The following is a 72089-nucleotide window of genomic DNA, read 5'->3' on the forward strand; positions in this document are numbered from 1 at the left end:
TGCGGAAGCGGCGGCGGCTAGGGTTTAAGATCAATTTACGATAGATATCATGTTAGAAGGGAGAGAGGGATTTGGTGGAATAGTTCATTGTATTGCTTGAGCCCCGTGGGCATATATACAGAAGTACATGATCTATTTGGAGTACAAGGCAAGCTAGAATATTTTCTAGTCTAACCTATATTTCCTAATACAATCACGTTACTCAACAGCAAGCAGTGGGCCAGCAGTGGCATATGATGTATGATCCCTGTACATCTAGGATCAATAATAACCTTGTTGCGCTGACAACGCATTTAAGTAATGTGTACAATGAGAAGTGCAACGTGTTTAACATCCAAAACAAGTGGCAGATAAACACGTCCAAAATAAGTGGCAGATTCAGTATTGGAACATCAAACGGGACTTGTTAATGTTGCTTTGCTGATAGGTTCAGAAAGCAGAAGAATCAGGAGAGCTGCGCATGCAGATCGAGGGCTAGCTGATGGAATGCAAGCAGACGAGGTGAGAGGGAAGTTGAACCTCAGCTACTCGTGGATGTGGAAGAGCTGGAGTTGGGCGTTGTGGAGGATGGCACGTGTCTGCTCGTTGGCGACGTCGCGGGCGCGCAGCTCCCTGATCTCCTCCTCCAACTTCCCCGACCTCTTCTTTTGGATCCTGCGACGCAATACATCAAGCAGATGACGAGCACCCGAGATGGTGTATGCTGCTTGATATGCGAGTTTCTTACCTGCTGAGGTGGTCCTCGAAGTCGGCGGCGAGCTCCTTGAACATGGCGCGCCCGGCATCCAGCATCTCAGATACCTGCAATGTCACCCGCCATTTGCTGGCCATCACTGGTTGATTAAGGTGGAATCAATGGAGGGGGATGTCAGGACCTGCACCACGCAACTACTGAAGAAGAGAAGAAGGAGCAACAAGAGATTCAGATAATGAACGGTCAAGATGAGAGGATACCGGTTCAGAGCAGATCAACGGCTCAGATGTAGCCTTCGTCGTTTACCTGTTTAATTCAGTTACTGTAATATAACCGTTACTACAGTTTTACCGCTGCTGAGTTGATCATGTTATATGTCCGGCTCCGAGGCATGGTCGGGGAAGTAAGGAATATTCGTTATCTCATAGTAGTAGGTAGAACCCTAGCTATCGTACGGAAGACGGGGTATCTTCTCTTGCAATCCCCCTCTGTATCCAAATTTCCCCCAATTAATTGCATCGATCTGGAGAGAATTGAGCGAGCTATTGATTCCTAAGTGATCCGGGTCTTAGAAAGGTATCAGAACGCCGGTGGATTCCTCGGCGAAGACTCGACGGCGGCGAATCGGGCTGTGGAGCACAGGAGGTTGGGATCTCTCGTAAAATCCCTCCCGTCCCTCCCAGTTCGCGGCGGCGGTGTTGGGTGGCGGCGACAGGCGGCGGTGACATTCGGGCGCAGATCACCGAGTCCGATCCGGTTGCTGAGAGGCATTCTCTCGGTGGTAAAATTTCAGGATCTGACGGGATCCGTGCGCCAGAGAAGAGATCCGTCAACAAGACTAACGGGACTGTCTCAGTCGCATCATGGGTGAGCAAGATGGCAGACACAAGTGCCAAAGTGCAGATCACAGTAGATCGAGTAGAAAAGGAAGTAGAAGACCTACGGGCAGAGGTAGAAGGACTACAGGAACTCAAACAAGAGGTAACTAAACTCAGATCTGAGATGGTGACGATGCCAAAGGTAGAAGCAAAGCTGTCTGAAATGAATGAGGGAATTCAACAGACACTACAGTTGATTTTGCAGCAAATGAACACCAATCGTCAGAAAGCAGAAGTAGTGACTCTAGATACCAAAGCTCCAGAGCAGTTTAACCAGGATAAGGACAATGATCATATACCAGTTACTGTTCCAGGCAGCACCACGGTGCCAGTGGCTCCAGTTTCTCAAAACCTTGAACAAGAATTCAGAGTTTCAGGAAAAGCTCCAGTAACTAACATCACTGGCATTACTACAGAGTTGTCACACACTCAACTGATGTCTGAAAGTACCAGAGTGTACAGTGATAAGCAACAGGAACCAGGAGTAAGGGGGCAAGTCAGAAATGCTACAACAAATCCAAGTGCAACAATACAAGCTCATACATTGGGATTCTCAGGCAACAGTGGGTATTTTGCTCCTATAAGTGCTCCTTTGTTTTCTCCACCACATACTTACAATCCTGTTACTGGTCAATATATTAACATGACAACTACTGCTCAAGGAGTTCCTCCTATATACCAAGCAGTGGGAAACTTGTATGATATGCAGAGAAATCAGGACTCAACTCAATTAGGGGGACCCTCTTATTTTGCAGAAGCAGTATTAAAAGGTCCCAGACTGGAAATTCCACTATTCAGTGGAGAGGATCCTATTGGGTGGCTAATAGCTTGTGAAAAATTCTTTGATATGTCTGGAACACCTTATGAGCAGTGGGTGAATCTGGCTACAGGACATCTGCAGGGCAGAGCATCAAACTGGTTAAAGAACATTTGTGTTCCCTGGCAAATGGTCACATGGCAACAGTTTTGTCAAATGATAGCTGACAGATTTTCAGAAGCTAGTATTCATGAAGCTGTAGAATTGTTGAAAAATATACAACAAACAAACACTGTGGCTCAGTATATTGACAATTTTGAACAGTGTGTGGCTGTAGTCAAAAGAGATCATCCTTGTCTCCAGGAGAATTTCTTATTAAGCTGCTTCATTGGAGGTCTGAGAAGTGATATCAAACATGAAGTATGTGGACAAAAGCCCACTGGCATAATTGAAGCATATTGGTATGCAAAGGTCTATGAAAAAGCTGCAGCTGCCAGAAAAATTCAAAATCCCCCAATGTACAGAAACATGAACTATTCAGCTTCTTACAAGCAACCAGCAAATTCATTACACGTGCAAGTCCCAAGTCAGGAAAAGTACACTGTTCCTTTTCCCAAAGATGCTAGAGCTTGCTGGTATTGTAGAGAACCATGGTCAAGACAACACAAATGCAAAATTGGGAAAACATTGCACATTTTGCAAGAGATAGATGATGATGAGGACAGTGACAATGCAGAAGATAGTGCTGGTATGGAACAAGCATATCATACAACTCCAAAAGCTTCGGATAAGGAAAAAAGCAGTGATCCCACGGTAGAGAAACCTGCACAAGCAATGCACATATCTGCTAATGCAGTAGAAGGAACCCGAGGCCCTGATACTTTCTCTCTGATCATAGAGATTGCGGGAAGAAAAGCAACAACCTTGTTTGACAGTGGATCTTCAGATACATTTATTAGCACTGAATTGGCTATTAAAAGTAACTGCCAACAACTACCTATACAGCCCAGGAAAGTAACAGTAGCTGGAGGGGGCAAACTCATATCCCTGTCTAAAGTCCCTCCGATGGACTTCCAAATCCAAGGCAAAACCTTTTGTAGCAGTTTCAAAGTGCTGGATCTCCAATCTTATGATATCATATTGGGTGCTGACTGGATATATCAATACAGTCCCATTTGTTTGGATCTGGTAGAGAGAATTTTGATTGTGACCAAACAAGGGCAACCAATCACACTATTTGATCACACAATTCCTAAGAAGAAATGCATCATTTCAGCAGCTAGGATGGAAAAACTGCTGACAAAAGGTGTGATGGGATATATTTTGCAAATCCAGGAAGTAGCAACAGACAACAACAAGCAACAGATACCACCACCACCAGCACTCCAACCTTTACTACAGAAATTTGCTGACATTTTTACAGAGTCAGACAAACTACCTCCACAAAGTGATTGTGATCACAGGATTGTATTACTACAAGGAGCAAAACCACCAAACTTAAGACCTTATAGAGTACCTCATTATCAGAAAGCAGCAATGGAAGAGATTATTAAACAGTTGATAAAAAGGGAGAAATTCAGGAAAGTTTTAGCCCTTTTTCTTCACCTGCAATCATGGTCAGAAAGAAAGATGGGGGATGGAGACTGTGTGTGGATTACAGGAACTTAATGCAATCACCATCAAAAATAAATTTCCTATGCCAATTATTGAAGACCTTTTGGATGAATTACATGGAGCACATTCTCTAAGTTGGATCTTAGATCTGGATATCACCAGATCAGAATGGCTGTAGAGGATATTCCAAAACATGCTTTCAGAACTCATATGGGTCACTATGAGTATAAAGTAGTTCCTTTTGGACTATCTTGTGGGCCAGGAACATTTCAGGGCTTCATGAACACTGATGTGAAGAAATCAATGAACCAGAAAAGGAAAAATGCATTCTAGTGTTTTTTGATGACATGTTGGTGTTCAGCAAATCACTAGAACAACATTATGCTCACTTGGAGAGGACTTTTGAAATCTTAAGAAAGCATGAACTATATGTCAAGCTGTCAAAGTGTACATTTGCAACAACTCAAGTGTCATACTTGGGTCACATAATTTCAGACAAGGGAGTAGCCACTGATCCAGGAAAGATCCAGTCAGTAGTGGAATGGCCAGAACCTGAGAATATTAAACAGCTTAGAGGATTTCTAGGTCTGACTGGTTATTACAGAAGATTTGTGAAGAATTATGGACAAATGTGCAGACCACTACATGATATGTTGAGAAAAGATGCATTTCAGTGGGGACCTGAGCAAAGCAAAGCCTTTCAAGCATTAAAAACCTCTATGACCAGTTGCCCTGTTTTGGCACTACCAGATTTCACTCTACCTTTCACAATAGAGGCTGATGCTTGTGCAACAGGTATTGGAGCAGTATTAATGCAGCAAGGCAAACCACTTGCCTTCTTGAGTAAAAGCTTAGGACCAAGGTCTGCTGCCCAGTCAATCTATGAGAAGGAAGCAATGGCTATTTTAGAAGCACTGAAGAAATGGAGACACTATGTGTGGGGACATCCTTTGATCATAAAAACAGATCAACAGTCCTTAAAATATATGACTACTCAGAGATTAACTGAAGGAGTCCAATACAAGTTGTTACTTAAGCTTCTGGAGTATGATTATACCATTGAGTATAAAAAGGGAAAGAAAACAAAGTGGCAGATGCACTTTCCAGAAGGGACAGTGTACAACACATACAGTGCAACAATATCACTGTAGTGATTCCTGCTTGGACTGAAGATGTGAGGAAAAGTTACCAAGGAGATCAGGACACTGACAAAATTTTAAAGAAAGTGGCTGCAGATGTGGAGGAACATCCCAAGTTTACCACTCACAATGGACTGTTAAAATACAAAAACAGAATATATGTGGGAGCAACCACTAACTTCAGACAGGAGCTGTTGCACACTTTTCACTCATCTGCAATAGGGGGACACTCAGGAATTAAAGCCACTTACTATAGAATCAAGAAAGTCTTTTACTGGCCAAACATGAAGAAAGATATTGAAGTTTTTGTCAGTCAATGTCCTGTGTGTCAACTTAACAAAGTGGAACACATTTACCCTCCTGGCTTACTACAACCCCTACCTGTTCCTGAGATGGCTTGGTCCCACATCACAATGGACTTCATTACAGCTCTACCAAATTCTCAGGGCAAGGAGGTTATTCTAGTGGTGGTGGACAGACTAACCAAATATTCACATTTTATTCCATTAGCTCATCCCTACACAGTAATGACAGTGTTTGAGGCACTCATGGATAATGTGATTAAGTTGCATGGCCTGCCTATTTGTATTGTATCTGACAGAGATTCAATCTTTACCAGTGCTTTATATCAAGAGTTGTTTCAAGCTTTTGGAGTTCAGATCAGATTTAGCACTGCTTCTCACCCACAAATAGATGGACAGACCGAAAGGGTAAATCAATGCTTAGAAGCTTATCTACGAGGGATGGTTTTCCAAGAGCCCAAGAAGTGGATGAAGTGGCTACCATTGGCAGAGTTATTGTAACATCCCAAATTTTCAATTTGGAATGTTATACATTAGATCATCATCGCATAGCATATTTTATTGCATTTTGGCAAATCCTCGAAAATCCTAAGCAACTCAAGGACCCTCGGAGAGAGTTGGGGATTTTTCGCGGTTTTCATATTTGATTTTATCAAATAATGAAACGAGGATTTTTGGTTTTAATTATTTTTCTCTCCGAAAAATATTTCGTATTAAAATAAATGAGAGGAGAAAATATGACTTCTCCAAAATAATTGAAATATTGGAGGAAAAATATTAAAATCAAATATTTGATTTTATTCGAATTTTATTTGCAATTTTAATTGCATTAGAAAAATTGCACGTTTTTAAAACTGCATTTTGGGCCAAGAAAATGTTCATCTCGTTCTAATTATTTTAATTAGACGGTGAAATTTTGTTTTGGCATTTTTGGATTTTTATTTATTTTTCTATGATTTTTTTAGGTTCGGCGAAATTATTTAAAAAAACGCGCGAGCGCCGACTGGGCCGAAGCCCAGCCGCGCGGCCCAGCCCACCGCCCGAGCCGTCCCCGACCCGGAGACCGCCGCCGCCCGAGCCCCGCTCGTCGCCGCCGCCCCTTGCCCCTCCCCAAGGCAGCACCCCCCCTCATATATACTCCCCACCCCGCCGGCGCCCTCACCTCACCCCGCCCCGACCCGAAGCCGCCAGGAGCCGCGCCGGAGCCGCCCGACCCCGCCGCCGAAGGAGCTCGCCGCCCGGAGCCCGAACGCCGCCGCCCGGAGCCCCCTAGACGACCCCGCCGCCTCCCGTCGCCTCTCCGCACCCCGCCGCACCCGAAGACCCCGCCGGAGCCCCGTCCTGCCCGCCGGAATACCTCGCCGGAGGTATAGCCGAGCCGCCGCCGCCGTGCCGGTTTTTTTAAAAACCGTTCGGTTTATTTATTTATTTTTCTGAAACCCTAGGTTTTTTTATTAGATTGGTTTATTTTTTTCGGTTTAGTTAGTTAGTGAACGTTCGCCGATCCGTTCGTTTTAACGAATGTGTTCGTTGGATAGTCGCAGTTAACGAACGTCCGTTCGTTTAACAGTTTGTCAGTTTTCTTTTTTGTCGGATTTTCCGCGATTATTCTAGATCGCGATTTCTGATCAGATTTTCGTTCTGGTATATCTTTTAGCTCGTTTATCGGAATTAGGCGATTCAAGCGCCTAGAGTTTCGTCTCGAAATTCTCTTTCCGTCTAACCTACTCAAACAAGTTTTTTGCTACTATAAAATTTGACTTAGATCCGAATTAGTAAACGAAGCTTGTTTCTTTCGCCGTTTGACTTTCGTTGCTTCGTTTGATTCGATTCTTTTTGCAAACTGGAGTTCTTAAGTTGAACTTTCTGGTTAGATCTTTATTTGAGTTTTACCTATGCATTAGATGAGTGCTTATTGTTTGCTTGTTTGTTTGCGATAGAGTACCCGGAGTGCGCCGCTTGCTACTTCGAATCTCTAGGTTTCACGGATCATCAGCAAGGCAAGTAACACTTTGATTAGACCTCTTTTACTACCCAGTTTTATTGCATTAGATCAACCCTCAAACATTGCATGGTTAGGATCTAATTAAACTGTGGGAATTGGGAAGTGGTTGAGGTAGTACCTATCACCTGTTTTTTTATCAAACCCTTGGGAGTTAATTCTACGTTCGCTCATATTGCTATGCTAGTAGACGTGGATTGGGTTTGAGTGTTACCATGACAGATGTGAGATTGTTAATCAATGGTTAACCTTAAGGTGGCAACTAAAACTCACATCTGGGTGGATTGAGGTACCTGGGTATTCCAGGATTGCCTGTTTTTCTTTTGGACCGCCACCCAGGTTCAAAGGGATCATGAGATTATCCGTGCTAGAAACTTCCGTGTGCAGCCACAAGCTATTATGGGCTCTAGCATAGTTGAGTAGGTTACATGATCTCTTGAAGAGGTGGGCTAGCAGATGTAGGGGAAAGTAGGTGTAACTGTCCACCCGGAGTAAAGAGTTATTGTTTCTGAAAGACTGTGTCTCGGTCATCCGTTTCTCAAACATCATGTAGTGCGAGAATCAAGCGGAGGCGATCGAGTCTTGTGGGGAAAAGTGCACAAACCTCTGCAGAGTGTATAAACTAATCATGGTTAGCCGTGTCCCCGGTTATGGACATCTTGAGTATCTAGTACTTGGATTATCATGTGAATCTCATCATGTTACTTTAATTAATTTTGTTGGGTTAATGATGATACATAATTGGGATTGAGAATGCTGTCAACCATTCTCAATGTTTAACAACCACCATGATAGTCAAATAAAAATTTATTCCTTTGCAGTAGGGAAAAATTGGCTTCTCGCAAAACTATAATCATAGAGCCTTCTACCAGCCATATATGCATGTAGTATAGCATTATTATGTTCATTACTCTCTATGTGTTACATTGCCAGCATATTCCATGTGCTGACCCGTTTTCGGGCTGCAACGTTTCATGTTGCAGACTTTTCAGACGACGAGTAAGGTGCCTTAGGTCGTGGTCTTATACTCAGTGATGCCGTTGGAGTTGATGGACTCACTTATCTTCCAAGTCTTCCGCTGTTATCATTTTTAGATGGCCTTAAGCCGTATTTGTCATACTTATTTCTCTCTTGAGATACTCGATGTAATAAGTGTGTGATTGCTACTCTGTTATAAATCCTCCAAGTATTGTGCGTGTCAGCATTACTGATCTAGGGATGACACTGGTGCATGGTAGATCAGACTATTTGAGGTCTGGTCGCTACAGTTATGGTATAACACCAGTTACCATTCTTCCTTAAAGTGCACACCATTCCAGGCACTATATGGATATAAACCACCTCAGATTGGAGAATTTGCTGTTACACACCCACTGTCTCCAGAGGCAGCTTTAACAGTTTCTGAAAGAGAGCACATGATGCAAAGACTGAAAGCAAACCTGGAACATGCACAAAGCAGAATCAAACATTTTGCTGACCAGAAGAGAACAGAGAGGCTGTTGGAAGTAGGTGATTTGGTATTTCTCAAAATACAACCCTATAGACAAAATGCTTTTGGTTTGAGAGGATCTCTGAAACTAAGGTCAAAGTTTTATGGCCCTTACAAAATCCTGGAACGAATTGGAGAAGTTTCTTACAAGCTACAGTTACCAGAGGGAACAAATATACATCCTGTGTTTCACATTAGCCAACTGAAAAAACACATTGGTCACCGAGGTACCATTGCCTCATGTGCCACTAGTCACACCAGAAGGGTATGTTAAGACAATTCTTGTGGCAGTGTTAGACCGCATAGTGATACAAAGGAATAAGACACCAGTCGGCCAATGCTTGGTCCAATGGGAGAGTCTGGCTCCAGATGATGCAACGTGGGAAGACGCAGCGTTTCTCAACAAGACATTCCTTGGCCACAAGCTTTTTCGCCTCGAGGACAAGGCAATGGTTATGGCGGCGGCATTGTCAGGACCTGCACCATGCAACTACTAAAGAAGAGAAGAAGGAGCAATAGGAGATTCAGATAACGAACGGTCAAGATGAGAGGATACCGGTTCAAAGCAGATCAACGGCTTAGATGTAGCCTTCGCCGTTTACCTGTTTAATTCAGTTACTGTAATATAACTGTTACTACAGTTTTACCGCTGCTGAGCTGATCATGTTATAAGTCCGGCTCCGAGGCTTGGTCGGGGAAGTAAGGAATATTCGCTATCTCATAGTAGTAGGTAGAACCCTAGCTATCATACGGAAGACGGGGTATCTTCTCTCGCAATCCCCACTACTAGAAAAATGGCTATAGCTAATATGGACATTAATGGCGCACCATGTATGTGGTGCGTCACTGCTATATAGCAGTGGCGCACTAGATATAGGTACGCCATTATTGGCCACATTACTAATGGCGCACCTGGTGTGTGGTGCGCCATTACTAGTTTTGAAAAAAAAGATAAAAAAATTGTTAGCAGTGGGGCACCAGGGGATAGTGCGCCAATTTTTTTAATCTTTTTTTTCAAAACTAGTAATGGCGCACCACACACCAGGTGCGCCATACTAATGGCGCATTCTTAGGTGGTGCGCCATTGGTAACCTAGGAGCAGCTAGATATTTTTGACAGCCACCTACCACACTCACTTTCCCCACTTCATTCTCTCCACCTCTACCAAGCTTGGTCTCGGCTGCCTCCTCCTCCTCACCTCATTTGCACCATAGATTCACCCAAATTAAGTGGTTAAATTTCCTTTTTTTGATAGGTAAGTAAGGGGAAAGCTTTCTTTATGTTCTAGATCTACTTTTTTCTCCCTCCAACAACGTACACACTTTTTATGGCCTAGATCTACGTATGTTTGTGGTGTTGCATATGTTTGTGGTGTTGCATATGTTTGTGTTTGCAGGTACCGGTATTTGAAATGCGATAGTTGCCAATATTTTGCCGGAATGTTGATTCATTTCCGTTTCGGCGAGAATTTGGCACTATGCATTCTTTTTGGTCCTATTTTTAGGCAAAGTCATGCCAAATTTTTTTTGGGTTCTAAAATATCATTTTTCTCTACCCCGCAGGCGACCATGGTCCGCACGATGACCGAAGGCATCGTGAATAGGTTTTTGAGCTCCGCGAAGGTCGAGATGCTTCAAAAGAACGAGACGGAGATAAGATGTCTGTGTCGAAGATGCAAGCTGAAGAGCCTTATGGACCCGAATTCCGGACAGGTGCGGGAGCTCTTGCGTGGTTTCATGGATGGCTATTGGTGGCAAGGTGATGAATATGATTATGAAGTCGTCCATGGGGGCCGGGCAAGAAATAAGGAAGGTCAGCAAGACAACCGCGGCGAGGGCGGGCGAGAAGACGAAGAATCTCTAGGACATGATCATGAAGTAGATGCAGGACACAGTCATCATATAGAAGATGCCGGACATGATTATGAGGAAGATCAAGATGAAGGGCATGATCATGAAGACGAAGATGCCGGAGCAGACGACGATGGACCATCGATGGGCTAGGTGCATGACCCTCATATTCAAGAGCTGCTTCTCAAGCAGACGGGTAACGCAAGAGCTGCCGCCCGAGAGAAAGCCAAGCTGGATCAACTGGAGATAGACGAGGTTACTCCATTGTATGAAGGATGCAGGCCCGAGGATACCCGCCTGAAAGTAACGCTCATGGCTCTGGAGATGAAAGTAAAACGCAAAATGACCGACGCATGCTTCGACGAGAACATGTCATTCTGGCACGAACGTCTTCCCAAGGGGAACAAGTGCCCGACCAGTTTCGAGGAGCGCACGTGAAATACCATGTGTGCATGAACAATTGCATCATTTATCGGGACGAGCACGCGGAGTCTACCATATGTCCGGTGTGCGGCGTCACTCGATACAAGAAGAGGAAGAAAGCTCCTCGAAAAGTGGTGTGGTACTTTCCGATCACTCCTCGTCTGCAGCGGTATTTTGCGGACCCTAAGCTAGTAAAGCTCCTGCGTTGGCACGCGGATAGGGAGGAGAAGAAGCGAGAAGATGACGGAAATGATCCGGAGATAAAGAAAAAAGACAAGTGATAACCCACAAGTATAGGGGATCAATTGTAGCCTCTTTCGATAAGTAAGAGTGTCGAACCCAACGAGGAGCTAAAGGTAGAACAAATATTCCCTCAAGTTCTATCGACCACCGATACAACTCTACGCACGCTTGACGTTCGCTTTACCTAGAACAAGTATAAAACTAGAAGTACTTTGTAGGTGTTTTTGGATAGGTTTGCAAGAATATAAAGAGAGCATAAATAAAAAGTAGGGGCTGTTTAGATAAAGACACAACTAAATTAGTTTTAGTAGAGAGCTTTTTGTTACGAGAAAGTTATTTGTCCCTAGGCAATCGATAACTAAACCGGTAATCACTATTGCAATTTTATTTTAGGGAGAGGCATAAGCTAACATACTTTCTCTACTTGGATCATATGCACTTATGATTGGAACTCTAGCAAGCATCCGCAACTACTAAAGATCATTAAGGTAAAACCCAACCATAACAGTAAAGTATCAAGTCCCCTTTATCCCATACGCAAACAACCTACTTACTCGGGTCTGTTCTTCTGTCACTCACGCCACCCACCATAAGAAAATCATGAACATATTGCAAACCCTACAGCGGGAATCCCTCACGCTTGTGCGACACGGAGAGCACCATAGGACAGCACCAATAATAAAACATGCAACTCAAACCAATCACGATCATCAAATAACCTATAGGACAAAATGGATCTACTCAAACATCATAGGATAGCCATACATCATTGGGTAATAATATATAGCATGAGCACCATGTTTAAGTAGAGATTATAGCAGGTAAGCGAGAGGTTGCACCACTGCATAGAGGGGGGAAGAGTTGGTGATGATGGCGGTGAAGTTGTTGGTGAAGATTACGGTGATGATGATGGCCCCCGGTGGCACTCCGGCGCCACCGGAAGCGAGGGGGAGAGAGCCCCCCTCCTTCTTCTTCTTCCTTGACCTCCTTCCTAGATGGGAGAAGGGTTTCCCCTCTTGTCCTTGGTCTCCATGGCATGGGAGGGGCGAAAGCCCCTCCGAGATTGGATCTGTCTCTCTGTCTCTCTCTGTTTCTGCGTTCTCTTCTTCTGCCCTTTCACCGTTTCGTATATATATGGAGATCCGTAACTCCAATTGGATTGAAACCTTCGCCGAGATTTTTTTCCCAAAATTAGCTTTCTTGCGGTCAAAGTAGAGCAGCAACCGCCTTACGGGGGGCCCACGAGGGGGGCAGGTGCGGCCCCCTGCCTCGTGCCCCCCTCGGGCACCGTCTCGCGTTGATTCTTCCTCCCATATTCTCCAAATATTCCAAAAATATTCTCCGTCCGTTTTTATCCCGTTTGGATTCTGTTTGATATGGGGTTTCTACGAAACATAAAACATGCAACAAACAGGAACTGGCACTGGGCACTGGATCAATATGTTAGTCCCAAAAATAGTATAAAAAGTTGCCAAAAGTATATGAAAGTTGTATAATATTGGCATGGAACAATCAAAAATTGTAGATACGACGGAGACATATCAACAAGATGTTGAGTCACCCTAAGGATGCGAGCCAGTGGCAAGCATTGAACTTCGAACACCCAGAATTGGGGACGATCCAAGGAACATCGTGCTAGGCGCGAGCACCGATGGAGTCACTCCGTTTGGCAGCCAGAGAAGCACACATAGCACCTGGCCTGTGTTTGTGTGGATGTACAACCTTCCCCCCTGGTTGTGCATGAAGAGGAAGTACATTCACATGAGTATGCTAATTGAAGGGCCGAAACAACTAGGGAACGACATCAATCTGTATCTGGGGCTGCTGAAACAGGAGCTAGACACGCTGTGGAAAACGCCATCCAATACGTGGGACACCGCAGAGAAAGAATATTTCCCTATGAGAGCCGCACTGCTCACTACTGTGCACGACTATCTCGGTTACGGATATGTCGCGGGGCAGGTGGTCCACGGATTTTCTGCACGCGTCAGGTGCATGGATGACACAACGTATCGCCAGCTAGATAGAGATCCCGGGTCTTCGAAAACCGTGTTCATGGGACATCGAAGGTGGCTTCGCGGCGATGACTCATGGAGAAAACGCAAGGATCTGTTCGATGGTGAAACCGAACCCCGAAGACGCCTGAGTACGAGGAGCAGCGAGGAAATAGACGAGCTGTTGAAAAATTAGAAAGAGTGCCTACCGCCGGGAAAGAAGCGAAAGGCGCCAGAGCCGGGAAAGAAGCGAAAGGCGCCAGAGCCGCTGCTGAAGGTATGGAAAACAAGGTCTGTTTTCTGGGACTTGCCGTACTGGAAGATCCTCTGTGTGCCTCACAGCCTTGATGTCATGCATATCACGAAGAACGTGTGCAAGAGTCTGCTTGGTACCCTGCTCAACATGCCAGAAAGGACCAAAGATGGGCCGAAAGCAAGGGCAGACTTGAAATCAATGGGCATCAGGGAGGAGCTTCACGCTAATGATGATGATGATGATGATGATGATGATGATGATGAGGATGATGAGGCGAAGGACATGGAAAGTCGTCGCAAAGGCAAAAAGGCCAAGAAGATCGGAAATGACTGCCCTCCCGCGTGCTTCACTCTAAGTCAGGAGGAGATCGAGCAGTTTTTCACCTGCCTCGTAGGAGTAAAACTTCCTTACGGTTACGCGGGGAAGATAAGTAGATACCTAGACTCAGCGAAGCAGAAGTTCAGCGGGATGAAGTCTCATGACTGTCACGTGCTGATGACGCAGATACTTCCAATTGCAATCCGTGGGATCATGGACGCGCATGTCCGTGAAACGCTATTTGGCCTATGCAACTTTTTCGACGTCATCTCTCGGAAGTCGGTTGGCGTGAGGCAACTCAGAAGGCTACATGAAGAGATCGTGGTGATACTATGCGAGCTTGAGATGTACTTCCCGCCCGCATTCTTCGACGTTATGGTGCATCTGCTGGTCCATATCGTGGAGGATATCATCCAACTCGGGCCGACATTCATGCACAGCATGATGCCGTTCGAAAGGATGAATGGTTTCATCAAAGCATACGTTCGCAACATGTCACGTCCAGAGGGAAGCATAGCCAAGGGCTTTCTGACCGAAGAGTGCATCTCCTGCTGCACGAATTATCTAGGCATCGAGAACCCCGTTGGTCTGCCCGTCAACAGGCACCTCGGCAGGCTCGCTGGATGGGGTCACCGCGAGGGTCGCCGCGAAATGCATGTCGACTTCAAGGGTCGACTCATCAACTTTGAAAGAGCAAACCTAGTCGCGCTACAACACATAGACGTGGTCGATCCTTGGGTGGTAGAGCACAAAACCTTTATTAAGAAGACGTACAATGACCGAGGCCAACAGAGGACGGACGGAGATATACTCAAAGAGCACAACTCATGTTTCACGCGTTGGTTCAAGGAGAAGCTTCTATCGTACCCTTTACATGAGGATTCTCCCGCGAAAGAAAAACTCATATTCGCCTTGTCACAGGGCGCCGAGCACAACCTGATGACCTATGAGGCGTACGATATCAACGGCTACACACTCTACACCGAGGAAAAGGACATGAAGAGAGATGAATATCAGAACTCCGGGGTAACGATGGAATCCTACACCGGTAACGACAAGGACGGATACTACGGAAGGATCGTGGAGATCTGGGAGCTGAGCTACGCTGGAGAGAAGGTCCCGATGTTCCATGTCAGATGGGCTAAGAGCGTCCTAAAAGAAGACCGGTATTTCACCACCATGGTTATACCCGAAGCCAAATCCAAGACCGCGGGCGCAAACGTCACCGTGAAAAATGAGCCATGGGTACTGGCTTCCCAAGTGGACCAATGCTTCTTCATTACCGACCCGTCAAAGCCCAGTCGTGTTGTCGTGAGGAGAGGCAAAAGGAAGATCATCGGAATGGATGGAGTCTCCAATGAGCAAGACTTCGACAAGTATGGCGACGCGAAGATGGAACATGACGACGACAATGAAGTACCATACACCACAAGAAGAAGCAGGACCACCCTACCTAAAGGACGTTCGTTCAAGAGAAGAACTCCATTTGCGAAAAAGAAGGGCAAGAAGATTGTGAAAGATAGCTAAGATCGATTGTATTTAAATTGTAGCCTTCATTTCTCGATTGTATTTCGACATATGGAAATGGCATTTCTTTTGTTCTAGTCCTCTATCCAGTAACCTGTTTTGTTCAAAACAGTGGGGATTAATGTTGTCTGTACTTACCTTCCTTTAATATTTTGTAACTTCTCCATCACCAAGTTGAAGTATCGACCACTTTCTTCTTGGATTTGGAATTTTTGTTCTTCTCCCTCTTGTTTTGTTGCAAATCATCATTTACAGGCACCTTGGGCTTCTTTGTGTTTTCTTCGGGTATTTTAATTGTTTTTATTTATGTTTATTCTGGTGAAAAAAAGTTATTAATGACGCACTAGGAGAAGGTGCGCCATTGCTATCAAGGTATTTATGGCGCACCCCTAGGAGGTGCGCCATTAATATACCAATTTTTATTTATGTTTATTCTGGTATTTTATTTTTCAGTGTTCCTTTTCCTGCTTAAATTTGCAAACATTTTTTGAAAATGCGAACATTTTTCTAACTCACAAAAAGTATTGAATTTGTTAATATTTTTTGAACTCATGAATATTTTTAAATTTCATGGGCACTTTTTGAATTCATGAATATTTTTTCAAATCTGATGATATTTTTTCATATTCATATATGTTTTACCAATTCACAAATGTTTTGCAACGCAAGTATTTGAAAATTAGTAATAACTACTTATATCGTAACATCTTAAAATTTATGGTTATTTTAAAAAAATTATTGGATGCAACTAAAAATCCAAAAAAAAGTTAGTAATGGCGCACCAGGGGAAGGTGCGCCATTGCTATCATGGTGTTTATGGCGCACCCCTAGAAGGTGCGCCATTGCTAACCTTCCCCCCACTAAAATATCCAAGACGTTCCATCTCACCAGCCGTTCGTCCTTCTCCCATCTCGCCCCTCACCTCTTGCCACCGCCGCCGATCCCCTTCCACCACCACCGCCGCCCCCACCCACCGGCGACCTCGCTCCCGGGCTCCGCCACCCCCACCCACCCCCTCCCTCACCTTCGCCGCACCCACCCACCCCCTCCCTCGCCTTCCCAGCCCTCGAAACCCTAGAAACTCACGGCGCCTCTCCGCTCGAGCTCCACCATGCGAGGCGACAGGCAAGGCGGCGGGTGGAATCTGCTTCAACACCGGGCCGGCGAGCCGCGGAAGTAGGGCGCGACGGCGCTCGACCCCTCCACCCCCCTCCACCTCTTCTTCCTCGGGTCGCCGCCATCTTCCTCAACTCCGGCCACCTCTGCTGCTACTAAGCTCTCGCAGGGCCTCCTTGCGCCTCCCCGGTGAGCTCCACCTCCTCTCCCCTCTTCCTTCTCGACTTGCCGCGCCCGTAGCCATCGTGCTCGTCGGGGCCGAACTCGCCGCTGTAGACGTGCTCGTCGTCATCGATGTCAATTGAGCTCATAGGCGTGCTCAGCGCAGCCGTAGGACCCCAACGCGCTAGCCCATGCGCATCATCATGCCCGCGAACGCCGGATCCGTCGAGCTCCCGTACGGGTCGCGACCGCCCGCAAACACTCTGTTTCTCTGGCAAATTGGCGATGGACAGAAGCAGCGGTGGTGCCGGAGTTGAGTTCAGTTAGTAGAACTAGCGCTAGTTCCTTCTGTGATCCTGTAGGCCGAGAGGTGGGTCTCTGGTGAAGCTGGAATTGCAAAAGCTTTCACCTGAGTTAGCCTGAATGTGTGTTTGTTCGTCGTGTTTGTTCTCTGAATCTATGTAGTGGTCCTTGTACATACAATCTTCTTCAGTTCTAGTTTCAGAAGAGAGGGTTAGTAGTGGGATGTTGGCCTTTTAAGTCGCAACTTGCAACAGATACGCTTTTGATTCAGATACCAGCAACAGAGTTGTTGCAGTTGCATGGATTTTGGCCTTTTAAGTTGCAACTTGCAAAGTCCTGTATGCATGTATGTATCCCGTGGGATGTTGGTTCTGAACTTTTGTCTGCAACTTGTTTGTTCTTAATCACCATTAACCAATGGCGTTATGCAGTCAGTCACATGATGGATGGCTCCTCCGAGTATACACCTAACTGAAACCACTTTTACTGCCGAAAATGAAGAACCGAAAACACTCTACTACCTAACTGAAACCACTATGTTATTGACATCCTACTGTATGTAGTTCAAGTGGTTCTAGGTTGTTTCTACTGTTGTTGGCACTATGGATATAGTTGCTGGTTTTCTTGTACTGTTAATTGTGCTATTGTTATTAGTTTTATAACACTGTTAGGATAAAAGGCATGAATTACTAGTCTAAGGCTTTACTGATTGTGCTCAGTACTACTGTCATGAGGCATGCTACTTTTTTAGTCAGTATGCTACTGCTTTATGTCACATGTACATACAGGGGTCACTTGACAGCTTGTTTATACTGTTATATAGTTTTGAAGTTTATTTAGGTGTGAACTGTAACTCGTGATTATGGGCAATTATCAATCATGCTTAGTATTGTTTCATTACTGGTGTCATATAATTTCTTATACTTTAATTAAATGTTGAATATGACTGATGGTTGTTACTGCAGTTTGGTCATGACATATTTTGTATTTCTCTGCTATGTTCCACTTATTAAGTGGTTAGCACAGCTGGGAGCATTAGTGTATGAGGTGTGAAATGACCCCTTTCTCCTGAAATGTTGATACTACCTTTCTCCTGAAATGTTGGCAGCTTCTGATGTGAAATGACCCCTTTCTCCTGAAATGTTGATTAATTTCCGTTTCGGTTAAGAATGGGGCACTCCTAGGTCAAGAAAATTAGCAAAGGTCATGCCCAATTTTCTTGACCTAGAAGGTGCCCGATTCTCAACCAAAACGGAAATATTCCTCTAAATCTGAGAAGAATAGATACTACCCTGATCTCATCCAATAACTCTAGTAGCCTTTTTTCCTATTTACAGCGAACATGTCCAACAACGATGAGGCCGGCGGTTCGGGCAAGGCATTCTGAGAGCTGTCCCAGTAGATGGAGGAAGAACCTCACCGCTATGAGGATGCCGCGGAAGACACCGATCCCGACTACACAACCCCTAGTGGAGTCGGGGATGACAGCACTGATGGTGCCGCCGAGGATGCCACCACTGATGATGGCAGCGCACGCACAGATGGCAGCCAACCGAAGAGGCAACGGAAGGACTGGCGCCCGAACGTGCTCGGCACCGTCAAGGAGGAATTTACTGAAGTGTCCTCCAGTGGGCATCCAACGGCGCCCAAAGAATTAGTCAGTGGGTACGCGGGACAACTCGGGTGCATTCTCCGGAGCACCGTCTCGATCAACACCGAGAACCTAAGGCATCGTGACCAAGGGAATTTGCGCAACCTCCTCTTCACGAAGCTGCACGAACGATACAAGTTCCCCGGTGACTTTGCAAACACACGCCTCTCAGGGAATAAAGTGAACAGTGCCGCCCTCACGAAGATGAGCACGGCCCTGGGTACTTGGAGAGTCGTGGTGAAGAGAAGGATTCTAAGAGGTGATAGTTATGAGAAGATCAAGGAGACAAATCCTTCGATCAGCGAAGCTGACTACCTGGAGTTCAAGATCAAGTGCGAGAGCAACGCATCTGCGGAATCAAGTCAGTGGGGGAAAGATATGCGGGACTTGAACTTAGGGGTCCACAAACTCGGTCCCGGCGGTTACAGAGTGGCGGAACCTATATGGGACAAGGAGGACGCGGAGCGTGCCGAGCAAGGCCTACCGTCCCTCTTCGATAAATACCGTGACAAGCAGACCAGGAACTATGTTAGGGCCCGGTACAAGGTGGACCCGGTAACAAAGGAGCTTACCACGGATCCGAAGACCAAGGCGCTTGAGCTTGTTCTGGTAAGGAATACACCCCCGAGTAATTAGCTCCATATGGTTGCATTCTAATTAATGAAGCCAAATTTCTAAATGGTTCATGTTCCTTCCGCAGGACACTGAAAGCAGTAGCGCGGGGTCGTCTCAGAGCTCCCCTTGGGACACCACTTTAAATAGGGCGTTGAACGTAACGAAACACAAGTATAAGTTCAGTAAGCCGTTGTCAGCTGGTCGTGTGGCCGGCAAAGGCTTTCCACGAAATGGTCGGAATACTATAACGCTGGGCGAAAGGAGAGAAAGACCAGCTCGGAAAGCTAGGAGCGCGAGGTTCAAGAACTCAAGGCACAAGTGGCGCGGATTCCGGAGATAGTCGAAGAGCAAGTGCGAGACCAACTGGGAGCGACGATCACCGCCATTGTGCCTACCTTGATTGAGGGGCTGTAGGCGTGGATTGCGGGCGGCCAACAGGGGCCGCCCCCGATTCCCAGCTTCACGGGCGGCAACTCGCACAACGTGCCGGCACCATTGGTGTCTCCGGCGGAGGCGACATTGGTGTCTCCGGCGTCGGCGCCGGCATTGGAGCTTAATGCACCCGGGTGTGGGAAGAATACGTCGGTCGGCACCTCGGTAGCAAGCGGCCCCTCCGTCACTTGCACGCCCGCCGTTGGCGGTGCCTCGACATTAGCCGAGCTCGACGCCATCATTGTAACTAAGCCTCTCGGCCGATGACTTCATCTCCTTGCCTTTGACTGGGCATCCCTGACGCCCTACATGTTTTCGCAGGGCGCCGCCGACGTTCCATGCACTCTCCTGCACTTCGTGGACGGCGAGTTGATCGATGTCGCCAAGGCCAGAATCGTTCAACCGGGCAACCGCGTGTTCCACGGTAATCCGATGCCACCCACCGTGTATAGGGTTCAACTGGTTCGGGTGCTGCAAGGCTGCGACGACTTGTTACCTCCGTATCGACCCCCTGGGCCGACGAAGATGATGTGATGACCCTCAGCACCTGCATAAGCTGGTCCATGCTTTGGCCGAAGAGCCAGATTCGTTTGGGGGCGGGGGACACCACCCCACAGACAACACCGCCAGTCGTGTCGGCGCCAAGCCATGGCAAGACCGCCACAACGCTACCGCCGTCCGCTGATCCGGACATGCATATGGCACAGGATCCGGATGACGACGACGGTACATTTACCAACGTCGATAAGTACTTCAACGAACATGGGTACGGTGACGAATTCTTGGGGCCTCCTTCTCAAGAACCCAACCCTACAAAAGACGATCGCGATCTAGCTGGTACCGCGGAGAAACCCAATTGCAACAAGCATCGTCTGGCGTTCAGTTCTCAGGAGACGCCTCCAGCTGCCGCCTTCACCGAGCCTCAGATAGCCGATGTGCGAAATATTATCAGCCCCAACACACTCAAGAAGGTGGTCTCTGAGCAGAACTCGATCCCATTACAGCAGAAGAAGCAGAAGGGACGGAAAAGAAAAAATAACAAGGGTGCGAGACAGCCGGCACCGAGTACGACCCGTGCTCAGGACGGGCCACCTTCACCTAAGGATATCTCGAGGAGGGTGCATGTGACGGGTAGGCTGATGCTACCGACTAATCTGCTCAATTCTGCAACCGGTGCTATGCGGAGTCTGCATGACAGTGTTCTTTCTTTGGAGAAGCGGCGTCTCTCCGAGAATGATGTGGCATTCCCGGTTTTCGTGGCCAAGGTGCCAGAGGGCAAGGGCTTTGTCGATAGCACCATCAGGGGTATGATCGTCCTACGGTTTGATGACATATTCGCTATGTTTAACCTTCATCCGCTGCACTACACCTTCATTCGGCTATTTTCGCTCAGTATGGAGATGCGGATCATTAGAGACAAGACCCCGGACATCGTGATAGTCGACCCCTTCTACATGCGTGCCAAGATCTTGGGCAGCGCTGGGGACCGGCAAGTCGCGAGTTCATACCTCGAAGGCGTCATTCTCGCGAACCCAGATAAGGATAACTTCCTCGTGCCTTACTTTCCCGAGTAAGTCATCCCCTCACCGCCCCGTAACATATGATTTCTTAGATTTCGATCGTTCTTTTTTTTCTAACATTCCGTGTTTTGTGCAGTGACACACATTGCACACTCATCCTCTTAGCCCGAAATATTCCATGGCCATGTATTTCGACTCGGACCGTCAGTCGAAGAAAGACTACACAAATATCAAGAAAGATCTTGATGATGCTCTCCCCGGCTACGCCAAATCTGGAGGCACCTTCAGGAGGCCAATTTGTAGGTACGGCAAGCACGTGTTCACCCATGTAACGACGTTCCCCTGCGTCAAGCAGCCGTCTGGCGATCAGAAGGATGCCTACTACGCCCTCCATCACATGCGGGCGATCGTACGGGACCATAATCACCTTTTGCTACCAACTAATCTCAAAGATTGGGCCGCACGCTTGTCGGCAATCCAGGACGCGGACATCAGACAAGAATTCTTTCTCATCCAGTCGGAGTTTGCGGAAATCATCCATCAAGATGTCCTTCGTACCTCGGGGCAATTCTACCTCAAATATCAACCGTCCAACAGTGAAATAGAAACAACACTACAAATGCAGCCTGACAACGATCGCGATTTCATGACCATCACGAAAGACGGCGGCTTCATCCATGCTCCGGTCCCTGAGTCGAGTCGAAAGTAATGATGCTATGTAGTTCTGAAATATCGATTAGCTCATGTTGTAATTAAACTTTAATGAACTTGTATGTCTCTTTAGTTTGGACAGTCGTTCAACTTATATGTAATCGATGCTATTTATTAGTAGGACCATGAATCGTGCTATTAACGTGTTGCTTTTCTCTTCTGGTCCTTTTGTTGCATACTTATATATTGTCTGTGAATTGCTACTAACGTTTTGTTTGTCTAGTGCATAGAGATGCCGTCGTATGTCGTGTACAAGGGTAAGGTTCCCAGAGTCTACGACGACTGGGAGGAGTGTCGGAGACAGGTTCACCGTTCCAGCGGTAACAGTTACAAAGGGTACACCACTAGGGCGGAGGCGGAGGCGGAAGCTAGATACGCGCGCTATCTAGCGGGAGAGAGGAGGGAGCGGAGGAGGAACCGGATGAAGACCAGTTTCATCGCGATGATGCTCATCGTGACCGCGGCTCTCTTCTATGTGATGGTAGTTTAGATGATCGATATCGACTTTGTAATGTGATGACAAACTCGGCTAATATATATGATGAACTTTGCTAATGTCTCGAGACCTAAACTTGGCTAGTGTTTGAACTTTGTTCGCTATTTCGAATTTGGAGACTAATATGATGAATTCTATTGTGTGATGTTTATATTCTTGCTGTGTAACGTGTATTTTGTAACCTGTGCAAATACCAGATATTTTGTAACCTGTGCAAATACCAGAAAAGCAAAAAATAATAATTCCTAATATTCATAGTAGTGGCGCACCATATTGAGCATTAGTGGCGCACCAGGGCTAAATACCAGTGACGCATTATGGGGCATAGTAATGGCGCACTTGGGGGCATACGTGAAGGTAAATATGGCCCCCTAGGAGGCATAGTAATGGCGCACTGTTGGACATAGTAATGGCGCACTACCAGGTGCGCCACTATTATCTGGGATACTAATGACGCACCAGAGGTGCGCCATTACTATTTGTTACTAGTGGCGTGTTAATAGTGGCGCACCTATAGTGCGCCATTAATAGCAAAAACAGGTGCGCCACTAACAGCCTTTTTTCTAGTAGTGCCCCCTCTGTATCCAAATTTTCCCCAATTAATTGCATCGATCTGGAGAGAATTGAGCGAGCTATTGATTCCTAAGTGATCCGGGTCTTACAGGGGAGGAGGCGGAGAGAGTGAAGAGGCAGACCTTGTGGCTGAAATTACCGATGGTGATCAGGATGCGCTGGACGTGCTCCTCCGTCTCTGCCGCCGCCACGACGGCTATTTCATCCCCTTTCATCTCCATGGCAATCGCACTCGTGGATCGGATGATACCCGTAGGCAAGGCCGCCATAGCCACAACTACAGTCCCTGGACGCTAGCTCGACGGGGCAGTAGTGAACGGAGAGGGGAGGGGAGGCAAGGTGGGGCGATGAGGAGATGCGATGGTGGGCAGCCGTGCCATGGGAGGAGCGAGGGGAGAGCCCGATTCAGATTTAGTTCGGACTGGGGGAGAGGAAAAATGAGGGGCTGAGAGATACGGGGCAATTTTGATGTGAAAAAAACAGCGACCCTTTTCTCGCCGGCACCGTCAGTGAGTTGGAACAGTTTATGGGCTGAGAACCATAGCGCGCGGGCCGAGGGCTGCGTCGCTGCAGCTGTGGCAGCCCTATGCAACGAGTCTACTGGGCTATAACGAGGGGACCGTGGTCCTAATTCATCTATAAGAGGAAATATCCATCAATCACATGAAATGAAAGAAATGAGAAGAGAGAAAGTTACTGGTCCAGATCCCAACAAGAACGTGTGGACCTGATTGCTATCTGTACATAGAAACACAATAAGTCTGCTTTTCCCTATATATATATATATATATATATATATATATATATATATATATATATATATATATATATATATATATATATATATATATATATATATATATATATATATATATATATATATGGACAAATTTTATCTACCACCGGTGGTAGTTACCACCACTTTAGTTTTGTATGTTGTATGTAGTATCTATCAAATCGGAGGGTATGTACGCGTAGTATGTAGTATATAAGAATGTTTAGGTAGTATATATACTTTTTTTGGTAGTATGTATCATATTTTGGGTATGCTCCCTTTTACCATTGTTACTGAAGGTTTCAAAGCAAATTACATTGAGACTTTGCTTCCAAAGAATTCAGTATTTGCGTCCAAAGAGACGAGAATTTGCTTCCAAAGAATTTGGTATTTTAGCCCGAAGAAATAGGAATTTTCTTCCAAACAAATTTGGTATTTGCATCCAAAAAAATGAGAATCTGCTTCCGAAGAATTTGGAACTTGCATCTAAAAAAATGAGGATTTGCTTCCATACACAACAAAAATGATGCACATATGACCATGTTTTGCATCACTTGGGGACAATGCATATGCCATGCTTCCAAAGATATATATTTTGCTTCTGAATCATTATGATACTATTTTCATATATCGAAGAATTGCTTCCATATGTACATAGATTTGTTTCCAGCAAAAAAGAAAAAACATAAATTTTAAACTACATATGATATGTTTCCACAAATGTTGAACATTTTTCTCAGTTAAATGGAGAATTTGCTTCGATGGTAATCACGAAGCACTAGACCATCCATGGCAGTGGAATGATCTACAAGCATAAGTTCGAAGACATTGTCTCTGGCACCGTGGCCTTGTGGAAAGACGTGCTGCATCTTACTACCCCTGCAATCCGAGATATAATCCTGCGAAGGAGTTAACAAAATTCGATAAACAAATCCAAGGGTGATGGAGAAGAACTCCACAACTCAAGTAATGAAAATGTCCCAATGGAAAAAGAACAATACAAACTACCTAAATACTTCCTAGTGCAGCTGCGCTCGTTCGCTGGTGCGAGCGCACGCACCGCAGCCGTCCGATGCAGCGTGGCGATCTCCCCACGCGTGACGCGTCCCGACCAGGTGCCCGTTACGGGATTGCGCGAGGCGTGCGGCGCGTGGTGGGCCCGGCCCTTTATTCCAGGTGAAAACTGCCCCGCATCCCCCGCTCGTCTTGTTCGAAACCGCCCGCACCCCCCGCAGATTTCATTCGAACTCCTATCCCTCTCCCTTTCCCCTCCTCCAGCAACGGCGCGGCGAGGCGGGTGCTACAGTGGTGGATCCGGCGTGGAGTCGCCGATGCGGGAGGCCGTCCGCGAGCGCCGCGAGTCGCCGGCTGCAGGCGAAGGTAAACCGCTATTTCCTCCTCCCCTGCTCCCCTGTTTTTCTTGCTCTGCTCCCCTGTTTGCGCTCCATGGAGTTAGGGTTTCGGTGAGGGGGCGGGCACGAGATTGTCCATGCCGTCCTCGGGCTCCGCGTCGTGAATGCTTTTGGAGGGCGTGGCATTGCTATGGCGAGGGGAGGGGAGGGGAGGGGGTGGGTTTGTGCTGGGGGTAGGCGGGATTGAGTCGCTGTAAGGGGATACACGCGACTGAATCCTAGTGACTGGCGCATAGGATTCGTTTTTTCGATGTTGCTTGCTTCTCAAGACGCAGTTGCTCATAATTTCGATGGAGTTGCTTAGATTTTTTCCTGTAATTTGTGAGATGGGGGGCAGGGCAAGGGGATGCATCTGACTGGGGGCAGTTGCTCTTTTTTGATGGCAGTTGCTTCATAATTTCGGTGCTAGTTGCTTAGTTTTTTGCTGCAAATTGTTCATAAATTTGATGCTAGTTGCTTAGATTTTTTCCTACAAATTTGCGAGGGGGCAGGTCAGGGGATGCATCTGACTTGGGCAGTTCATGGAGGGGTCAGGGATGCACTGTTTTTTTGGGGGAAATGGTTTTTGTGATTGGTTGATTTTTAGTTTTAGTTATTGTCTAGATTTACAACACCAAGTTGATATCCTTTTTGTAGTGTTCTTTAAATTTACTGTATGAAACATGACGTTGCTTATATCAACCATCGAGCTACGGTCCTTCATTGCAACTATGAATAGGAGATGAGATATCTCTCATGAATAAGCGGCAAAGCCTGAGTGTTTTTTGATTTTTTAGCTAATGTGATGAACATGAACATGTGACTTTTGTTGATGAGTAGTTTTTTATGTGCTTTATTTTTAGTTGCCACAAAATAATGAGTAGTTGCATAGTTATCAATACCAAATTGCTTTTTGCAAGCACTAGCAATTCAGTTGTTGAGTTATCTCTGGGTAGGGAATAAATGGAGTTTGGTTCATCTCCAAATGATAGTGATGTTAGCTCCAAATGCAAGCAGTATCATTTGAGCAGTTGAGTTATAGGGCTTTTGTATCTGGTTGTATCTGTTTTCATGAACATGTTTGTTTTTGTGTTTTCTTGTACAGAATGGCTCCGAAAAGCAAAAGGCATGCGGGTAGAACTGATGGTGAAAATGATGGAGAAGAAGTGGCAGCTCAACCAGCAAGGAGTAATGTTGGACGCAAGCGCGGGCGGGTGAATCAGGATCCTGTACGTGGTGGTCGGGCAGGGAAATGGGCCACCAATTCTGCCCGGGGTGGTCGGGCGGGGAAACGGGGCACTGATTCCGCCCCTCGTGATGAAGGAGGGAGAAATCCGAAACGTGCGAAGAAAGTTGCGGATGAGGTATTTTTCTTATGAAAAACTTGAAAGAAGGGAGGCATCCTTGAAATATGTAATGCTCAAGTCAGCATGACATTTTCTTTTTGTATATGCACTCCTATCATTTTTGATAAGCAATAGAATAGCAGTGTAGCAGTTGCCTAGTTTAGTACTAACAGTTGCAGTTCATTATAGATCTAGTTGCTTAGTTTAGTACAGGAGTTGCTCAGCTTAATATAGTGGGGTTGCTCATTTTTTAATTTTTGTAATGCAGATTGGTAGCAGTGGGCCACCACCGAGGAACAGAGCATCACCTTCAAGACTTTTTCTCCTAAACAGTGGCCTCGATGATACACAAAAGGATGCCATTGGTGATATAAGCTTTGGGGGTGTGCTTGATATCGGGACAAGAACAATGAAAGGAGATCTTGCGAAGTTTGTGACGAAGTGTTATGATCCAGAGTTGTCGCAGCTTGTTATCCCAGATAGGGGGAAGATCCCAGTTGATGCAGCAAGCGTAGAAAGAATCTGGGGTTTGCCAAGGGGGGCAGGGAAGGTTGCATATGAAGTGGAGCCAGACGTAGTTAGGTTGTTCAATGAGATGTTCGACATCCCGACAGGGCCCGCGCCATCAGTGATCGGGTGGTGCAAAATGATAAATGATATGGGAGTTGTTGCGGACGACAAGTTCTTAAGTGCTTGGCTGGTTGTTGTTTATAGTTGTTTTCTTGCACTGACGACTAGCTTGAAGGTGTCACCGCGCGCATACTCAGTTGTGCTGAATCCACGTGAGGTTGTGAATTCAAATGTTTGCCAGTTTGTCGTCGACCAACTTAGGCTTGCTTTCATGGGTTTGGGAGACAAGAAGAATACTATATGCTGCTGCCTTTTCCACCTAGTGGTAAAATGATCCTAGGCCTCCCCCCTTGTTTTTCTTCGTTTTTCATTTCGCGTTATATGTTTCAAGCTGAAGTTCGATAGGTTTTTTCGCAACTGATATGTGTTCTCTATTTTTTTTGAAACAGCTGCTATACCTTGGCTCGCTTGATGTGGACTTTAGGACAGTCCACAAGGATTATGTGGATGAGAGGACGGCAACTGTTGGGTCAAAGCATGGAATGAAGGTCTGATCAAAGCAGTAATTAAGAAGGATAGGATTAGGAAGGGTGTCTATGTAAAGTTACAAGTAAGTCTCACTTTACTGTCTGAACAGAATTTTTTGTAGTTGCTTGATTTTTTATGCAGTTGCCCACCTATAGGGATTGTGTTGCCTAATTTTAGGAAGCTAGTTGCTTTTCTGAAAGCTAGTTTCATGATAGTTTTTTTACATGGAATTTCACATGGTAATCTTCATCATTTTGTCTCCAAGTAGTCATACATGTCCAATTACATTAGTCTTTTTAAGCAACAGTTGCCAATAATTTATAGTTTCTGTAGTTGTTCAATTTTTATCGGGGGGTTGTTGTAGGTGCTGTAGATTTTTTGTGATGTCCATAACCGCAGTTGCCATCAATAGTGCTTGTATTTGCCCTAAGTTAGGGAGGCAGTTGCTCATTCATTTCCTCTTTTTTTCAAACTTTTGTTTGATCTTTTTTGCTAACTGAGTTTATCATGTACATTTTTTTACAACAAACAGCTCAAAGCTGAGTTCTCGAGATGCGCAGAAGATAGTGTTTTTGGGAGCATGGATCACATCCAGAAGTTTGTTGCTGCGAGGCTTCCTCAAAACTACAACAGCAATGTATTTTCTTTTTTCACCATGGTTTTTTGCCCTTTTTCATAAGAAACGGAGTGCTTTTTTCGTTTATCGTTGTTGTTGTATAGACTGCTCATCTTTTCGAGTTTTGTATTTTTGTATTTTTGCAGAAACAAAGGAGGTTGTCAATGCTGGTCCATGATATGTGCTCTGAAATATCAGTCCAAATTGGGAGGTTTGTTCAAGGGGTGGGCAAGTTGGAAGAGGAGGAGGTTGAACCAGCAGGCACAAGTGTTTCTAGGGTCGCAAGCATACGTCAATCATCACGGCAGAAAAAGGCAGTGACAAGTCCGAAACAGCAGAAGGTTGCTGAGCAAAAGAATACAAGGGGCAGTAGCAGTCAGTGCAAGGAGACACTTTTGGAGTCCGATGACGAGGAGGAGGAATCCGACGAGCAAGAATTTGAATCTTCAGAATAAGAAGAAGAGGAGGAAGGGAAAGATGAGGACAGTCCTGAAGAGGAGAGTTCGGATAATGACGGGGACAACAATGACGATGACGACGATGACGATGAGTATGATGATGATGCTCCGTCATACAGCAGCCCGCCAGCAGCCACAGAACATGACGATGATGATTCACAGCACACGAACACTGACAACTCACAGCCGCCCATTGCTGGTGAAGAAGATGGTGGAGATGAGGAAGACGACGATGAGGATGATGTTGAAGATGAAGAGCAGGACAGGGAGGAGGAGGATGAAGAGGAACGGGACGAAGAGAAGGAGAGAAATGTGGAAGGGGGCAATGATGAAGAGAATGAACCAGATAAGAAAGAGGGGGAATCGGAGGAGAAACATGATGATGAAAAGAGTGAAGAAGAGGAAGAAGAGGAGGAAGACAGAGAGGATGAAGATGATGATGCGGAGCAAGATGGCGGGGTGGGAAGAAGGGGGGCGAAGATAAGGATGATGGCGGGAATGGCGGCAACGCTAGCACCGACCAGCCCAGCAAGGGTGGTGGTGATGATGAGGGAGGTGCACGAAATCCGGGGTGGCGTGGGGGCAGTTGCGACGACGAGGTGCCGCTAAGTACCATCATGGAGAGACTCAAGCGCACTGGCAAGGAAAGAAGTGAGGCAGAGGAAACGATGTCCGTCGAGAGCACACAAGGAAGCATCCAAAGTGCCGACAGTTTTTTTTAGAGCAGCTTCGTTAAGATGGACATGCGGAAGGAGCCTTTTGAGGTTCAGAGTGGGCCTGTCATTTCAGCTGCAGATGTGGTGAGGATTGGAGATACCCAGTACAGACAGAAACAGGTCATTCCTGAGACCCATGATATCCCTCTTTTCCCGATGCCTGCGATGCCAACTGAGGAAAAATTCTCCGTGATGGATTTGTGCCCTGAGATGATGGTAGATGAGTTGGAACTACCAAGTTTTGGCCAAAAAGAGAAGGAAAGAAAGCTTGCCGGAGGAGTTGGAGCGGCTGCCACAAGGAAGGTCAAGAAAGTGAGCCATAAGTTAGTTAAGGCCTGTGTTATGTCTCCAAAAGGAAGAGAGGATGCGGCTATTCAAAGTGCTGCAACTACGACAACCAGCCAGCAAGCTCCGACAGTTCAGAGGCCGACAGATGAAGCGGAAAGTCAGAAAGCAACATCACCAGCAAAAAAGCAAGGTTTACCAGAAAAGAGCAGCAAATAAGCAAAACAAAGCAACTGATCATATTCTGCAAGCAACTGAACAGAAAAAACAAGCAACTGCTGAATCAGCAAAGACTGAAAACAGGGCAAGTGCTGAATCAGCAAAGAGTGAAAACAGAGCAACTACTGAATCAGCAAAGACTGAAAACAGAGCAACTGGTGCTACTTTTGAAGCAACTCAGCAAAAAACTCAGGCAACCAGAGTGAGCATGCAGGCAGCAACTGCCCAGGAATCAGCAGCCCCTCCCACGCAAAGTACGGTGGCAACTACTATGCTTGAGGAAGCAACCCCTGAGCAGGAGCAAGCAACCGCCCAGGACTCAACAGACAAGCCTCCGGTACTCCCCAACAAGCAAGCATGTTCTGCAAAGGGGAAAGAAATCTCACTGGATGATGTTAGGGACATCAACAAGCTCCTTGAGAAGTGTGTGAGCCCAGGTTCGACGCCACCGCTCGTGAGGAGTAATTCTGCTGGCACCATACCTGTAATACGGACATCAGCTGCCATCAATCTACCAGCAAACAAAGGAGCATGCGATTCAGGTGAAGAAGCACGATTGCTGCAAAGATCAAAGTCTGGGAGCGCTGTGTGGGACGATTACTGTCCAGCTCCACCTTTCGATCTTGGGATAGATGAGCCAGCAGGAATAACAGGCGAGGAGGGCAAGGCAGCAGAGGATAAGGGGGTTGCAAACGCAGCTGCCACCGGTGACATTGAGTGGGGAATTGACTGGGGCAATATGGACTTCGATGAAGTTGTCGAGGGGGCAGTGAAAAATGCTGTAGGTCAGAGTGCGGGGCACATGTCACCTGCCGGTTTCAGCACGCCAACCGAAGTTGCAAAAACTACCGCTGAGGGGGAATCATCTGGCAAAGGTGCAGCCAGCAGCTCGGAAGAACTTGTTCCTGAGAAGCGCGAGAGGAGGATACAGAAAGCTCCACCATCACAGAGGTCACCATATGTGAATGTAGAGATGAGGAAGGATTTCACATGCAATGCAGAGACAAACAGAGTGTATGCACTGATTCTGTTGCTTGGAGGAGGAGGAGGGACGAGAAGGACGACGCAGGGTGATGATACAACACGTGTGTGTTTGTTCCAGTAGCCACTTTTTTTCCTGTTTTTCTCTTTTTTTGCATGCAATGATCTCTCCTATTGTTATTTTTCTTAACAGAGCCTTTCTGTTTGTTCTACAGGCCGCAAATCATAAACTATCGTGGTTACTTCTGCACAATCAAGGAGCTTGCTCAATCAATGAGGAAGGCAGGATGGATGAAGACACGTGCCTTTGAGTTAGGGATTGAAGCAATCATGTACAACAGACAGGTGGGGTCCAAGAAAATAATCATGCCTGTTAGGTTTTCGGTAAGAGAAATAAAAACCCATAGTTTCTTCCTTTTTTTGTTTTTTGGCACTGAAGCTGTTGCTTTATTATCTGATTCTACATTTCCCCACAGACTTGGCTTCAGAGGCTCGATCTAGATGTGAGGGAGCTGCATGATAGGTTCAAAAAATCAAACCGTTTGGATGAGCAAGACATGGTATGGTCCATGTGTTTTACTAGTTGTCAAACATGATAAAAGGCTCTATTCTGTTTTTTCTTAGATTTTTTTTTCTAGAAGCTGATGTCAGAAAATCATAGGAGTTGCTTGAAATCACATGATGAGTTGCTCATAAAAAGCCACTGAGTTGCCTGATAAGCCATTTTGCAGAAGCTTCATACACATTTTTTTAGTGTTTTGAGAGTTATGCCAGAAGTTGAATAAAATTCTATAGAGTTGCCTAAAAATCATATGAAATGTTGCCCATACAAACATATAGAGTTGCCCAAAAACATATCAGTAGTTGATGGTTTTTTTGGTATGCTAACATGGTTTTCTTTCTTGAAGGTTATGATTCATGTGCTTGAAAATTTAGACCCAGAGAACGCCAATGGTGCACACCACTACTGGGTACTCAACATCAATCTGAGGGACAAAAGGTTCGAAGTGTTTGACTCATGGAGGATGTTAAAGAAAAGCAAGAGGCTGGATGATGTTGCAAGGGCTATTGTAGCTGCAGTTCGTGTGTTGTGGGACAAGTACTATCCAAAACAAGCAAAGACAATGGACCAGTTCCCACTTGTGGATATCGATGCACCAAAGCAGACTGTATCGTAAGGACCAACCCACATACATACATATCGTTGTTATAAGACGTAGTGTTTTGCTTTTTTTTTGCAAGTGCTTTCTTGACATTTTGGTTTTTTTGCAGCGGTGACTGTAGCATATTCGCATTGATGAACGCGTTATTGTGGAACGGGACGTGGCTCCCGAACTACGGACAAAGCGACATACCAAACATCAGGAAGAAGATGACCATCTCGATGCTGAAGTGTGACCTGAACAAGATTCCATGGCAGGAGATCCTCAAACCGGCCAACAAGTGAACAAATATATAGGTACATTTTTTTTCCTGATCAATGTGTTCCATTAGAGAATATCAAATGTGAATACTAATGTGTTCCATTACAAAACTCACAAAAGTTTGCCCCAAACCACCTATAACATGTTTGCATAAATCACAAGCGCCCATAGGTTTTTGCATGTTTTACGAGTAAGGAATATAAGCACAAATGTCAAGCATCTACCTCCACACAGTCTCCAATTTGTGAATTTAAAGCTAGGAAAACACATAAATCAAAACAAGTCCATGCAAATGATTTCATCGTTTGCTTTTTTCTTGAAGCTGGCAGTTGCTTGATTTCCCTTCTACATTTGCTCAGAAACCAGACCTCAATTGCTTCATCTACCAGGACACTGTTTGCTCTTTTTTCCTTACTTTCCGCTAGTTTTGCAAGCCCGGGAGGTCATTCCCTTCATGTGGTAACGATCACATCAGCTTCCCTAGGCACGTCGCAGCAGTGTGGTCGATTGATTCACAAATGCTGCACTTGTTCTTTTTCTTAGGGTGTAGTTCCAGGGCTGATTTGAAGCGCTTGCTGCGGCTGCGCCCTTTCGTGACTGAATGAGGTGGATCCATAGGAGCAAGGGGGGCAGGAGGTTGGTTTGAAGTACTTGGGGCATTAGGGTTTGATGCTTCCCTAGCACGAGCCGCTTCCCGGGCTGCCTTTAGCCTCTTCTTCCTCAGTTTATTCAGCTTAGTAACCTCGGTATCTGCTGCTTTCATGTGCCTCCTAACTACAGCGGCTGCCTCATCACTAGTCATTGCCTTCTTGGCTAGCTTTGCAAAATCCATTGTCAGAGTCACTTGCCGAACTTGGTTCTCTAACTCAGCGGGCAAGTCATGCGGAGGGCCCTCGTTAGGTGGCGGTGGTGCACTTGGTACTGCATGTTGCGTCCAGCGGCGCTTGATGTAGTGTTCAGGTATCTCATTAACGCCAAGGTGTGTGAAGATTTTCAAGACATGGCAACAAAGCATGTCGTCCCTATGCCACTTGCAACATTCGCAATCGTAGATAGCTGGCTCTGGTCTCACTGTGACTAGGTACTTCCTCGAGCCATACCCTAGGACTTCTTCTGTATTGGGCTCAAGGTAATAGAAGTTGATTCTAGCGGGACGCACATCGTACTGGCCAATCATCTGAAACTCAGTTCTAAACTTCACATAGATGTCCCTAGTGTATGCTTTGTAGGCATGCCTCTCAATGGGGAAACGCGACCATCTTTGTGCCTCTAGATGTTTTGTCCGGTAGTCGTTCCCGTCCTCCCTCACGAGTATGTGTACCTGAATTTTCTCATATTGCTTGACGAAGTTGAGAATTGACTTGTGTGGGTTCACATAGCGCTTCAACACAGCATTGAACCCTTCGCTGCGTTGCGTTGACTGAAGGAAAGGGAAGAACCTGAATTTGAAGTAACACGGCACCCATGTAGCCCGATCTTCATAGAGTTTCTCAAAGTGACCATGCATAAGACCTTCATATTTCAATTGAAGTGCAGCCCGTTTCCTTTCAAACTCAGCCGAGGTGAAACTGAAGTCAATGCATTCATTGAAGTCTTTTACCAAATCCGGGTTCCTAGCCAACACGGGGCCAAGCTTCTCTTGTGCTTTCTTCATTATATGCCAACCGCAGCAACGGTGAATCATTGCCGGGACTTCCTCTTGATAGATTGTGCCATAGCAACATCTTGGTCCGTGATGATGTTGTCCGGAGCCAAACCATCCATTGCTTCTAGGAAAGCATCAAATAACCAGTCATAACTTGAGGCTAGTTCCTGCCGGACAAATCCACACCCAAGCATTATTGACTGCCCATGTCTGTTGATTCCAATGAAGGGGGCAAACAGCATATTGTACATGTTCGTGAGGTAAGTTGCATCAAATGACACGCAATCATGATAAGCCTCCGTGTATGCTTTCCGTGCCGCACCATCCACCCAAAACAAGTTTTCTGTCCCGCCTTCCGCATCTGTCTTGCATTTAAAGAATAATCCTGGGTCATTTTCCATCACCTTGCAAAATTAGTTTAGTGTTTCTTCAATGCCAATGTCTTTAGTTGGGGCGTTGAGCTTCGAACAGTGGTTATGGATGGCTTTAGTTGTGTACGGAACAATCAACTCCGAGCCGTAGTATGATGACATTAACATCATCATTTTTCCTGCCATAAAAAACAGAAACTTGTTTTTTTCAGGACTAACTAACCACAATGCAGCGAGCAACATGTTTTTTATAGATAACATAAAGTAACATTTATGCATAAGCAGAACAAGAACCAAGCCTGTATCCAACCAAGTTTTGTTTTTTGCTGGGTGATGTCTTTTATTTTATTTTCAGAGTTGCACGGAAAATGAACATAGTTGCCTCAGTTTACTTTTCAAGTTGCCAGTTTTTCCCCCTAATCAGGGCTGCCCATGAATCCTAAGCAGCTTATACTAGGATATGAAACAAACCCAAGTAGTTGAGGTAGGAATAGGCAACACCAAGGTGTTTCTGTTTTGGGTCATGATTTTTTTAATTACCAGAGTTGCACAAAAAATGAACATAGTTGCATAAAAAATGAACGTAGTTGGCTCAGGACAAGGTACTTTGATGCAGGAATAAGTAACAGTTCTGTGGTAAAAAGACTTAACGCAATGTGAGTTTTGTACCTGCTGTCAAGTTGCAGTCATTTAGGTGAGTCAGTAGTTTTTTCTGTTCCGGCGGGATTCCTTGGTGAGAACGGAGGTATTTCGAAAGCGATGGCTTCTCAATCGGTGGATGGTTATGATCTGCAATAAAAGTGATAACCTCCCATCTGTCATCTTTAAGCTTCACCACCATCTTAGCACGGCATTTTGTTTGCTTCACAGTTTCCCGTTTCCTCTTCTTCTTGAAAGTGTGTTCCTCGACATCATCTTCAACATCTTGTTCAGGTGAGCTTGGACATGTAGTGTTTTTGCTCGATGAGGGAACATCCGGGATCCCAACCCTCTCTACTGGTTTGCGGAACTTGTTACAGCAGAATTGCTGTTTTTCCACCACACCTGTGTAGGCCGACCTGTAAGACGTATTTGACTTGATTGAAAAGCCCTCCATCAAAGCATAGCGATTGTAGTGTTCCCTCGCATCCTCTAATGTGTCGAAGCGCATGCCAACATAAGGTTGTTGTGGCTGTGATCCAGCTTCTTCATCTTCCAACTCACGTGCCTCATGAACTAAAGCATTAGCAGGAGCAACCATAGGTGGGGGAGCGGCAACACGTTTATCCGGGACATGAGTAGTGTTAGATCCAACATTGGGGTCAGGAGACTCACCAACCTCCTCCTCCAGTTGTTGATGTCCCTGTTCACCCCTGCATGCAAGAAGGGTGCACCCAACTCGACTGAAATGTTGATGGACTCTACGTCAAGCGGTGGTTCATTCAGATCAATCATCATGAACAATCAACCTGCAACAAATTGTGTGTTAGCCCACCACAAAAGCATGCATGACCTTTTATGAACAAACTAGTTGTAGAATGTAAAGGAGCAACTATAAACACTTGTTTGGGCAACTATAAAGTTAAATAGAGGCAATTCATATCTTCTTTTTCCTCAAAAGTTTCCTGTTTCTTCTTTTGTTTTCTTATATGTGTTATGTTTCTACCAGTATGACACACATATACAGCAGCAAAGAGCATGCATGACCTTTTATGAACAAAGTAGTTGTAGAATATAAAGGAGCAACTATAAACACTTGTTTGGGCAACTATAAAGTTAAACAGAGGTAATTCATATCTTCTTTTTCCTCAAAAGTTTCCTGTTTATTCTTTGTTTTCTTATATGTGTTATGTTCTACCAGTATGACACACATATACAGCAGCAAAGTTTTGTTTTTTACACGACATGCGCTGATTCATTTGTGCCTTTTTTTCAGCAGCAGATTACAACTTTTGATGATTGGAAAGAAACAACCAATGTGCATATCTGACGGAGAGCTTACCAGGAGCAGGAGGCCTATCATTTGGTGTAGTTTATGTCTTTTTTATTTTTTCAGTGGGACCATATGGAATGTAGCAAAGTATCTTAGTGTGGGATTGTTTGAATCTGTTTTTTATGACGCGGCCTTTTGTTTTGTGCGTTTGTCGTTTGTGTCTTCTTTTTAGCGAGAACCATACTGACATAGCAAAAACTGTGCGTTAACACATGCAAGTTAATACTTTCTACCTCTGTCTATAACTTGAGTTTTTTACGTTCTTGATAGTTCATGCTTTAATGCACAGGGAAGTTGCATGTGTTTTAGTACTAGAGTTGACATGTTCTCACATCTGGTAGAGGCAACTCTAGAATTTCTGAACAGCTACGGTTGCATAGCTCTTTTTTTTACCAGAGTTGCTTCAAAAATGAACATAGTTGCTTCAGTTAATTGTTCAAGTTGTCAGGTTACTTTTTTCCTGATCAGGGTTGCTCATGAACCCCAAGCACCTTATAATAGGATAGGAAAGAAAGCCAAGCAGGTTTCGTGTTGCAATGCACCTGCACAAACGCAATGGTCCTGCATTTTCTTTTTCCACTAGAGTTGCTCTATTTTTGTACTGGTGTTGCTTTTTTGTATCATAATAGTTGCTCAAGATGCGTACTGGTGTTCCCACTATAGTTGCTTTTTTCACGAGATCAAAAGAACGAACTAAAAACTGGACTAGTTGATGTTCAAGCAGGGGTGGTTGAGTAGGGAAGAGAGAGGAGTCGGGTGGAGGTGGTGCTTACCTTCTTAGGGGCAGGTAGGTCCGATTTTTTCTCTCCAGATCTGATTTTTGAAGTAAGGAGGAGGAAGCAGGTGTTCCTGCGTCGGCTTTGTTCTTCAAGACGCCATAGATGGGGCAGATCTTGTTCCGATCTTGTTTAGAGGAGGAAAGGCAGGAGCAAGGAGGAAGAAGGGGACCCGTGCGTGGGCTTGTCCTTCAAGGAAAAAGAGAAGGGGGTTGCGTGAGGCGTCCGCAAGGGGAAGCGTGGGCGGGGGTGCAGGGAGGGGGTGGGGACCGGGACGACGGGTGCGAGGAAGCGGGGGCCGGGGGGACCAGGTGTGATCGGGGGGCGCGCGCGTGATTCGCGCGGGCTTGGGTTGGTTGTTTTCGCGCGCGGGTGGCTGATTTCCGTTTCTGGCTGTCTAGTCGCGCGCGGGTGGCTCCTTCCTTTTCTGGGAGAGCACTCGGGGCTGCAATCGGGCGCCCGTGCGCCCGCGAGCCACGTCCTACAAACTATGCTTTCTCCATTCATTCAAGATGTACGTGCAATCCAGTTCAAGCAGCTTCACCCTCATCACCTACCTGGCCATGTGGTGCTTACTTGCTGAGATACAATATCGCCTGGTAATCCACAGTCCTGCATGGCGTGAGAACCTGCCCCTGTTGGCCTTGTTTCCAATCCGATCCGGCGCTCAGGCGAGGTGGATCGGGAGGCCAAAACCGCAGGTGTAGCCAGGCCCGATCCTCGCGGAGTTAAGCATGGCGACGAGGGAGGTTACAAGCTCGTCGGCGAGCAGGTTAGTGGGTTAGTCTCTCCGCGCAGCCGCTGCACAAGACGGCGCACCGACGAGGTGGAACGGAGGCCGCTGATGGGTGGATCTGAAACTCGTGCTGGGGGTGAGAGGAGAGGCGACCAGGGACATGGCGAGTTTGGCGATTTGCACGCGATGGGAGATGAGAGGGTTAGTTCGGGCGATTAATTTAAGGAGAGATTATAGGGCGTGGGCCAGAAAATCAGATGATTAACATCGGCTTGATTTCAGGGAATCTCTCAGCCGCGAGATCAAAATGCAAATCAACGGCATCCGACCGGTCTGAAGAATAGCTCTCATCAGACATCTGTAGGAAAGTGTTTCACTTACTTATAACATGACTACATGAGGTGTTACATCTAGACGAGGTCTAGACACACCCTTTTTAGAAAGAAAATAATATTTTGAGGGTGTTTTTGAAAAAAATCAGGCCACACGTCCCTTTTCTCAGCTACAGTGGACGACAGCCAGCCCCACACGCCTGGTCAACACCGACTCTGTATACAAACGAGATAAGGACTGTATTTACACGTCAATGCCAAGTTTTTGCACCACTTCGATGTATACCACAACTTCTAGCATCAAAGCGATCGTTTACGCCAAGTTGTAGCACCACCAGTGTAATTGACTCTTGTAAAAATGTCAAGGCGGTGTTACTTCGTGCCACACTTGTGGCACTTATCATTTGGGTAAAAGGGTAAAAATTTAACAACATGCTCAAACAATTCTCATTTTGTGATGATTTGCGATGAACAGCCACTGTACTATACTCTTGTGCATTTTATGGACGTTCATTTTAATTCAGTTCAGTCCAGTTTTATTTCCTATTGCAGAGAATTATACCTGCCGATGAATAGAAAATGCATTTTTTATTCTGGTTGGTCCTTTCTATGAAAAAGCACCTTCAAAGAATAAGAGTTTATTCTTACACATACTCCATAGGAAAAAAATGGAATATGAAAGCGACGCTGTGCTCCACGATATTTAAATCACCTTTAGATTTTGTCCATTTTCTTGATTAATTCACCACATGTATTCCCCCGCAAAAAAGAAAAAAGTTCTCAGGGTGGAACCGATTTACAGCAGCAATGCTAATTTTGTCCTATGTGCAAAGCCTTACCTCCTTCTCTAGGAAATAGCCAGAGTATAGAAAACTACCTTCATTTTAGTACTACCTCTGTAAATATAAGACGTTTGTGCAACGTCTTATCTTTAGTTATAGAGGTAGTATTATGCAATTTATCCTTCTTGTAATATCCAGTGCCTTGCACTTGTGAGTGTCACTCTTTAATTATTCAGTATCTTCCCTGGGTTCCCTTTGCTTCTTTGCCAATCGTGTTTACTTTCCAATTGCCATGTATTCTTTTTGGTACCAATGTTGCAGAGCACTTGGGGAGCATAACACCAGGATCATGCCCTCCTTGAAACCATGAATGATAATGTTGCTGCAGTCTTTCTTCAGCTGCAATTTGAGTTCGTATATGTTCTAACCTATCATAACATCTTAAGATGACTTTTTATTTAGCAGTCTTTCTTGCAGCTACTGTAATTCAGTCTGACCAAACTCCCAATTTTGATTTTGTGTGTAGTTCATTGATTGGCATATTGCCGCAAATTTCATTTCCATTCATTTGGAACAGGAACTAATACTCTTCTACTTACTGTTTCTTCAGGCTGCTATACACACATGGCGTCCTTTGGTCCCCTGCTAAAATACATTTGGTGCTCTGTGATCCGCAAGAAGAACAATGTGCTCCTTTGGCTGGATTTCAGAGGAAGACTCGATACGCATGAGAATGTGATAAAAAAGTGGGGTGAACCTTCAAGAATGTTTCTGTGACTATTGCATGCCTGGCTGTTGGGAGATAGTTAACCAGATCTTGCTCCAATGCAAACCAGTACATGATCTTGAGACAGTTTTGGCTCTCCTGCCTTTGGCTGATTCATCTATTTATATTCTTTCTTTTCTGCAGACTGCCAAGCCTGACGTTGGCACATCATCTTCGCGGCATGGGCTGTGCAGCTCTGGGAAGTCTGCAACAAACGGGTTTTTGTCTCACGGCAACAAATTGTAAACACAATCAAGCTATGGAGCAATTCAAATGATAACCAAGCGCCGAAGGATTTCTTCTTTTCTTCTGCAGAATGTTTTTCCCATACCATGTATAGCGTTCCTAAAAGGATCCTTTCTCCTTCTTTACTTTCAGTTTTTTCTATTATTTTATTGTCTGTCTTTCTTATTTTGCTTTGTATCCTGTTTTGAACCATACTTTGTGTTTGGAATATAATATATAAGGTAGACTGAGGCTTACCTTCTTATATCAGGAAAAAAAAATCAATACTTCAGTCCACCACTATTAGGACTCTGACACTACTATGTTTTATTAATACTAAGTAGTACATTGTTTTTGAACTCATTTTATATATATAAGACATTAAGACATTATTGTACATTTTGTTTGGGCATAAACATTTGGTTTAGCTATTTCAGCTTACAGATGTAACAAACACAATGGCAAAAGGTCAATCCTTGCATTTTATCTCATCTTAACATATAATATTGCTCTTTAAACCAACCATGTCATCCTCAGCATATTAATTTCTGGTGGCAGAAAGGTGGTCATGTTTATCTAAAATAATGGAGATCTACACTAATTTCATGTGGTCAAAAGAACTCCATGGATAAAAAGAGGGAGTTAGATGGGGTAGACAAGACATAGAGAGGGGGAGTTAGATAGGGTAGACAAGACATGAGTAATCTACTAGAGGCAAAGATTGGTGGGTCAAACTATTTCCAAGACATATGAACACACGTGCACAATTACTAGTATGACTAAAGGCACAGAAAATTCTAACATTTTGACAAAATACTGAAAATGAAACACCAACACAAATCCTTAGATTGAGTCTTAAATTGCATTATCTTACTGACTAAATTTCAAGCCTGAATGACTGAATTAAATAATGGAGAGACATTGTGTATACAACATTTCAAAGTATATCCGTCATCATCAGCTATCATCAATTCATCAACATGTTTTAGGAATTTTCATCCTCTTCAGGTGTCACCACAAATACTAACAAATTGAGCCACTAATAATTATTCTACTATGTGTCTTTTTTTCCAATGCTGTGCTTCCGTTCCTTAAACAGTGTCTTCCAAAGATTCCAAATCCAAAAATTGCTCACCGTGATAGCAGCGCCGACGACAATGATCCAGGATATGCGCACCCACCAGGGGATGAGATCCACAGCCTGGCCGGACAGATAGAATAGGCTCATCTTGAGGAAGAAGACCGGTCCCGCGACGCCCCTGACTATGGTGTATAGCACATAGAACGGCGGCGACAAAGTGTTGTACACCCTTGCAGCAGTGGGAACCTCGGCTCGCCAGATCCCGGCGAGTGTCCACACATTCTGCAGGAGGCTGGTTACCTCGGCGAGAAAGAGCAGGACGAGGAGTGCGTATGCGCCATGGTGGACGACGTAGCGACAGGTGAAGAAGACAAAAAGTGTGGCGAGGTGGTGGGCGATGAAGAGGATGTCCCCGGGGAGGAAGGCGAGATAGTGGAGCAGGTCCATGGTGAAGTAGGCGACACTGTAGTCGAGGACGTGGTCCTGCATGCGGGAATTAGGAGCAGCGAAACCCCGGTTCCCCGCCGGCTGCGCGGCGATGGCTGCGACCGCCGCCAGCGCGGCAGCGGAGCCGTGCGCGAGTGAGATGAGGCAGCTAGCGCCGTCCAGCCGGTGCCTCCACTCCCAACGCCGGAACAAGACCAGTTGCCCGACACAGTAGATGACGGCGTACATGGCCAGGAAGGCCGGGTACATCCACCGCTCCTCGGCGGCCCAAGAAGCCAAAAGCTCCGCCATGGCAGCAGAGAGATTTGCGACGAGAATCTGATATCGCAGGATTTGATCCGCCGCTCCGGGCCGTTCGGATTAGCGGCGAATCGGGAAATCTCGCGGCGCCACAGCGGGAGGTGTGAAGGGGATTCGGCTGTGGATAAATCTTCTGAGAATAGTTTTCTTTAAACCGAGTGTGTTGGGTCAGTTTTCCATCGTGGGTTGTTTGGTTCGGGTGTAAACGGGTCCTGTTTGACAAGAGGTTTGGTTTAGTTCGGTTTCTTGTATAGACCAGTTGGTTTTGGTTTGGGCTGGAACAGGTCCGGCTTTACACAAGTTAAAACCATGGTCCCCTGCCGGCAGGAGACCTACTTTTGGCCGGTGCAGTGAGTCAGGTGAGGTCCTCGTCATGGCCGCCGACGCCGAGCCACCCAGCTTGCGGCACCTCGAAAGGCTGCCGGCCGGGGAGAGACCCAGCTTGCGGCACCTCCAAAGGCCGCGGGCGGCAAGCGACCCAGCTTGCGGCACCTCGTAAGGCCGCCGGCCGGCGAGCGAGCGAGAGGGAACAACCGTAGGACGCGAGAGGCTCCTTGCATGCACACATGTTAGCGCGCAGAGTAAACGCATTTGGGCATGCACTCTGTTCTAATTTTTTATTAATAATAAGTGCTAATTCTATAATTATGAAAGTGGTAAAGGGCCGCTGGAAATTGTCAAAATAGTAAGGACGCTGTGATTAAATGCGTCTAGGTCGGGCCGTTCTTGTAACCACGTCCAGGTGTGGACGCTATTGTTAGTAGCGTCGGGTGTCTTGTTGCGACCCAGCTCCAAATCCCCTGAACTTACAGCCCAATGCTCTGTCTAACTTATTCCCCTCACGTACCTCCTCACCGCCACTATCCAGCCACCGGTAATGGTGCTCCTGCAGCCCCAATGCTCTGTCTAACTTATTCCCCTCACGTACCTCCTCGCCGCTAGTCCCACTTCCCAATCCCTTGCATCTTGCCCGCCATAGAAACCCCTCGCTGCCGCGGCTGCTCCCGTCGGACTCCGCCAACGTTCGTTGTATCGTCCCCACCAAGGACGGCCCACCCACCTCCGAAGTTGATGCGCCCGACAACGCTGACTACGACTGCATCAACGTGAGCCCTCTGTCTCCACCCTTCTTCCTCTCCTAATCTAGGCGTCTGCAACTGCTGTGTGTGTCATGCAATTTTGGAAGCAAATAAGCAAGGCTCAACTAAAGAATTAACAATCGGTCTTCATTGCAACCCTTCCGTAGCTGATGAATTCACGGTTAGACTAATGCTCCACTGTATTTGACAATCCTTAAATTGTGGTGGTTTGTTATGAAATACTCCCTCTGTAGACAAATATAAAAGCGTTTAGATCACTAAATAGTGATCTAAACGCTCTTATATTTCTTTACGGGGGAGCACATTAATTTGATTTAACTGGTTTCTCATCCAATTTAGAAGAAGCAACCATTGCTGGCAATGAGTACATCTGGGTGTTTCAGTGATTTATTATGGATGTCTCACAGCCAACACAAAATATCAAAAGCTTGGGAAAATGTGAGCGTCCTATAAATTTGCATCTGGTCTGTTAGATTAGTTGTTGAGTTGAGACTAATTCTTGTATATATTAATGCAGCCTGACAATTGCTTGAATGTGCGGTGTCACCTTGTTGGCATTCCATGATCCTTTGGGCACCTCAGCCTTAGAGAACCTAGGCTTTTACCAGATTGCAAAGATGAAGAAAAATCAATGTCGACAAATATTTGATATCAGCATTAGTCGAGCGTTGGTGGCCTGAGACAAATAGTTTTCACTTACCAGAGGTGAAATGACAGTTACGCTGCAAGACGTAAGTTGTTTGTGAGGGTTGCCTATCCATGGTAAACCATTTGTTGGCAAACACTGTTACGCGTCGGTGCTATACAAATGGTTTTTAACCTTTTTCCGCGACGGCATTTGGAACCATCGTCAAGTGAGTGTGGGCGATAGGGGGGTCCTTCCCACACGACCCAGAAACCGTCGGGGATAGCCCTCCTGGCACACAGGCTGAGGCAAAATGAGCTCGTGTGCGATCGGGCGAGGCATCGAAACCCAATCGTTTTCGTTCGTATGTACATCCCACACGATGAATCCCAGAAAAATATTTCCGTTCGTATGTATATCACACACAGTCAATCCAAGGAATACGTTTCCGTTCTTATGTACACCCCACACAGTCAATCCAGAGAAAACGTTTCCGTTCATATGTACATCCCACACAGTTTTATGTATAGGCTCGTGTGTGAAACGTGTAACTATCACACATGCTCTGCCTTGGTTAATCGCAACTACATCACACACGATTTGATGAAGAAAATTGTGTGGCATTGGGCTATCCATCACAAGCGCTTTTACTGCTAGAACCGTTTGCAAAGTTTCATGACCCATTTAGCAGGTTTATTATTTTACAATTAGTAATTCCAATATTACGCAAATTCACATTTCATATCGAACAGCTGTTTGCCAATGTCATATCACGCACATAAATATATTTTAACATCACAGTATGATAGCTACCTGAAAACAACACAATGCAACATATAGCTACTTCAACTTCATAAGAATAATATTAGAACAATATATACATTTCCCTAATCGAGATCATCCAGGCATGTCTTATCCACCTCTGCTTCCAGTTTAGTAAAACCTGTTTTGCACTGTCCAACTGGGAAAGTGCCTCCTCCTTCGTCAACACCATCTTAGCAAAGTCTGATTTAAAAAATATGAGCTCATTCTCCACCTTTCTCTTTTTATCCCACATCTTCAAATATTCTTCAGTGTTGACAACACTTTCTCTAAGCCTACATCTATTCTCTTTCTCATACATGCTCCAGAGCTTTGCTAGGCATATCTTCAAAGACTGTGGCCACTCTTAATCGACCCACTCCAAGTAAGAACACATTCGTTCATCCTATAATATTTAAAACTAGATCAGTAACAATTGTAGGGAAATGGGTTTATAGGAACATAGAAAATAACCAATACTTATTTTGAAAAACTGAAGAAACAGGTTAATTATGGCATATCTTCTCGAAAAGATCAATGTGCAAATGAATTAATTGCTACTGAGACAACAACCAAATTCTGAAACATCAAAAGCTATAATTAACTACAACAACGCTATATGTTCTTACTCATGTACTATAAATAACAAATTGAACATTTTATGAGGAAGGTAAATATAACTGCAACAGCATAGCGACAGTGTTTGGATGACAGCAAATTGATACTAACAGGTGTGTACATGCACAAATTTAGTAACATAGAACTAATAGCACTAAGGTCGTCTACTATGTATGCCAAAACCGGTGTAAAGATAACTGTTACTACATCTTGCACCGGTGCCCTACACTGGCGAGCCGATGCAGCAGAAAAAAATCAGGGGCCCAGACTCCGGAGCACCTAGTTGCTTCGATGCCCAGTTCCTTCGTGCCATAAAGATTTAATATTTTACTGCTTGGCTGCTCGGATCTGTGGACCAAAGCTGGCTGCACAAACTGCTAAAGCGGTGCCAAATAATTTTCTAATGGCACCGCTGATGAGATGACAACATTTTTAGATACTAGGTACAAACTATGACACTGTCTTAGGATGCGTTTGGTTGAAGGTGTGATATGAATGGGTTGGGACTGTGACAGTGTCTGAATCACATCTAACAAATGATTTGTAACAACGAAGAGGGTCTAACCTTCTCTGCACATGCCAGAAACTTCCTCCCACTGTCCACAGATTCAAACGCAACTAGCTTCACACATGGAGATTGATGGTGACAACGAGCAGACATATCTTCAGCCACCCCGCTCGATTCGTTACAACTGATGGTCCTAGGGAGCTACAAGAGGAAGAAATGACTCAAATCGACCGCGGGGTTAAAATCCTTCATTCCAAGTCATAGCCCGAGAGAGAGAAGAGAGGCATACCCGGGTGGTGAAGGAGTCAGAGGAGGAGGAACCGCTGGAGAGGTCATTGAAGAAGACCGTGGCGACCCCGACGGTAGGATGCGCGATGGCGAGAGCGAGGAAGCAAGCGAGGAAGCGGCTATAGCTTAGGAAGGAAGGAAGGAAGGAACGAAGGAAGGAAGGAGGAAACAGGGGAAATGTGACTTCTGGTCGGAGAGAAAAGGGGGCGGGGAAGGGGGGAGGGGGAGGGGGGAGGGGGCGGGGGTAGATATTTTGGCGGTAGGCCAAAAATTTGGAAATCTGGAGGGAAACTTTGCGCGCGATGCCGCCGGACACCATTCACTTTGAACGATTGTGTGCATCGCAAACGATTCTTCTACTTTACGCACATGGGATGAGTTTGATAATTCAAATTTTGGTGGAAATTTCCCCGAGTACGTCATTACATAATTTAACATCGCTTGCTAATTTGGGCACACAAAAGAGCATACAACACACATACCACACTTACTGAATCGAGCAATTTTAGTAATTAAATAGAGCGAGTTGACTTAAACATTGCTCTAACAAAAGACCAGCATTAAAAACAAAGCCTAAGTATGCATAACTTTAACAAATCCGCTGCCGCGCCGGCCTATGCATCGCCGGTGTGAGATGAGACGTCGATGACTTGTCCTGGCGAAATGCCGCTGTTGGTGGACTCCGCGTCCCCCTGCTGAAGTCGACCGCGTCCTCGTCCTCGTCCTCGGCGTCGTCCTCAAGGTTGTAGTACTCCTAGTAGTGGCTGCGCCAGAGCTCGCGTTGGTACTCCAGCGCCGATTCCTCGATGGACAAACTCTTCTCTACCTTGACCTCGACCACGCGCAACTCCTCCTCCCGGCGCTCCTCGATCTCCGCCGCCTCCTGCATCTCGAGCTCCCGCTCGGCGATCTCATGAGGAAGCAGGCGCTCCATGGCCACCGTCGCCTTTTCGTACGTGGGTTGCATGCTGGATTCCGAGGTGGCCTGGAATATCTTCGCGTGTGCATCCTCGATATTGGTGTGGATGGCCTTGACCCGAGCCACGGCGACATCGGCGGCACGGATGGCAGCTCGAGCGCTCTCGGCGTTTGCAGCCGCCGTCGCAGTAGCAGCTGCAGCCGTCTCGGCTGCTGCAGCTGCCCTGTCGGCTGCCGCAGACGCCCTCTCGGTAGATGTGTGTGACGCCCCCGATTCAATCGTGCACTAATCATACACGCAAACGTGTACGATCAAGATCGGGGACTCACGGGAAGATATCACAACACAACTCTAAAAATAAAATAAGTCATACAAGCATCATAATACAAGCCAGGGGCCTCGAGGGCTCGAATACAAGTGCTCGATCATAGACGAGTCAGCGGAAGCAACAATATCTGAGTACAGACATAAGTTAAACAAGTTGACATAAGATGGCTAGCACAAACTGGGATACAGATCGAAAGAGGCGCAGGCCTCCTGCCTGGGATCCTCCTAACTACTCCTGGTCATCGTCAGCGGGCTGCACGTAGTAGTAGGCACCTCCGGTGTAGTAGGAGTCATCGTCGACGGTGGCGTCTGGCTCCTGGGCTCCGGCATCTGGTTGCGACAACCAGGTAGAAGGGAAAGGGGGAAAAGAGGGAGAAAAGCAACCGTGAGTACTCATCCAAAGTACTCGCAAGCAAGGAGCTACACTACATATGCATGGGTATATGTGTAAAGGGCCATATCGGTGGACTGAACTGCAGAATACCAGAATAAGAGGGGGATAGCTAATCCTGTCGAAGACTACGCTTCTGGCCACCTCCATCTTGCAGCATGTAGGAGAGAGTAGATGGTAAGTTCACCAAGTAGCATCGCATAGCATAATCCTACCCGGCAATCCCCTCCTCGTCGCCCTGTTAGAGAGCGATCACCGGGTTGTATCTGGCACTTGGAAGGGTGTGTTTTATTAAGTATCCGGTTCTAGTTGTCATAAGGTCAAGGTACAACTCCGGGTCGTCCTTTTACCGAGGGACACGGCTATTTGAATAGATAAACTTCCCTGCAGGGGTGCACCACATAACCCAACATGCTCGATCCCATTTGGCCGGACACACTTTTCTGGGTCATGCCCGGCCGCGGAAGATCAACACGTCGCAGCCCTACCTAGGCACAACAGAGAGGTCAGCACGCCGGTCTAAATCCTATGCGCGCAGGGGTCTGGGCCCATCGCCCATTGCACACCTGCACGTTGCGTACGCGGCCGGAGAGCAGACCTAGCAATCTCCATTTCAAAGGAAGTCACTTTACGCGGTCCAACCCGGCGCGCGCCGCTCAGTCGCTGACGTCACGAAGGCTTCGGCTGATACCACGACGTCGAGTGCCCATAACTGTTCCCGCGTAGTTGGTTAGTGTGTATAGACCAAATGGCCAGACTCAGATCAAATACCAAGATCTCGTTAAGCGTGTTAATTGATGTAACCACGGACACCGACCAGGGCCAGGCCCACCTCTCACCTAGGCGGTCTCAACCTGCCCTGTCGCCCCGCCACAAAGATCCACCCAGAGGGCCGTCGGGACAAAGGTCCTTTCAGCCCCCAATCCGTGAATCACTCGCGGGTGCTCCACGGGCCGACCCGACTTTAGTCACCACATGTATAATGTATAAAGTATATAGTATAAACCCGTGATCACCTCCCAAGTGATCACAGCCCGATAGTATAGCACAACAGACGGACAAGAATGTAGGGCCACTGATGGAAAACTAGCATCCTATACTAAGCATGTAGGATTGCAGGTAAAGGTAATAACAGTAGTGGCAAAGACAGGCTATGCAGCAGAATAGGATTAACGGAAAGCAGTAACATGCTACACTACTCTAATGCAAGAGTATAGAGAAGAATAGGCGATATCTGGTGATCAAGGGGGGGAGGGCTTGCCTGGAAGCTCAGCTGAGAAGGAGGGGTCATCAACACCGTAGTCGAACTGGGGGTCGCCGGCAGTCTCGGGGTCTACCGGAAAGAAGTAACGAAGGGGGAACACAATAAATAATAGAGCAATCAAAGCAACACAAGGCATAACATGGCAATGCGCGGTGCTAGGTGTGCCCTAACACAGTACTAGGTGATACCGGAGAAGAGGGGAAACATCCGGGAAAGTATCCCCGGTGTTTCGCGTTTTTGGACAGATGAACCGGAGGGGGAAAGTTGTGTGTTTGCTATGCTAGGGATGTGTGGCGGACGAACGGGCTGCGTATTCGGATTCGTCTCGTCGTTCTGAGCAACTTTCATGTACAAAGTATTTTCATCCGAGTTACGGATTATTTTATATTAATTTTTAAAGTTTTAAATCATTTTCTAAATTATTTTTATTAAATTAATTCGAAATTAGTATTATTGCATCAACATGACGTCAGCATGACGTCAGCAGTCAACAGAGGTGTTGACTAGTCAAACTGACGTGTGGGGTCTGCATGTCATAGGCTGTTTAATTAGCAGGTTAATTAGTTTACCTAATGATTAGGTTAATCTAAACAGAATTAATTAAGTTAATTAATTAATTAGTTTTTTATATTTATTATTTTTTAATTTTTTTTATTAAACGTTCTGGGGCGTGGGGCCCCTATGTCATAGGCACAGGGGGCCTTAGCGGGTGCTGGGTTTACGGGCGCGGGCGCTGGGCTAATGGGTGTGGGCACCGGCCGGGACAGACCCGGGCACGGCCAACACGTAGGGCCACGGCGAGCAGCCGGACCCGATGGGGTGCTAGCGGCCAGTGCCTCGCGGGAGGGGCACGACCAGAGGCGGTGTAGAGCCCCCCGGGGTGCGCGGAGGAGGCGGGAGGGGGCGCGCGGAGGAGCCGGGAGGGGCCGCGGCGGGGCGCCAGCGCGGCTGTTGCCGGAGGCGCGGGGTAGCTGCAGTGGCCGGCAGGAGGTGACGTGGGCGCGGCCATGGGTCGCGAGCGGCATGGTCGGGCGTCGCGACCGCGGACGTGGGCGCGCGAGCAGGAGTGTGGGGCGCGCGCGAGAGGGAGGCTGCGACGGCGTGACAGGGGGCCGTTATGATGGGTGCTGCAGAGCGGGCCGGAGCGGGGGGGGCGCGGTGGCCAAACGGCGCGCGAGAGGGAGACAGGAGGAGGGGAGGAGGGCGCGCGCTCACGGTGGCTGTAGGGGAGTGGCAGCGGGGCACGAGGTGGAGGTCGGGGACGTCGCGACGGAGAGGAGGCGGGCCGGCGATGGCGTCCGGCGAGTCGGCTGGGGTTGGCGACGGGGACGTGCGCCGGGCGGCGACGGGGTGGCGTCTCCGGGCGGCGGCGTCCGGTGCCTCGATCCGATCTGGATCGAGGGAGGTGAGGGAGAGCGAGTGTATCGAGAGGTGGGGGGAAGTGGGGATCATGGGGGTGGGTCAGGGTTTCCGGGGTGTGGGGGTGGCCTATAGGCCAGGGGGTGGCCGGCTGGGCCATGGCCCAGTTGGGCCAAGGGGTCCAGTGGGGGGGGGATGAAAGGCGGGCTTGGGCGGGCCAGGCCGCACTGTAGGAAAAACTAGGCCAAGTGCAGAGTGAGGTTGTTGTTATTGTTTTCTTTTCTTAACTTTGGTTTTTTCTATTTTCTTTCATTTCTACTTTTAGTTTATAAAATATAAACTTAATCCCTAAATTGGTATTAATAATTTCTCCAATGCCACAAATATTTTGGCACTTTAATAAAATAGTTAGTATTTGTTTATTATTTAAAATGCATCTATATAATTGCTTTAACTGCTGTTTTAATTATGTTAGGACATTTAAATACTTTGTAAAAGTGTGGTTTCTCCACAAATATTAATTATGATTTATTTTTCATATTTAGAGCATTTTCGTTTTAGCATTTGAGAACTTTTATCGTTTGACTTAATTTCAAATTTAAATTTGAATCGGTTTTGAACTACGCGAGATTTAGCAACAGTAACAGAGGTGACGTGGCATCGTTAACATGGGATTACTGTAGCTTAATTATCCGGGCGTCACAATTCTCCTTCACTACAAGAAATCTCGTCCCGAGATTTAAGAGGGGGAGTAAGGGGGAAAGATCTAGTTACGAAATTCTAACGAATCCTCTCAGTCTTGGTTGCTCTTCTCGAAGAGGTCGATCCATTACGTTGATGTCTCCATTTCTCTGCTTCATGTCATCATGATGAAGAGACCATCCTTTCTTCGAGAACTCCATCGTACTTACGAAAGAATAAATGGTGGTTATTCCGGAAGAACGGACCTCTGCAAGGTTGACTACCTGGTAGCTAACATCGGGGGAAGGTGGCAGAAAGTAACTCTCGAACTGAAACTTAAGAAAATTTCGAAGCAAAGTAAGATGGTACCATGAGAAGTTTAAGCGGGTAGACAATCGTTCGATGCCTGAACAAAGTGTGAAAGGGGTCCAGAGCAACGAGAAATAGTATTGCACCTGATACCAGAATAGATCACTAGGAAGGTGGCCCATGAATTAAATGAAGGAAATATGCCCTAGAGGCAATAATAAAGTATTATAAATTTCCTTATATCATGATAAATGTTTATTATTCATGCTAGAATTGTATTAACCGGAAACATAATACATGTGTGAATACATAGACAAACAAGAGTGTCACTAGTATGCCTCTACTTGACTAGCTCGTTAATCAAAGATGGTTATGTTTCCTAGCCATAGACATGAGTTGTCATTCGATTAACGAGATCACCTCATTAGGAGAATGACGTGATTGACTTGACCCATCCCGTTAGCTTAGCACTCGATCGTTTAGTATGTTGCTATTGCTTTCTTCATGACTTATACATGTTCCTATGACTATGAGATTATGCAACTCCCGTTTACCGGAGGAACACTTTGTGTGCTGCCAAACGTCACAACGTAAATGGGTGATTATAAAGGTGCTCTACAGGTGTCTCCAAAGGTACTTGTTGGGTTGGCGTATTTCGAGATTAGGATTTGTCACTCCAATGTCGGAGAGGTATCTTTGGGCTCACTCGGTAATGCACATCACTATAAGCCTTGCAAGCATTGTGACTAATGAGTTAGTTGCGGGATGATGTGTTACGGAACGAGTAAAGAGACTTGCCGGTAACGAGATTGAACTAGGTATCGAGATACCGACGATCAAATCTCGGGCAAGTAACAGACCGGTGACAAAGGGAACAACGTATGTTGTTATGCGGTCTGACCGATAAAGATCTTCGTAGAATATGTGGGAGCCAATATGGGCATCCAGGTCCCGCTATTGGTTATTGACCGGAGACGTGTCTCGGTCATGTCTACATAGTTCTCGAACCCGTAGGGTCCGCACGCTTAACGTTACGATGACAGTTTTATTGAGTTTTGATGTACCGAAGGAGTTCGGAGTCCCAGATGAGATCGGGGATATGACGAGGAGTCTCGAAATGGTCGAGACGTAAAAATCAATATATTGGACGACTATATTCGGACTTCGGAAAGGTTCCGAGTGATTCGGGTATTTTTCGGAGTACCGGAGAGTTACGGGAATTCGTATTGGGCCTTAATGGGCCATACGGGAAAGGAGAGAAAGGCCTCAAAAGGTGGCCGCACCCCTCCCCATGGTCTGGTCCGAATTGGACTAGGGAAGGGGGCGCACCCTTCCTTCTTTCTCCTTCCCCCTTCCCTTCTCTTAACCCCACAAGGAAAGGAGGAGTCCTACTCCCGGTGGGAGTAGGACTCCCCCCTATGGCGCGCCTCTCCCCTTGGCCGGCTGCCTCCCCCTTGCTCCTTTATATACGGGGGCAGGGGGCACCCCAGGGACACAACAATTGATCCTTGAGATCTCTTATCTGTGTGCGGTGCCCCCCTCCACCATATTACACCTCGATAATACCGTTGCGGAGCTTAGGCGAAGCCCTGCGTCGGTGGAACATCATCATCGTCACCACGCCGTCGTGCTGACGAAACTCTCCCTCAACACTCGGCTGAATCGGAGTTCGAGGGACGTCATCGAGCTGAACGTGTGTAGAACTCGGAGGTGCCGTGCGTTCGGTACTTGATCGGTCGGATCGTGAAGACGTACGACTACATCAACCGCGTTGTGATAACGCTTCCGCTGTCGGTCTACGAGGGTACGTAGACAACACTCTCCCCTCTCGTTGCTATGCATCACCATGATCTTGCGTGTGCGTAGGAAATTTTATGAAATTACTACGTTCCCCAACATTAAATACAAAGCCAAGCGTGGGGAATAACCATTAGAAACAGGGTTGTATAGGAGAGTCAGGTTTCGATCTTGTGGAACTGTGGGTTATGGGCCCAACATGTGGGTTAAAAGTAGGAAGGGCGGAGACGTCTTGCGTGATCATGCAAGCAAGGCATGTCAGAGGGTAGCCTGTCGATTATGTCGGCAACAACGTCGATACCAAGGGCGAGGGACGAAGAGAACCAGTTTCCTGCTCGTTGAACGAGGCGGACCGATAGGCAAAGTTCCCGTCCATCGGTGGCTACCGGAATGTCATCAACAGTAGAAACAGGGTCTCACTAACAGAGTTGTACACCAAGGTGTTTACATAAGCAGTGAATTATTACTGCTTAGATCATACAATTCACAAGAAACGTTAAACAAAACAATGGAAAGGAAAAGGTGATCATCAGATTAAACAGAACAATGGAAAGGAAAATGTGTATAAACACATATTTCAGGGATATATCCTTCCCAGCGGTGTTTGGATAATTGAGCAGGAAATATTTAGCATCGGACTTCAAATGCTCCTGTTGAAAATCGGAGTACCATAGACATGCATCGAGATAGCCTTGACATGGTTATCAGGTGAATATCAGACTTTAGAAACACAAAGGATCCATCAGGAACCGCTTATAGAATAAGTCTTACAATTTCCTCATGGAAGAAAGGATAGCCTTGCTAAAAAGGAAATGGTAACAATAGGTCCTCCGGCCAGGTGTGCCAGGCACGATATCACCTTACCGTGTCATATAAAGACCATTGTTATTACTCTTGGAAATATGTTCCCACCATCATATCTGATTGAGGTTCAGATCTAATTGGTGTCGGGATACCTCAGACTCGGGATGCCTGAGAAGAAAAGGCGCAACACCAATTGACGAGATGACATTGTAAGATTCTCGGGAAATGAACTATGGAAGCAAGTTCCGAAACAAGAGTTCATCATTAAGCCAAGGAGAAGATGAGGAGCTGGCTGATGGACTCAGCGACTATTCATCGAGGTTAACAAAAGATGGATTTCCACAATGATGTGAACAGGTGGTAACACTTGTCAGATCAAACGATATAATGATGTATGCTCGAGGAAAACATACACAATTAAACATTGGTTGAAAGGGGCACCCGAAATATGGGATGGGTTGCACGACCAACGTCAGAATGGAAATTTAGCAACCAGCACACTACATTGGAATTATTGTCCATTAACTCTGAAGTAACAAGGTTGCTAGAGATATTAAATTCTCATAACAGAGTTCACTCAACACGGGGACCAAGAGAAGAATGATGATGTTGAGAAGCATCACTGTATCAAGAATTTCTTAAGAGGTGGTGAAACTCTCACGGCATTCTTGACATAAAAGATGGTAATACTCTAGCGTAAAGAAGAACAATTGCTGGATAGCAAGGAACTCAAGGTATAACACAAAACAAGAACAAGTTTGTGTTGGAGGAAAGGTAGTAGAGTGGTCGATGATAACACTAATCATCGAGGGCAAGGATGGTCTTTCTCATCATGAATTCCATTGATATCCTGGAAGAGCTCAGAATGCTGATGATGATCACGACACATTTGTCGAGAGAATTCATGAAGATGTAATCGATTGGCGATGACATCAAGTCAAGGGAATGATGAAGCAAAAGGTTATTGAAACCATGGGTACGACACAAACTCGAGATCAACTTTGTTGTTCAAGGAGAAATGACATGCCGAGGAAGATCAACATAAGATTAGCTCATCATCGAAAGTTGTGCTCCGGGAAGAAGGACTAGGTAGCACAGTAAAAAAATGTTGCATGATAATGATATAGCCGATCAGGCTAGGAATGGCTTGAAGGATTATTAAACTCATAAGCAACGAAAATTACTTAGAGTTATTGTATCGGAGCGCGGAATCGATTCACTTATGGATGTTCTCGGTTGACGACAACCCAGAACCCGTGGAGTCACTCTGATAGGGAAGGTAGTACTTCATCAGAAATTCATAAGATATATCCTCGAGATACCATTGGGGTAATACAAGAAGGCAGATCAAAATAGAGGTTGGGCAGGCGTATTGATTTGCAGAAGGCAAGTACTCTAACATGTCCGAGAAATGGAATCAAGAAGAAAATATGGTCGGAACCATGGTTGCAAAAGACCAATTCCCATATATAAGATGAACTTATACCAAAGAGGGTTTAAGAGAAGCATCCATGATAAGATCAGCATCGTGTCCATGGGCATGAACGCAAGGTTCAAGGTCGACTCCCACTTCTCCAATACACAACTTCTCATTTTCTAATCTCGGTTAAGAATGTTTAGAGTCTGAAAGTTTAACTGGCGGAATACCAGAAGGTTATGACCCAGGCAGACTTTTGAGTTCACACAAATTAAGGAAGGTATATGTTCAACCCATCGGGGCATCTTAGAAACATATACCACAACTCCAGGAGTAATTCATACAAGCTCGAAAGCAACACATGGTTGAGAAAGCAGAGGATACAATTTACCCAAGGCATTATGTATCTGAGGGCGGCTCAAAAGATTATTGAATATGAAGGACGTTGTCGGATAATAATCCAACAAGAGGTCCGGTGGCCTACAACGGAGCTGATGTGAGTATCGGTACTCTATCAAAGGAAGAAGGAATGCAAGTGCATCGGATTATAGAAACAACTGACTAACTCAAAGCTTAAATGCAAAGGAATTATGAATTCCAAGACAAGGGATCAGAAGCAAACGCTCTAATTAAGGATGGATAAGTTGAGTAGACTTAGGGGTACAACCGACGGCAATTCGGTTGGTCGAGAACCAGTTCATGTTTAAAATGACGTCTGAACTGGAAGGATGAATTCTAGGTTTTCGACTGAGGATTGCGAGCATTCACCACATATCAAATTAAAGGCTGAAAATGACGATGACAAGGGATACTAATGAATATTGCTAGACTTATGGAACGCAACCATAATGCAAGCAGACAAGTATTTGCACATCAACAACTTGCAGAGAATTACCGCAAGACCGGATAGTATATCAATGTACCTTGTGGATCATATGATCAACTAGTAATGAACAGTTCCTCAATAAGGGTGAAGAATTATTCGTAGGGGTATTCATGCGGCAAGGAACTGCGGGGTAGTAAGCATAAAGGATGCTTGGAACATCAGAGAGTGTTTGAGGGCACCTTGTAATAACAAGGGCAACTGGGGATGAAGGTATGAACGACAAAAGTATGTAGTTATCCATAAAGATTTATCGGTGGTAGGGATCGCAACGGCGAAGGGCACAAGGGTCTCGGGAAAACATCAGAGAGTGTCTTCAGAATCTTCTGGTGCAGCAGGCAATCATCTGGCCTCAAGGGGCTCTCCGGGAGGAAGTATTTTCGAGAACCTAAAGTTAGATTTTAGCAAAATCATTTAACCCGAATAGAAGAGAGTTCAGAGTCCCAGAGTAAAGGTCGAGGAATAAAAAATCATACCACCACCCAATGGCGACGTGGGCCTGTAAGTCGCACAGCCATGTTAGTAAAAATTTCTCAATGACTAGACTCGACTTTGGCCAAGGAGTTGGAAAGGGGGATTCCTGCAGGCAGTTGGCTCTGATACCAACTTGTGACGCCCCCGATTCAATCATACACTAATCATACACGCAAACGTGTACGATCAAGATCAGGGACTCACGGGAAGATATCACAACACAACTCTAAAAATAAAATAAGTCATACAAGCATCATAATACAAGCCATGGGCCTCGAGGGCTCGAATACAAGTGCTCGATCATAGACGAGTCAGCGGAAGCAACAATATCTGAGTACAGACATAAGTTAAACAAGTTGCCATAAGATGGCTAGCACAAACTAGGATACAGATCGAAAGAGGCGCAGGCCTCCTGCCTGGGATCCTCCTAACTACTCCTGGTCATGGTCATCGGGCTGCACGTAGTAGTAGGCACCTCCGGTGTAGTAGGGGTCGTCGTCGACGGTGGCATCTGGCTCCTGGGCTCCGGCATCTGGTTGCGACAACCAGGTAGAAGGGAAAGGGGGAAACGAGGGAGAAAAGCAACCGTGAGTACTCATCCAAAGTACTCGCAAGCAAGGAGCTACACTACATATGCATGGGTATATGTGTAAAGGGCCATATCGGTGGACCGAACTGCAGAATGCCAGAATAAGAGGGGGATAGCTAATCCTGTCGAAGACTACGCTTTTGGCCACCTCCATCTTGCAGCATGTAGGAGAGAGTAGATGGTAAGTTCACCAAGTCGCATCGCATAGCATAATCCTACCCGGCGATCCCCTCCTCGTCGCCCTGTTAGAGAGCGATCACCGGGTTGTATCTGGCACTTGGAAGGGTGTGTTTTATTAAGTATCCGGTTCTAGTTGTCATAAGGTCAAGGTACAACTCCGGGTCGTCCTTTTACCGAGGGACACGGCTATTCGAATAGATAAACTTCCCTGTAGGGGTGCACCACATAACCCAACACGCTCGATCCCATTTGGCCGGACACACTTTTCTGGGTCATGCCCGGCCGCGGAAGATCAACACGTCGCAGCCCTACCTAGGTACAACAGAGAGGTCAGCACGCCGGTCTAAATCCTATGCACGCAGGGGTCTGGGCCCATCGCCCATTGCACACCTGCACGTTGCGTACGCAGCCGGAGAGCAGACCTAGCAACCTCCATTTCAAAGGAAGTCACGTTACGCGGTCCAACCCGGCGCGCGCCGCTCAGTCGCTGACGTCACGAAGGCTTCGGCTGATACCACGACGTCGAGTGCCCATAACTGTTCCCGCGTAGTTGGTTAGTGCGTATAGACCAAATGGCCAGACTCAGATCAAATACCAAGATCTCGTTAAGCGTGTTAATTGATGTAACCACGGACACCGACCAGGGCCAGGCCCACCTCTCACCTAGGCGGTCTCAACCTGCCCTGTCGCTCCGCCACAAAGATTCACCCAGAGGGCCGTCGGGACAAAGGTCCTTTTAGCCCCCAATCCATGAATCACTCGTGGGTGCTCCACGAGCCGACCCGACTTTAGTCACCACATGTATAATGTATAAAGTATATAGTATAAACCTGTGATCACCTCCCAAGTGATCACAGCCCGATAGTATAGCACATCAGACGGACAAGAATGTAGGGCCACTGATGGGAAACTAGCATCCTATACTAAGCATGTAGGATTGCAGGTAAAGGTAATAACAGTAGTGGCAAAGACAGGCTATGCAGCAGAATAGGATTAACGGAAAGCAGTAACATGCTACACTACTCTAATGCAAGAGTATAGAGAAGAATAGGCGATATCTGGTGATCAAGGGGGGGGGGCTTGCCTGGAAGCTCAGCTGAGAAGGAGGGGTCATCAACACCGTAGTCGAACTGGGGGTCGCCGGCAGTCTCGGGGTCTACCGGAAAGAAGTAACGAAGGGGGAACACAATAAATAATAGAGCAATCAAAGCAACACAAGGCATAACATGGCAATGCGCGGTGCTAGGTGTGCCCTAACGCAGTACTAGGTGATACCGGAGAAGAGGGGAAACATCCGGGAAAGTATCCCCGGTGTTTCGCGTTTTTGGACAGATGAACCGGAGGGGGAAAGTTGTGTGTTTGCTATGCTAGGGATGTGTGGCGGACGAACGGGCTGCGTATTCGGATTCGTCTCGTCGTTCTGAGCAACTTTCATGTACAAAGTATTTTCATCCGAGTTACGGATTATTTTATATTAATTTTTAAAGTTTTAAATCATTTTCTAAATTATTTTTATTAAATTAATTCGAAATTAGTATTATTGCATCAGCATGATGTCAGCATGACGTCAGCAGTCAACAGAGGTGTTGACTAGTCAAACTGACGTGTGGGGTCCGCATGTCATAGGCCTTTTAATTAGCAGGTTAATTAAACAGAGTTAATTAGTTTACCTAATGATTAGGTTAATCTAAACAGAATTAATTAAGTTAATTAATTAATTAGTTTTTTTAATATTTATTATTTTTTAATCTTTTTTTATTAAACGTTCTGGGGCGTGGGGCCCCTATGTCATAGGCACAGGGGGCCTTAGCGGGCGCTGGGTTTACGGGCGCGGGCGCTGGGCTAATGGGTGTGCGCACCGGCCTCGTGTAACGCCCGGATAATTAAACTACAGTAACCCTCTACTAATGGTGCCACGTCACCTCGGTTACTGTTGTTAATCTCGCGTTAGTTCAAACCCGATTCGAAATTTGTCGTGGAATTGTCACGGCAGATGTCCTTGGGCTAGGACTTAGTCGTGGAGCCATCGCAACTAGGAAGCTTGAAGGGGTTATGCGGGACAAGGAACACGAGGGTTTATACTGGTTCGGCCCCTTACGGTGAAGGTAAAAGCCTACGTCCAGTTCGAGGTGTTATTGACTAGGGTTACGATCGCCAGGGAGCTAAAAACTTATCCCGGCTCTCGGAGAGATTGTTGTCGCCCCAAAACCGTTGCCGGGTCGTCCCTTTATATAGGGAGGCTGACGCCCAGCAGCCCTTAGAGTCCCGGCCGGCTCATAAGAGTGTCCGGCTCGGGCTCTAAAACAATACTTGCCTTACACTACAAGTCTACTATAACAATGATTGTAACTACGGGCTTTAAGCCATATCCGGGTCTCAGCCCATCTCTAGCCCATTATCCTGAAACTTAGCTCCGGGCTTCTGGTAATGATCCTTGGAGTAACCCGGCCCTCCTGGCGGGTGACCCCCAGGTCTATATCCTCAACATTAGGCCCCAGATTGACTTGAGCCGGCTCGTGTCAATCTTCAGCTCCGCAGTCAGAAAAAATCTCCGGCTTATCATTCATGTGAAGGTCATAACCCGGAGTGACGTCATCCTCTGGACTCCGGGTAATCCGCCGTGACGTCATCCTCCACTAAGTCCGTTTTTTACTCCGCCAGATCCGCAACGGATCTTTGCTTTTACTGACCTTCCGAGAATCGAGGCGTCGTGAGGGGGGAGATAACCACGCCGTGGCCTCCTCAAATCCCGCGCCCGCTTATGACTCGGCCTTATAAATAGGCCGGCCCGGCACTCTCTTCTTCACATTCTCCTTCTTCCTCGCACTGCCGTTCCTCTGCCCGAGCTTCTGCCGCCGCCGCCGTCGCACCCCTGGTCTTCCTCAACCCGGCCGCTGCATCAACCTGACTCGGACCAGATAACGTCGGCGACCTCCGCTCTTCTCCAGCTCCGGTGAGTCCCCTCTGCCTTACTAGCATAGATCTAGGACAGAGTTCATCTGTGTTCTTCATGTTCATCACTGTTACCGCAAGTTTCGGTAACCCCTGTAGCCACTGCCCCCGTTGATCCTTAGGCTTGTGTAGAACCACCGCGGTAGATATCTGAGGTTCATTTCTTCTGCAAGAACACCTCTTTTTACTGCATAAGGACTGGGTTCCATCTCAAGAACCTCCCCTGCTTCTGTTTTTTAGGTCTAGAAAACTTTCTCCGCTCTGACTACTTTGATCCAAAAAAGTTACTGTAATATGTGAAATCTGTTTACCACACTTAGTAAAAACTGCAGTCCTTGAATCTTAGCGGCTTATATTTCCGACTTAGAGAAAACACGCACCGTAGAACTTTCTGGTTTAAAGAGAATCATGCTCTGTAGTATCTTCCGACTTAACCGCAGTAAGCCGTCGACGACCAACTTATCCTAAAAGCCCCGACGGCTTAGATAACCCACCGTATCAATACATACCATTAGTCCCCTTCATAAGCCGTCATTGTAACTTGAATGATATACTCCGGCTTATAATTAACCCGGACACTTTTCTCTTCCTCGTAGACCACCAACCGTCACCATGCCTCCCAAGGCTCCCATCACTTGCAACTGGATGAAATCCAGCGTCACCGAAGAGACCCTGGCCAACTTCGTTAAATCCGGATATCTGCCTAAGAAGGAAGTGATGTCCTACCGTGCCCCTGACCCGTCCGAAGAAAAGCCACAGCCGAGAGACGGGGAGATAGTGATCTTTGCCGACCATATGAGCCGGGGCTTCGCACCGCCCGGCTCAAAATTCTTCCGGGACGTGCTCAACTTCTTTGATCTTCGGCCTCAGGATATAGGACCCAATTCCATATCCAACATCTGCAACTTCCAAGTTTTTTGTGAAGTATATCTTGGAGAAGAGCCGAGTCTGCTGCTCTTCAGAGAGCTGTTCTATTTGAACCGCCAAACCGAGTGCGCAAACGGTCCAAGTCTAGAGTTAGGCGGCATCTCCATCCAACGGCGCAGGGATTGTCTGTTCCCTTACGCAGAACCGCCAAGTCACCCCAAGGACTGGAACATGACTTGGTTCTACTGCCAAGACACGTCCCCGGCTGATGAGAGCCCGCTGCCCGGCTTTCGCCCAACGCGCCTGGAGCCAACTCATCCATTATCCGACAAACTGACTGCCGCAGAACGCCAGCCTCTGCTTCCAACGATCAACAAGATCAAAGCCCTGCTAGGCAATGGTCTGAACGGAATTGACCTGGTCCGGGTCTGGATCTCATGGCGGGTGATCCCATTGAGCCGCCGCCCCGGCTTAATGTGTGAGTACACCGGGCGAAAGGATGACCCGCAGAGGCACAGTCGCAATGATCTTCCAGAAGACGTTGCTGAAGAAGAGACCAAGGCTCTTTTAAACGAGAGCCTGGTAGACTGTGGAAGAACCGGGCTAGCCCCGTTCTGCAAGACCAATCCAGCCCCAGCGGTAAGCCGCTGACTTTAACCTTTCCATTTTGTTTTACCTGTCATCTTACTAAGAACTCATTACTGTATTTCTCAGGCTGATGATAAATTCTGGCGGGTCAAGTATGACCATGAGGCGGCCAAGAAGGCCAGGAAGGCGAAGAAAGCCGCCAAGAGAGCCGCCCCTCGCAAAAAGGGAAACAGACCCACTGCTTCGGAACTGCTGCAATTAAGCGATAGCTCTGAGTCAGAGGTAACCCTTAATCTTTTAAATTCTTGCAGTATATGTTGTCTGATGCTGTCCGCCTTATCAACACTTGCTTATTGACAGGATGACACCGGCGCCAGTAACCCGGTGGTCGAAGAGGTAACATCACTTTCCTCCGGCTCGGAGCCTTTACCACAGCTGAAAGTCCGAAGGGTAACCCGGAAAGTAAGCTTTTCCCATCCATTAGCTCACCGAGACCCTCAATTTCTTTTGAAGCAGCAGGTTCACGAGAGCCGGCGTCACACCCGGGACCGCAAGGACGCCGACCTCTCCACTGGGTTACCCGACGCAACGAGGAAACGCCGCACTGAGGTTTTTTCTCACCTGTACCCTTTTCATCCGTTGGCGGGTGTCATCCGTCAGCCACTCAACTCTTCTGACTCCAATTACCAGGAGACCTCCCCCTCCTCGGGTGACTCCATGCAGTCAAGTCTGCCGGCCTTCAAGACTGCCCCCGGGTAATAACAATCTCCTTACATTATCTGTCTGTACTTACCCTTTGTATGCCTAACACTTCTGCCTTTTCAGTGCCCAGGCAAAGCTCACCAAATGAGCAAAGAAGACCAGGTCAGCCGGAGTGCCCGACTTGCCTGAGCCGGAGACGACGGCTCAAGAGCCGCCAGTCGCCTCCGCCCCTGAAGCTACCATTCCCATGGATACGGCGCCTGAAGCCCCTGCCCCGACTACCAAGACAACGACCGAAACATTAGCTAACCCGGAGGCCTCCGGCTCAGCCCCACCAGCTAACGACCCGGACGTGGTAATTACCCGGACGGAGTTTGTTGAGCCGGGGAGGCCGACCGCGCTGGCCAAATGCTCCGCGAGGGGGAGTTGCTACAACCCCACCGGGTGAATCTGGATCTCTCCAGCTACACCGACTTAAGTATTGGAGAACTCGTCTCAGGCTATATCAACCAGGTTCACAAGAGCCGGGACACCGAGATCGCCATGGTCAACCAGATCCAACACAAATCTGAGGTAACCTTCTGCTGTTCTCTTACTTTCCGCATAGTGATCCTTGCCATTCTAGCCCCCAAGTCTAGGACTTATACTTGAATATGTTGTAGACTTTAGATTCCGGCTTACTGAACTGAGCCGGCCGTACATAGATAGATACGTTCAATGTGCATTAGCCCCCAAGTGCCAAGTGTCTTTGCTTGGAAAGCGCTTGGGACTTTATAGAATGACTGTTAATAACCCGGAAATATATGCAGGCTGTTGGCAAGAAATTAGAGTCGGACCTGGCGGATCTCAAGAGCCGGCTGAAGGCACAAGAGATGGAGACCCGGAAGGCAAATGCCAAGTTTGTCTCCAGCATCGCCGCTCAGGAGAAATTGAAGACTGAATTCGACGCTGGGCGGAAGGCCTGGGCTGAGGAGAAAGCTGCACTGGTGACCCGGGCAGAACAGGCGGAGAAGGCCCTCACTGAGAAGACCGCTGAGCTCTCCGGTCTAAAGCGCCAAGTGTCCCAAATGGTAGCTGCCATCTTCGGTAAGTTGCCTCACCGGCTTTCATTCAAGTTGGAATGTTTACATCTCTTAACTCATCCTTATCACCGGGTCATCTGATGTTGTTAAACAGGTTCCAGAAGCGCCAACTTGAACCAGAGCGTGGTCACCAAGTTAAAGGCCGTGTACACCCTGGTGGAACAGCTCTACACCGGGTCACAGCGGGCTTTAGCTGTGGTGGCCCTGTCAAATGAAGTGCCGACTCATCTGGCCGAAGTCCTGCGCCGGCTCGCAGTTCTGCCGCAGCGGATCCAGGAGCTACGACGAGCATCCGCGAGATCTGGAGCAATCGCCGCACTGAGCCGGGCCAAAGCCTTCTTGCCGGAGCTAGACCCGGCCGATATCGCCCTGGGTTACCCTAGCCTGAAAGAAGACGGCTCAGCGTTCGACCAGAAGGACTTCGCGGCTTGTGTGAAGGCTGTGCGCCCGGTGGCCACCATCATCGGGAACGACACCGATTTAACCAAGTATCAGCCGGGATACAACGCGGAGAATCAGAGGATTCCAACCCCTCGCTATGAAGCTATCAATCTGATTCCCCCGGGTCGCCAGCACACCTTCGCCCCGGAGATTAACCCGGCTGGGTTAATTGACGAAGAAGCTCAGTTCGAAGCTCTCAGCGGCATCAACTGGAAGTCGTCGACCTTCGAAGGCTTGGGATCAGCCGAAGCAGAAGATGAGCCGGGGACTTCAACTCAGCAGGCGTCATAAACCGGCTAGCGGCTCACCAAACAACGCCCATCCTTGAAACTTTGAAAGATTTTTGTAATAGAGTAGGTGCAACAATTTATCTCTGCCGTGCCATCGTGCACGTAATGAATGCTGAAATCCTTTGAAGTCATTCTTTTGATGCTCCTCCGGGTCGGAATTATCCCTTTGTCCTTCTCAACCTTAAAAAGTGCCTTTAAATATCTGCATAGAAAGGCAAATTACAAGTCGCAAAGCGGCTTACCGCCCTGAGAATCAGGTGTTTGAGATGGATAACCCGGGATACGAACCAAAAAAGATCGGTCCTTAACTATACTCGAACATAGCTGTGATGACACACTTAACAGCCTGTAAGCATACTTCCGGGTTAAATAACCCGGGTAGCACGGTTGGTACCCTAACTCGAATTTATTTGTCTTGATGACATCCATGATGCTCAACTAACAAGATAAACCAAAATTAAGCCGGCAAGTGAAACCCGGCAGTACATACTTTGACATGATCAAAGCAAGTTTGTGGTAAAATATAAAAACTTAAGGGCTTCCGGTTCGAATACGACCAGAAACTCGGTCCAAAGGGGTTAAGCTAAGATTCGGATACAATCATATAGCCCCCAGTGGGTTTGGCGATGCCAATCAAGAGGGTATCGACAGCTATGTTCTCTTTGGTTCGAATACGACCCATGTTTGAACAGGAAGCCCCCAAGTGATTCTGAAAATTTGTTTAACGACGCTGATTCGAATACGATCCACGTCGGTTCTCAGAGGGGTTACACTATGATTCAAATATGACCAGAGGCAACTTCCCAATGAGCTCGGCACTTTGCCAATCAAATGGGTATCGACAGCTATGTTCTCTTTGGTTCGAATACGACCCATGTGTGAACAGGAAGCCCCCAAGCGACTTTACTGCTTACAGCTAGATTCGAAGATGATCATAAGCCGGGTCTTCTGTAAGTCAGCATGTAACAACACATATTTTTGGAAGAGAGCAAAGGACAGAGGTCCTGCTTTATTGCTTTATCATAATATATACATGGCTGAGATAAATATGTACATCACAAGAGTCGGAAGCTCAAGTGTAGTAAGACCGAAGCTGAGCTATGTTCCACGGCCGACGGGTCTCCTCCTCAGATTTACGTGAGTCCTTATGCTCAGGGATATCAATGAGGTAATATGACCCGTTGTGCAAGTTCTTACTGACCACAAAAGGCCCTTCCCAAGGTGGGGATAACTTGTGTGCATCTGTTTGATCCTGGATGAGCCGGAGCACCAGGTCGCCCTCCTGGAAGACCCGGGATTTGACCCGGCGGCTATGATAACGGCGCAGGTCTTGTTGGTAAATCGCTGAACGGGCGGCTGCCACATCACGCTGTTCGTCCAGCAAGTCCAGAGCATCTTGGCGCGCCTGTTCATTATCCGTCTCAACATAAGCCGCCACACGAGGTGAATCATGACGGATGTCGCTGGGGAGAACTGCTTCTGCTCCATAAACCATGAAGAAAGGCGTGAAGCCTGTAGACCTGTTAGGAGTAGTGTTGATGCTCCATAAAACGGAGGGCAACTCCTCCACCCAACAACCTGGCGTCCGTTGCAAAGGGACCAAGAGCCGGGGTTTAATGCCCTTCAGAATCTCCTGGTTAGCTCTCTCAGCTTGACCATTGGATTGGGGGTGTGCCACTGAAGAGACATCAAGCCGGATATGCTCTCTTTGACAAAACTCCTCCATAGCGCCTTTGGACAGATTAGTGCCATTGTCTGTTATGATGCTGTGTGGAAAGCCGAAGCGGAAGATCACCTTTTTCATAAATTGAACCGCCGTGGCTGCATCACACTTGCTAACTGGCTCAGCTTCCACCCACTTCGTGAATTTGTCCACTGCCACCAAGAGGTGGGTCTTCTTATCCTTGGACCGTTTAAAAGGCCCGACCATATCAAGCCCCCAGACCGCAAAGGGCCAAGTGATCGGGATCATCCTCAATTCCTGAGCCGGCACATGAGCCCGTCGGGAGAACCTTTGGCAGCCATCACATTTACTGACCAAGTCCTCTGCATCAGCGTGAGCCGTCAGCCAATAAAAACCATGACGGAAAGCCTTGGCCACAAGAGATTTTGAACCGGCATGATGGCCACAATCCCCTTCATGGATCTCGCGCAAGATCTCTTGACCTTCCTCAGGGGAGATACAACGCTGGAATGCCCCTGAAACACTGCGATGATGCAACTCGCCATCGATAACAATCATTGACTTAGCCCGCCGGGTTATTTGCCTGGCCAGGATTTCATCCTCAGGCAACTCTCCCCGGGTTATATAAGCCAGATATGGCATTGTCCAGTCTGGTATGATATGAAGAGCCGCCACCAGTCGTGCCTCCGGGTCAGGGATAGCCAAGTCCTCCTCTGTAGGCAACTTAACCGAAGGGTTATATAGGACATCCAGGAAAGTGTTAGGCGGCACCGGCTTTCGCTGAGAGCCGAGCCGGCTTAAAGCATCAGCCGCCTCATTCTTCCTGCGGTCAATGTGCTCCACTTGATATCCCTGAAAGTGCCCGGCAATGGCATCAACCTTGCGGCGATAAGCCGCCATTAGAGGATCCTTAGAATCCCAGGTGCCTGATACTTGTTGAGCCACCAAGTCTGAGTCACCAAAACACCTCAGCCGGCTTAAGCTCATCTCCTTAGCCACCCGAAGACCGTGGAGCAAAGCCTCGTACTCAGCCGCATTATTAGTGAAAGGAAACATCAACCGTAGCAAATAATGGAACTTGTCACCTTTAGGGGAAGCCAAGACCACACCAGCCCCCGAGCCCTCCAGCTGCCTGGACCCATCAAAGTGAATAGTCCAATAAGTGTTATCCGGCTTTTGCTCGGGTACTTGTGACTCTGTCCAATCATTGATGAAATCTATCAAGGCCTGAGACTTAACAGCAGTGCGTGGCACATATTTGAGGTCATGAGGTCCAAGTTCTATAGCCCACTTAGCAATTCTCCCAGTAGCCTCTCTGTTCTGGATAATATCACCGAGAGGGGCGGAACTGACCACAGTGATGGGATGACCTTGAAAGTAATGCTTAAGCTTCCGGCTCGCCATAAATACCCCATATACGAGCTTCTGCCAATGCGGATACCGCTGCTTGGACTCAATGAGCACCTCACTGACATAATAAACCGGCCGCTGAACCGGATGCTCCTTACCTGCCTCCTTGCGCTCCACCACAATAGCCACGCTGACAGCTCGTGCGTTTGCCGCTACATACAGTAGCAAGGGCTCCTTATCAACCGGAGCAGCAAGGACGGGGGGCTCTGCCAGTTGCTTTTTCAAATCCTCGAAGGCGGTATTAGCTGCATCATTCCAGACAAAGTTATCAGCTTTCTTCATCAATTGATATAAGGGCATAGCCTTCTCACCCAAACGGCTTATAAACCGGCTTAATGCAGCGATGCGACCCGCCAAACGCTGAACGTCATTTATACATGCCGGCTTAGCTAGAGAAGTGATAGCTTTGATCTTCTCTGGGTTAGCCTCAATGCCCCTGTCAGAAACCAAGAAACCCAATAGTTTGCCTGCAGGAACACCAAAAACACATTTGGCCGGGTTAAGCATCATCTTATAGACCCGGAGATTGTCGAAGGTTTCCCTTAAGTCATCTATCAGGGTTTCCTCCTTGATGGATTTAACCACAATGTCGTCCACATAAGCGTGAACATTGCGCCCGATCTGCTTATGAAGGCAATTCTGCACACAACGCTGGTAAGTCGCCTGTGCACACTTGAGTCCAAAGGGCATAGACACATAGCAGAAGGCTCCAAAGGGAGTGATGAACGCCGTCTTCTCCTGGTCCTTAACTGCCATCTTAATCTGATGATACCCGGAATAAGCATCCAAGAAACTTAAGCGTGCACAACCTGCCGTGGCGTCAATGATTTGATCGATACGGGGGAGAGCAAAAGGATCAGCCGGACACGCCTTGTTCAAGTCCGTGTAGTCCACACACATCCGCCAGGTGCCGTTCTTTTTAAGTACAAGCACCGGGTTAGCCAACCACTCTGGGTGAAAGACCTCAACAATGAACCCGGCCGCCAAAAGCCGGGCCACTTCTTCACCAATAGCCTTCCGCCTCTCTTCGTTAAACCGTCGAAGGAACTGTCTGACCGGCTTAAATTTTGGATCCACATTGAGAGTGTGCTCAGCGAGTTCTCTAGGTACACCTGGCATGTCAGAAGGTTTCCATGCAAAGATGTCCCTATTCTCACGGATGAACTTGATGAGCGCGCCTTCCTATTTCGGGTCCAGATTTGCACTGATGCTGAACTGCTGAGACGAGTCACCTGGAACAAAATCAACAAGTTTAGTCTCATCGGCTGATTTAAACTTCATTGCTGGTTCATTCTCCGTGGTTGGCTTTTTCAGAGAGGTCATATCTGTTGGGTCAACATTGTCTTTATAAAATTTCAACTCTTTTGTGGCACAAACAGACTCTGCATAAGCCGCGTCACCTTCCTCACACTCCAGAGCCACTTTTCGGCTGCCGTGAACTGTAATGGTCCCATTGTGACCCGGCATCTTGAGCTGTAAGTACACATAACACGGCCGTGCCATGAACTTGGCGTAAGCCGGCCGTCCGAATATAGCATGGTATGGACTTCTTATCTTGACCACCTCAAAGGTCAACTTCTCCACCCTGTAGTTGTTTTCATCACCAAAAGCTACTTCCAATTCGATCTTGCCGACTGGATAAGCCGACTTACCGGGTACTACACCATGGAAGATAGTATTTGACTGGCTGAGGTTCTTATCAACTAGCCCCATACGACGGAAAGTCTCATAATAGAGGATGTTGATGCTGCTGCCTCCATCCATGAGTACCTTTGTGAACTTATAGCCTCCCACCTGAGGAGCCACTAGGTGGCCCGGGTTATCCACCCGGGGAGGGTGATCCTCCCTACTCCACACTATGGGCTGCTCCGACCACCGTAAGTAGCGTGGAACCGCCGGCTCAACAGCATTAACAGCCCTCTTGTGAAGCTTCTCGTCTCGTTTGCACAAATTAGTGGTGAACACGTGATACTGTCCACCGCTAAGTTGCTTCGGGTTGGTCTGATAGCCCCCCTGTTGCTGTTGATGACCCGGACCAGACTGTTGATTGAAGCCCCCTTGACCGTTCTGAGGACCGGAATTTGACCCGCCACCCGGGCCATGAAAGCCGCCAGCGCCGGAGCCGCCTGCGCCTGGGCCGCCGCCCGGGCCATTGTAGTTTTTAAAGGCCTTCATGATAGCACAATCCTTCCACAGATGAGTCGCTGGCTTCTCTCTAGAGCCGTGTCTCGGACAAGGTTCATTCAACAGCTGCTCTAGAGAAGGTCCTGACCCGCCGCCACGGGGAGGGGGCCTCCCCTTGCGTCGCTGGTTGTTGCCTTGGGTGTTGGCTACGAACTCCAGGCTGCCATCGGCCTTGCGCTTGCCTCCTCCTTGATTCCCCGGGTTAAACTGAGGGCCCTTGCCATTGCCGTTCTTCTTTCCCTTCCCTGTCCTTTCATCATCTGAAGGGGGATCCTTGGTACCATCGGAATCAGCGTATTTGACAAGAGCCGCCATTAGTGTACCCATATCCGTGCAGTCGCGTTTAAGCCGCCCAAGCTTCATCTTTAGGGGCACAAAACGACAGTTCTGTTCTAACATCAAGACTGCAGAGCCAGCGTCCATCTTATCTGATGAATGTATGATCTCCTTGACCCGGCGAACCCAATGGGTCGTGGACTCACCCTCCTGCTGCTTACAGTTAGTCAAATCCACAATTGACATAGACTGCCTACAGGTATCCTTGAAGTTTTGAATGAACCGGGCCTTCAGCTCAGTCCAAGACCCAATGGAGTTCGGTGGCAGCCCTTTTAACCACGTGCGGGCAGTTCCATCTAACATCATGGTGAAATATTTGGCCATGGCCGCCTCGCTGACCTCTAGCAGTTCCATAGCCATCTCATAACTTTCAATCCAGGCCGCAGGCTGTAAGTCAGCTGTATAGTTAGGCACCTTCCTAGGGCCCTTGAAATCCTTAGGTAGACGTTCATTACGGATGGCCGGCACCAAACAAGGGACACTCCCGGTCCTGGTAGAAATACCCACATCAACGGACGCCGTTGGATAAGCCGGGGGGGTCTGATAAGCCGTCAATTGCGGCACCTGCTCCGCCTCTTGCCGTGCTTGGTCTGCGGCGTAGAAGGTTCCAACATGAGCCGGGCCATGGCGTCGGACATTACTTGAGCCGGTCGCCGAGACCATGTGCCGGCTGTAACTCGGGCTCTGGCCTGGGCGAGGAGTTGAGTGGATCCTGTCCCGGCTGTAGGAGTACGCCTCTTGCTGCACTAGGGCCGTCTGCAGGAGTTCCCTGACCCGGCGGGTTTCAACGGCTGCCGGAGAGTTGCCGTCAACGGGAAGAGCCGCCAGTCGTGCTGCCGCAGCCACCATGTTCTCCAGCGGGTTATCGTAATGACCCGGGGGTATTGGCACATACTGAGGCGGGGCAGGGGGCGCCTGGGGAGGCCCCATTACTAGTGGCTGAATAAGGGGTCCCGACCCGGGCGCAATGACCCCTGGTGGGTTACTGGATCCCACACCTGGCGTGTTGAATAGATTGCGCAGATCGTAAACCGGCGGGAGTCGAGACTGGGCCTTCCGATGCCTCCTTCTCATGACCTCGTTGGCCGCGTTCTGATCCATCGTGAGTTGGAAGGACTGCGCCTGAATCAACTGAGTCCGGGCGTCGAGAGCCGCCCGCTCCGCCGCCAGCCTGATCCCTTCTGCTGCAAGATCCTCTTTTGCTTTCATCAGATCCAATTTTAACTGTGCCACCTCCGCGTCATGCTGGGCTTGATCTGCCGGGTCAACCGTGGCAGTTAACAAGGCCGTCATCTTATCTGTGAGATCCATCAGCACCTGAGCCGGGGAAGGCTCCGGGTTTTCTGATCCGGTAGCGGGGTTCTGAACAGGCTGCGCACCAGCCATGAAAACTCCGACCTGACTTGGCGGCTCAAAAAGGTCCGGAATACTGTTGCCATCGGAATAACTCATGAGCCTGCCGTCTTGAAGTTGGTACAACGAGTTTGACTCATCAGCGGCCGACTCGCCGTCAGAGCCGGCGGCCGCCTCATCCCCAGACCCAGATGGATCGGAGGGCCTTCCATGGATGCATCCCACAAAAGCGCGTTTTAAGGCAGGCCGGGCCCGGGCGGGTCGTGCGCGCTGAGCCGTTTCGATGAGATCGGCGCAGAGACCCGGCTCGCGGCCCGGCTCACCAACCTTGCCAATGAAGACATGAATTCCGCCAAAGGGGACCCGGTACCCGTACTCCACTGAGCCGGCGTCGGGGCCCCAGTCCGCGTCGTCGATGTAGAGCCTGCCGCGACGACTCTTGGTCATCCGGCCCACAGCGTATCCCTTGAGCCCTTCGAAGCTGCCCTTCAAGAACTCAAATCCACGGTGGGCGCCAACTGTCGTGGAATTGTCACGGCAGATGTCCTTGGGCTAGGACTTAGTCGTGGAGCCATCACAACTAGGAAGCTTGAAGGGGTTATGCGGGACAAGGAACACGAGGGTTTATACTGGTTCGGCCCCTTACGGTGAAGGTAAAAGCCTACGTCCAGTTCGAGGTGTTATTGACTAGGGTTAGGATCGCCAGGGAGCTAAAAACTTATCCCGGCTCTCGGAGAGATTGTTGTCGCCCCAAAACCGCTGCCGGGTCGTCCCTTTATATAGGGAGGCTGACGCCCAGCAGCCCTTAGAGTCCTGGCCGGCTCATAAGAGTGTCCGGCTCGGGCTCTAAAACAATACTTGCCTTACACTACAAGTCTACTATAACAATGATTGTAACTACGGGCTTTAAGCCATATCCGGGTCTCAGCCCATCTCTAGCCCATTATCCTGAAACTTAGCTCCGGGCTTCTGGTAATGATCCTTGGAGTAACCCGGCCCTCCTGGCGGGTGACCCCCAGGTCTATATCCTCAACAAAATTTGAATTCAAAGTAAAGGCA

General features: G+C 47.3%; 2 protein-coding genes and 1 long non-coding RNA gene across 4 annotated transcripts; all 3 read right to left on the reverse strand.

The window, feature by feature from the left end:
* Positions 1 to 524: 524 nt before the first annotated feature.
* Positions 525 to 23286, reverse strand: LOC109787232 (uncharacterized). Its single transcript, XM_020345792.1, has 3 exons — positions 23155 to 23286; positions 728 to 801; positions 525 to 654 (listed from the first exon to the last, which is right to left on the reverse strand). Exons 1-3 carry the CDS (start codon positions 23284 to 23286, stop codon positions 525 to 527), a joined length of 336 nt encoding a protein of 111 aa, XP_020201381.1.
* A 7521-nt stretch (positions 23287 to 30807) lies between these two features.
* On the reverse strand, positions 30808 to 37280 carry LOC120974314 (uncharacterized). Its single transcript, XR_012204431.1, has 3 exons — positions 37136 to 37280; positions 35060 to 35838; positions 30808 to 34569 (listed from the first exon to the last, which is right to left on the reverse strand). It is a non-coding gene; the product is annotated as an uncharacterized lncRNA (long non-coding RNA).
* A 2197-nt stretch (positions 37281 to 39477) lies between these two features.
* On the reverse strand, positions 39478 to 42035 carry LOC109787238 (TLC domain-containing protein At5g14285). 2 transcript variants are annotated; one of them, XM_020345796.4, is made up of 2 exons: positions 41115 to 42035; positions 39478 to 39959 (listed from the first exon to the last, which is right to left on the reverse strand). In XM_020345796.4, the coding sequence occupies exons 1-2, from the start codon at positions 41796 to 41798 to the stop codon at positions 39873 to 39875; spliced, it is 771 nt and encodes a 256-aa protein (XP_020201385.1). In that variant the 5' UTR covers positions 41799 to 42035; the 3' UTR covers positions 39478 to 39872. The 2 variants fall into 2 exon arrangements, with proteins under 2 accessions (XP_020201385.1, XP_020201386.1); XM_020345797.4 differs by lacking the exon at positions 39478 to 39959 and having other exon boundaries at positions 40828 to 42032.
* Positions 42036 to 72089: the final 30054 nt, after the last annotated feature.

The sequence above is a fragment of the Aegilops tauschii genome, chromosome 1, assembly GCF_002575655.3.
Source record: "Aegilops tauschii subsp. strangulata cultivar AL8/78 chromosome 1, Aet v6.0, whole genome shotgun sequence".
NCBI lineage: Eukaryota > Viridiplantae > Streptophyta > Magnoliopsida > Poales > Poaceae > Aegilops > Aegilops tauschii.

What these genes read in the sequence shown, in the direction of transcription:
- LOC109787238 (XM_020345796.4), bottom strand. Translation starts at nt 41,798, where the DNA reads ATGGCGGAGCTTTTGGCTTCTTGGGCCGCCGAGGAGCGGTGGATGTAC. An exon ending in TCGTCGGCGCTGCTATCACG is followed by an intron (nt 39,960 to 41,114) that starts GTGAGCAATTTT and finishes CGTTTGTTGCAG; the next exon opens with ACTTCCCAGAGCTGCACAGC.
- LOC109787232 (XM_020345792.1), bottom strand. Translation starts at nt 23,286, where the DNA reads ATGGAGATGAAAGGGGATGAAATAGCCGTCGTGGCGGCGGCAGAGACG. An exon ending in CTCTCTCCGCCTCCTCCCCT is followed by an intron (nt 802 to 23,154) that starts GTAAGACCCGGA and finishes GTGACATTGCAG; the next exon opens with GTATCTGAGATGCTGGATGC. An exon ending in TTCGAGGACCACCTCAGCAG is followed by an intron (nt 655 to 727) that starts GTAAGAAACTCG and finishes ATTGCGTCGCAG; the next exon opens with GATCCAAAAGAAGAGGTCGG.